Source organism: Argentina silus (assembly GCF_951799395.1).
Source record: "Argentina silus genome assembly, chromosome: 1".
In the NCBI taxonomy this organism is placed as follows: domain Eukaryota; kingdom Metazoa; phylum Chordata; class Actinopteri; order Argentiniformes; family Argentinidae; genus Argentina; species Argentina silus.
The window spans coordinates 14,715,388-14,780,387 of record NC_139655.1 but is presented as its reverse complement, the minus strand read 5'-3'; the positions used below and the strand labels follow the sequence as shown (position 1 = coordinate 14,780,387).

The window sequence follows — 65,000 nt, the reverse complement described above, 5'->3', positions numbered from 1 at the left end:
AGGCATTCACAATAACATCTAAATAGCAATAGATAGTTTTCTACTCAAGTGAAGGAAGTGCAATCAATTTCAATTCACTGAAACATAACTGAATTGAATAGAGCTTATTGCATGCTGATTTAAAAACAAGAACACTTGATTTAGCAAGCAAATGCAGTTAATCATCTCGTGTTGAACCATAAAAATAGCAAGATGAAAAAGCTTTTGTGTCACAAAACTAACAATGCCCAATAAGATCCATAACTTATTATCATATGACAAAATCCAAGCCAGAAACTTGCAAAACGGTTCTCAGTATTCACCTACAGTATGTATTGTTCAATAGCATCTTCAATAGTACCTTTGGAAGGTGCATGACACTTAAAATCAATCAATCAATCAATCAATCAATCAATCAATCAATCAATCAATTAAGCTCTGATCAACCCTCCACAAACTGCATTCAAGTGCCCCAGATGCTCATAAAACAAATATCCAATCGAACTTCCATTAAAGTTGAAATGGTCAAATATTTCAAACACCCTAGGGACCCTGTCATACATCGAAGCACAGTTCCCATTTTGTATTCAAATTCAACTCAACTCAAATGACCCTTGAAGATAAATAATATTTATCCAATTCAACTGAACAAAATCCATCCATCAATTAACCAATTTAAATGCAATTATACAATTAACCAAACCTTAACACTTGTGATGAAGACTGTGGATTCATATTAAAACATTTTAATATCTTTAATATCTAACTCACCTTTCTTCTGTTTGTCCCACTGTGCTGCAGCCACATATCCACAGTAGGATAAATATCAATCTGAACGCTTCCATAGCTAACGGTTCAGTTAGCAGGGAAGGAGGCAGAGGAGAGGCAGCAGGGGACTTATATACTGCACAGGTAGGATAGGTAGATCAGGGGCGTCAAACGGGGGAGTAGGATAAGGGTGAGCAAGGAAGGTGAGGGTGTATTGGACTTCTATATAACCTCAGCACCATGTATGATGCTGTATGACACATTGTAAAATACCAATGAATGAGTAACAGTGGGCGTGCTGGTTTGTTGTTTGTTTTCCCCCCAACGGAACCATATACACCCAGGTCGAGGGTGGGTGGGGAAGCTTCTACTTCACCTATGACTGTAAACTACCTGGCTGTATAAAAAGAGTATTGCACAAGAGATTGTGGCTCCACTGATCAGGACGACCACGCCTGAATAGGACACCCATTGATCCAAACACAAAACAATTAAATACACAGGGCTGAACTTCTCTGGCAGTCCTCATGGAACAACATTTGATGGATAAGATGTTCTTTTATTAATTTGCTTAGCTCTTTTAGAAATCACTAGGCAAGCAATGGATTTGAAATCAAACGGTGGGGTCAAAAGTAGACATTCTTAGTAACTTGAGTAATTTAAGATTCTTAATTCAATGGGTTTTTTTCAGATTGGATTCACCATTTAGAAAGTACAACATTTTTTAAACATACTCCCCCTATTTCAGGGCTCCAAAAGTATTGGAAAAAATCATATAATGTACAAGTAAAGTACTCATGTTTAGTATTTGGCTGAGAATCCTTTGCATGCAATAACTGCCTGAAGTCTGCGATCCTTTGACCCCACCAGATGCTGGGTATATTCTCTGGTGATGCTCTCTTAGGCCTGCAGTGCAGCCATCTTTAGTTGTTGTTTGTTTTGAGGTCTTTTTGCTGAAATCATTTATCATCAGGAAATTAAATGCATGTTCAATTGGATTTAAATCTGAAGATTGACTTGGCCAGTCAAGAACTTTCTGCTTTTCGGCCCTAAAAAACTCTATGTTTGGGGTTATTGGCTAATTGTATGATGAAGTGCCATCCAATTAATTTCCTTCATTAATCCTTGAGCAGACAAGATGTTTCTGTACACTTCAGAATACATTCTGCTGCTGCTGTTAGCAGTAACATCATAAATTAAGACAAATTAGCCAGTTCTTGTGGCAGCTATACATGCCCAAACAATAGCACCCCCTCCACCATGTTTCACAGATGAGGTGGTATGCTGTACATCTTGGGCAGATCCAAACTTTCCTCTTGCAATCACTCTGGTACATGATAATTTTTGTCCACAAGACCATTTTCCAGACTTCTGCAGGCTTTTTAGGTACTTTTTAGCAAACTGTAACCTGACCAGATAACTAGTGGTTTAGCCTTTGTAGTTCGGCAAGTGACATTTTGCAGATGGTAGTCTCTGAAACATTTACGCCTACCCCCTGGAGAGTGTTCCTGTTCTGTGGGACAGTTTTTATGGGTTTTCTCTTAATTATGGTAAGCATTCTTCGATCATCCACTATAGAAGTCTTCCTTGGCCTACCATCTGGTTTGCAATTGCTGAGCTTTAATGATGCAATAAACTGTTGGTTTTGGTAAGTCTAAGGTTTTGGCTAGGTTTCTGATTGTTATGACATGTCAGCCTCATAATGGCTTCCTTGACTGTCTATGCTGGTCCTCATATTGACAGACATCAATAGCAGACTCCAAAGAATTAATACTAGACATTGACAGCTCTCCACCTGACATATTTTCCAATACTTTTGGAAAGTAATATAGGGACTATGTATAAAAAGGGTTGTAATTTCTAATGGTGAAACCAATCTGGAAACATTGAATTAAAGCTGAGAATCTCTACTTTAATGTCATAGTAATTGTGGAACCAATGGAAATGGAGGGCACTGTATGTAAGACCCCGGCAGCTGTAGTCACATTTGACTGAACGGTTTGTATTCGTTAGGCCCACAGCATATTTACATAAACGCAATAAATCTTCTCCATCCAATGTTGTTGTGTGAGAACATCCAGAGGTTCAGCCCTGTTCCCTGTGGTGTTCCCGTTCTCAGGATAGCCTTGTCCCGTAGGGAATCTCTGCCCTGTCAATGCGGTCCCACCCTGGAGAGCAGATAAGGCTTTTATGAGGGCTCTGCTCTCAGTTTCCTCACACTCCACCTTTCCTATCTGACTGGGTGACCCTCTGTCAGCTTTCTCTGTGGTCTCTATGGCCTTTGTAGAGAGGGTGATTGGGGGCAGTGGGAGAAACAGGAATTAGCACACGTGAGACAGGGGGGGTAAGAGAGGTCCTCTCTTATTGATCCTAAGTCTAGACTGATGTTTGGTTTGACCTCTCTGTATTTAGTCTGGGGAGAAAGTTAGACATATGATGGAAAGGGGGAGTTTTAAACATATATTGTATATATCGTATACATGTTTATAAGAGAGGACGAGAGAGAGGGTGAGAAAGAGATATAAGCCATATCCAGAAGCAGCCCCTTTCTCCTACTTACTAGTCACATGTATAGATCTGAAAGGACTGGATAGGTGTAAGAAATATGGCAGTCAATCAATCAATCAATCAATCAAATGTATTTGTATCATGCTTTTTACATAGACACGTCTCAAAGTGATGTACAACAAGAACAATACTAAACAATATACACAATAAATACAATACAAACAATATTAACTAACACTGAACCATAGACCCCCCCAAAAGCAAGGCAAGCAGTCAGCTCCATTTTGACCTCTGATAGGCCAGCTGGAATGTTTGCCATCTTCCTTATACTGTATGTAGCATTTGTGAAATCAGTGATTCAGTGAAACATTCCCCCAGTCCATACTCTGAGTAGTACTTTATAACATAGCCAATAATGGGAACACTTTATTTTAATGAACACACATTAGGCACTAATTTGTAGCTTATAAGTGTTAGTTTTCTACCCAGAACCCCAAGACACACACACACCAACACCCACACAACAATGTTTTTGGGGGCAAAGTTGGCCTTGATTTAGGGAGGCTAGCAAGTAAGGTCCAGTGATTGGAGGGTTGCTGAAATCACATCTAACTGGCCAGCTACTACATGATTAATAACATGAGAATAAGAAAACACTGAATTAAAACCTAATAAATGGCTAGTAAAACACAAAAAAATACCTAAGTAGCAAGTTATTAAACACTCCCCCATACTAGAGTGTTACCCAAATAATATAACCTCTGCATTTTTACAGATTAACAGTCTTGCCAGGAGATTGCTACCTGTTTTAATGACTGCTGGGATGACTCAAATCACTACTGTTCACTCACTCGCCAGGAGATGGAGGGGGTCAAAGGTTACTTATAGGTTTCTATTTCAGTCACGCACTGCCTGAAGAAGACATTTGTTTGTTGAAGCTTGTTACACCTATATGGATTGTATGTGAGTCCTACAAACTGTCTATGCATGAGTCTACAACTTCAGTAAATATATTTGTATATGCAAGGATTCCCTCTTTTGTATTTTTGAGGTTTCTGTCACAAAAAGTTAGCGGCATATGGCGTGAATGGTGCATTCATATCAATGGGAAATCTGCATAATGATTTGACTTATGTGCACGGATCTCGAGTTATGATTCCACCCATATAGTACAATTCCTGAAGTAACACTGCCACTAGGAAGCTGATGTGAAAGTGGCTCAACGTCAACTCGCTGACCAAATATTAGGAGTGGAGAGAAGGAGAGAGAACACATATTCCCCAGTTATTGTTTTTGGGGACTTTAACAAGGGCAACTAAACTCACAAACTCCCTAAATATAAACAGCTAATCAAATGCCCGACCAAGGAGAAGATTTTGGATCCCCCAATTCCCTTGTCACGCGTGTAAAGACATGTGAAACGTCTGACTGAAATGAACCAATATTTATGACCACTTCAACAGAGATACTTGTGTGTTTATGTTACTGTAGTAATTTCCCCATGGGCTGGTACTGTTATGGTCTGTATCTAGCAGCAACACAGGAAAACAGTGTGAATATCGAAGGTCAACGCTGGAGCAGTAATGTGATCTTTGAACAGGGAGATAACAGGTTATTGGTATGAGAGAATGCTCCGTCCCAATTCTATATCCTTTTCTTATTCAACATTCAAGATTCTTTATCGCCAGGCAACCAGGGTTGATGGTATTTGTTTTTCATACACCATGGTTGCTCTGAAAGAAATTAACATATACACCCAGCCCCACAAACATACAACAAACATACAGTAACCTTAAGTGTGCACTTATTCACTCAAGCATGGACCCCACATGGGTTTAAAAGCATTTGATCGGTACATTGATGTGGGGGAGGGAAGAAGTGCACAGGAAGTAGGGTAGAGACTTGGGAGCCAACCTGGGTGTGGTTCAATGTGTAAGAAGACAAGTGGTGCCATCCAGTCTTTATTAACTTTATGTCATCCATAAAGTTAACTATTAGCTCATTATTGATTGCAGGAGGATGTTGGAAGGTTATGGAAACCTGAATGTCAGTGTGTGTAACAGTGACGTTTAAATGTCCTTTAAATGTTTTATAGCATCTAGCAAATTCTGTATTTCTTCAGTTTTTAAACTGTGAGCAAGCATGAATTTTAAATAAAGTAAAAGTGAAAGCCTTCGCCAGCTTGTCATTGTCATAATTCAGAAAAAGAAAATGACAAACCAGTTAGCTAAAGGGAAATCCTACAGTCTGTCTAGAGCCAGGGTTTTCTCCTGTCATGTCCAAAAAAAACAACAACAAAAATTCAAACTTTATTTATAAAGTCCTATTTTGGAATTGGAAAAGGCACATTTTACAGTTGAAATGGTGTTAATAACTTAAAAGGTGTAAGATCAGCAATGGTTAAAAAATTGCTTCTTTTGGTTTCCAAGGCCACCTAATAATAACAATAAATATGTCGAGGAACAATAGTTAGACTTGCTTAAGCAAGCCCACCTAATAATAAGAATGTCGAAGAGCAATAGTTGGACTTGCTTAAGCAAGCCCACCTAAGAACTAGAAGGGGTCGAAAGCAGAATTGAAGGATATGAGATATGACGTCATAGCAAAAAAGTGACGCTGCCAGAGATTTAAAAAAACGGAAATGCAACAGACTACAGAATAGTGTTGCCAACAGAGCGAAAAATCCAAAATTACTAATCCAAATCCAAACCAGACATTTCAGAGAAGTGAGGAGCAGATTACACTGTAGAGTTGAATGTGATTGGCGCATGCGCTCTGCCATCTTAGGTCGGAGGGCAGTGAAACGAGTGGAAGCTCTCGTTCGCTCTTGTTCACTACAATATCTTTGATGAAAGTGCCACTGTGTTCATGGGCGTGATGTCCCCCCAGAGTCTACCTTTTAACACTAGACACGCAGGTTGTTTCTTTCAGATTCAGCAGTGTGAGGCAGAGGCAACGCACACTCCCCAACAGGAAACTCGAGTAGGCATGGATAATATCATATCATACCCGAATAAATGATGAGCGTCACTTATTTAGGCAGTATTTATAACTATGCAATACATTTCTTATTCTGTTACACTACATGTACTCAACTTTTCGGTGGTTGAAATTGTAGCTGCGATGGCCGAGTGGTTAAGGCGTTGGACTTGAAATCCAATGGGATCTTCCCGCGCAGGTTCGAACCCTGCTCGCAGCGAGTGCCGGCACCTTTTTAGGTGAAACTCGGTCAAATGATGTAGTCCCTCTGTCACCGCGGCCGATGAAAAAACACAAGGAATGTGCAGAAAATAACATGCTTATCTCAGATATATAGATCTTCTACCTGGACAAGTTATTACGACTACAGATGCATCCCTGAAATCTTTTTTTAGGCAAAAAAGGAAGAAATTAGCTTGCCATAAATAAAGGGCAAGAGATCTGATTCGAAATGCTTTACTTTATATCGAGATATATTATTATATATATATGGAAGTTTATTTATAAAATTGCCTGGCTAGACCGGTTTTAGGGTCGTTCAATGCCAGGAAAGACTACAAGGTTACATCTCATTCTCAACTTCTCTCTCCTTCTTCCCTCTTTCATTCCATTTCTCCATCCATCTCTTATGTTCTTTCTCGCCTTCTGCCTTTCTCACTCTACCCTCTTTTCTCTGTCTCTGTCCTCCACAGTACTGCTACCCATGACCCATTTCTTTCCGCGTGTGAGGAGTGGTACAAAAATAAAAATAAAAAAGGATTGGATAGTGAATAGCGGGCTGGGGGACGGCCCATATAGAAGCCCCCCATCCAGGCACAAGACGCTGGGAGGAGGGGGTCGTCATGTTGGTAACTGCATGGTCATGAAGATATCCCTACTGTCATCCAGCCTTGAATACATTAAGCCAAGTCAAGTGTCGTTTATTTGTCATTACATTGAATACAAGTATACAATCAATGCAACGAAATGTAGCTGCTCTACAACATCAATCAACAATGGAATATAATACGGATAACAGATAAAACAAACAGTAACAATAATAAAACAGTAAAAATAATAAAATAAAATATACAGGATTATTATAGCAGCAGGTGAGGCAGTAGAGTGCAGAGTGCAAGGTCAATGGAGAGTGTCACTGAGTCGAAGGGGCGGGGTGTTATTAGATGTGAGCGATCATTTGTAAAAAGCATGAGGACATTTCTAATGAATTCATGACTGCTCCACGCCATTTCCTGACTCTGTTACTGTTTTAACAGTATTTTACGGAGCCCACCTGGGGTATCTGTACCCACGAATTACAAATCCATGCCTTCGGATTTATAAACTGTTGCGACGTTTGGGACTCCCTGTTTTCATCAAGGTTAGGGTGGGGCGGGAGGTCTCCAGAAAGGTTAATTTTAGGACCAACCCCCGGACAAAATAGCGTGAAAATAGGGAGTCCCAATGAGATTAGGCATTGCGCCATATGGCTGACATGAGAATACTACTACTTTGATAATTGAGTGAAGCCTTGGCTTTATTTTATTTTTTATTATTTATTAAACCTTTATTTAACCAGGTGAGTGCCATTAAGATTACAAGATCTCTTTTTCGAGGGAGCCCTTGCCAAGATAGCAGCAATACAGTGTTTCAAACAACATACAAGCAAACATTTAGCAACTCACAGAATCATGCCTAAAAAGACGGCCAGGAGGAAAAGGATCTAACTAAGGAAGCAATTACAAGTTCCAATTGAATTTAGTTTGTCAGTGCTTATGACATGACTGAGTTAGTTCACAGGGATAAGGAAGGAGAATAGGCAGGATGACTTGTTTTATGGAACTCAAACAAACTAAACGTTATGATTGGAACTCATAAGTGGGAGAGGTTCACCTTTTGGGGAAAGAAATTGCTCACTGAGGGCGTTGTTTGGGATACTTTGTCAGGCTTAGTAGTAACTTGGGGGTCAATGCCATGTTTTCTTTTGAGGTGACAGGAGGTTCGTTGTGTTGCCAGTATATTTGACTTCGAAACCAAGTGGGGTGTGATATCTTTGCTTTCCTCTCGTTCTTGTGACTACAGAGTAGTCATGCTACTATTCCCACGTGTTTGTTTACAGTGCAGAGTAGGGCTGCACAATTAATCGAAATTTCAATATGGACTAGTGCAATATCCAAATCGCAGAGGCTACAATTTTTGTTAAAGGTGAACATTTTCAATGAAAATTAGAATAATGTCGCAAAAATATAATTCCCTCTAATATCATGAATCATATCGCAATTGCAATATCAGCCAAAAATAATCGTCATTCGATTTTTTGCTCAAATCGTTCAGCCCTAGCACAGAGGGGGGCGGGCGGAAGAAGCAAGCAAGCGCGATTAGATGACGTTGTTTCGGAAGGGGATTAGACGTTATTTCTTCAAAAAAAAAAAATGTAAACAAGAACTGCCTTGTTTTGAGATATTAACGACCAGGATTGGCGTATGTGGTTTAAAACGATTGGGTCGGATCGTTCCCTTTAGAGTCGACCTATCGATCGAGATCAATGTATCGTTACACCCCTACTGTCTAGGAGTAGAAAGGAAGGAGATGTCAAGGTAGCATCATAAATGATGACTCATAATAGCAGATGCTTTAGAATGTAAACAAATTCAGGGAACTAGTGTGATCACCTGCATGGTTGCTATATTGGTTGGTATGACACTTCCTGAGAACACTATGAATAATCATAAACTACTGCCATTACTTGTTTGTAAGTCTACTAGCCAGCTGTAGATTCTATTTAGCAGAGAACGGCCTTTGCGCTTGTCATCTACAAAAACTATTCAATATTTAAACGGCACATTCATAGCTGTAGTTTATTTCATATTAAACCAGAAGGGTATGCCCATTTCTGGTTCATTGCAGCAGCAGATTTCTAACTCAAGTTGAAAAATGTTCACATTGCCTCTCAATGCACTGCCGAGAATAGCAACGCTTTTGAAGCAAGTGAGTGAACATGGCCTAAGGCACGTTCCAACCCTCGGCTTACTACTCTGGAAATTGTGATATGAGAATTTTTTTTTTCCTTATTCAAACTTATTTTAGACACCTTTATTATGGCACAATAGAGCGACTTTTCAGCAAAATAAATGCAACTCAGATGTTGGCATGGCATTATAGTAAAATATGGGCAAAAAATAACTACTAAATATTTCAGTAATTGTAAAAGATTATAACAAAAATTATTGGATTTTTATATCAAGGCAAGAATGACTTGGAGCCTACAAAATGACTTTTGGAGCTTGTCAAAAACACTGAAGTGTTGACAACCTCTGTATCTATTATAACATCTATATGGCAGAGCCTCACAATATACTGTAGATCAGGCCAGTTCACTCCCATTTTTATTTACTGCATTTTTGGTACATAGAAGTATGGAAGATCTCTCTAATGGAAATGTATTTTTATTTTCTCTCAGTCATTTTTGTCCAATGATCCCAAAATAATGGTCTAAGTCTATTAGGGCTGTCCTTGACTAAAGAAATTCATAGTCGACTATTAGTCATAGGACTTTGTCGACTAATCGATTAGTTGATTTTATCAACAAATCTATAAAGTCGTGTTTCCCAAATGCAATTATGCAGAAGGACCTCTTTAAATGTTGTGCTAACTAAAGATTGCTGATCATTGTTCAGGAAATAACTGAAGGAAATGATAATCATTAAGCATGGAAAAAAGCATAAAAATCGACTAACAAAGTCTTATTTGTCCAACCGATTAATCGACTAATCAACTAAGAGGGAGCTACATATTAAAGAGCTGTAATTCCTAAACCCTTCCTTCAATTTGTATGTGAATACCCTCAAATTAAAGCTGAGAGTCTGCATTTTAAGCTCATATTATATAACTGTAACTTGAATATGTTTTGGTAAACAGCTAAAATAACAAAAATTGTGTCAGAGTCAAAATATATATGGACCTAACTGTATGTCCCCAAAATTGGAGACCGGATAGCTTTTCGTCAGTACTGCAGAAAAGAAGTGGCTGCGTTGGAAGGAACCACTATGGCAAAAATAAAATAAACATGGGCCTCAAAGAGAAGTCATGGGGATGACCGTTGAGAAAAACTGTCTGGGAACTCAAATACTTAAAAAAAAAGAAAAGAAAGAAAGAGCGTACTTATCAAATGGGGTTTGAAGAAGTTGGGGGCTCTTTTATTCAAGTGAAAGAGAAAAGAGGAAGTGGGACCAGACACTTGAAGGCATCAAAGACTCCCACAATGGCACAGCTGTTGGAGATTGGCAAAGAACTCTGTTTTCAAATGGAAGAAGTAAGCTTGGCAACATTGATGAATTTGAATTCACCCTGCATGATACTACTGAAGATGAGCTGGATCCATTGACCACACTAGGTCAGAATTATGAGAAGCGAAAAGTTAAAATATTGACACTGTATCTATGCAAAAGTACTGACACTGATGCACACGAAACATTGAGTGTTGCTGGCTCAGACTGGATATGCTTTTCTAGAAGATGACAATGATGTTCTTGATGATACCCTTCCACTGGACATGGACCCGGTGCATGTGGAAAGTGTATGTACAGTCCAGGAACTTCAACCACCAAAGATCACCAGGCTAAGGCTTCGCAGGGGAAATGTTTTCCAAGAACGAAATGCTGCCTTTAAGGATAGTCCAACACAATGGTACCACATGGTACCATTGAGATGGTCCTACCCAATGGTACCAGAGAAAAAGGAGAAGACAATGGTGGAGTTTTGCGTGATGCAGTACTGGTACAGTACAGACCTTTGATATGAAATGCACTGCTGGAAACCTACTGCAAATACCTATGACGAGACATGACATGAAAGACGATTGGGAAAACGTAGCTAAAGTGATGGTCTGAGGCTACAACGTGGTGAAGTACTTTCCTATAGTCTTGGCTAAGCCCTTCCTCTCCTACTGTCTTGGACTTAAAATCATGGATGACGACCTGTTTTCGACATTCTTAGAAACAGTTCCCACTGAAGAAAAGGAAGTTGCAGAACAGGCGATGAAAGACTTCAAATCTATCTCTGGAAGAGAGGAATGGTTGGATTTCCTAGAGGTGACGTTAAACTTCTCTTCACCGAGCAGAATGTCAGAAAAACCTTACTTGAAGTGGCACATAAAGAAATAGTGCAGGATCCAGCATATATAGCAGAGCTTTGTAGCAGTGTGTTGAAAGGGCTGAAAATGCCCCCAGGGGGATCGGATGAAGTGATGGCCAGCCTCAGGAAGGTTGTAGCCATGCTACAACATGAAATCCTCAACAAAAGAGAAAATCAGATTCTTGATTTCCTCAAGAAGTTAATCAGGAGTTGTAGTGAAGATCGGCTGAGGAAATTTCTCTGATTTTGTACTGGTAATTATTTTAAGATAATATTAATTGCATACAGTTTGATAGTGTGTTTTGTGTAATGTTGTGTCTATGGAGGAATCTATTGTGGTTTACTTGATTCACAATATTTATTTTGTAAGACTTAAGGGTTAAACATTTTTAAATATATATATATATATATATTTTTTACTCTAATTCGAAGTCGATTTGTCTTATCTGCAATGCGAGCGTGGCCATACCGAAGAAGGGCAATTTGGAGCGGCATTTCAAAACGATGCACAACAGCTACGAGACGGATTTCCCTGCTAAAACTGCTCAACGCAACAGAAAAGTTCGGGAATTGAAGGGTCAGTTATCAGCACAGCAGCCAATTTTTACCAAATGTAACGTTATTCTCCCAAGTAATTGTAAGAAACCTCCAAAATGTCTTCCCTTGAACACAATTAAAGCACAGTCGAACATACATTTTAAGGCGATTGACAGGCTTGGCTAGCAAGCAAGCAGAGGGAGCTCACGTTAACTAGGTTAGCTGCTTCACCTCACCGCTCACCTCAAATGAAAAAGTTGCTTTTCGAGTGAAAAGCGCAATAAATGCAGTATTACACAATACACGTTGTGAAACGTCCAATGCACAACCATATAGCTTTAAATCTACCCTTAAATCAATATAAATTGAATTTATTGGGCGGATGCGGTCCTCATTGGCTTGCTCTCCATGCAGACACGAATGTTCCGTTGAATTTGTGGGGGAAAAGGGTTCCGAGGCCACGAATTGCAAATCTCAGCAACAACGTTTAGAAATCCGAGAGCATGGATTCGTATTTCGAAGGTACAGTTTACAAATCAGAGGGCATGGATTAGTAATTCGTGCGCACGGATTTCTAAACTGAGAGTACGGATTTTCTACCATGTGACCCCAGGGGGGCTCCGTAGTATCTTGCTCATCTATCTAGTAGAAACAGAATATGGTTTGTGACTCTGGGGATACAATGATGGAATTGCAAAAGGCCCCGCTGGGATTCGAACCCAGGATCTCCTGTTTACTAGACAGGCGCTTTAACCATCTAAGCCACGGCGCCTGTGCGTGTCGTCAAATGTTACGGGCATTTAGGTGTCTTAGTATTATCTTTGTAACTGGGGTAGGGTTGCCAGTTCTACCTCGAAATCATATATAATTCATATCATGATAAAGCGAAATCAGAGCTTTATCGAAATAATCTATAATCACATCTCATTCACTCTGCATCTAAACAGTTTTTTGTAACCGCTCTCGCGCCTTGCTAAATACTCTTTCATTAGGTAACTTGGTATAAGTAGGTGACTGTGCAACAGCTATGTTTATCAAATTGTGGATTACCGGCGAAAATATGTCAAATTGAAACCTGAAGTTTTTTCATATTGGATGCAGCAGACACAAGACAATAACGACTTTGTACCACTTGATGGCAGTATAGTCATATCTTCAATTGCGCGGGTAGCAGACTGCTGTCGTACAGCCTTTGCTTTCTTATGTGTCAGCATTAGCTGGCAAAGGCATAATAATGATATTGCGCACACACACACACACACACACGCACACACACACACGCACGCGCACACACACTTAAGTCATTTAGCAGACACTTTTATCCAAAGCGATAAGTACATTTGTCTCAGTAAGTGAATCAACTATACAACAACAGCCATTGTACAGTAAGTAAAACCTACGATAAGAACAAGTGCCTCTCTCTCTCTCTCTCTCTCTCTCTCTCTCTCTCTGTAGGAGACACAGGCTACACTTCCCTAAAATACTTCAAAACCACAAAGTGATGCTTTCTGAACATTTGACTCATTTCTCTAATTCCTTCCATGTAGCTCTCACTCTCCCAATGAGGTAATGTTCTACTAATCCACAGACCACCAGCAACCTCAACACTTTCGCAAGATGAGAGTCATCAGGAATGAATACTACTGTATGTTTATCTTAAGTGAAATTGTACAAAGTCACTAAGTAGAGAAAGAACAAAATACAGTTGAATTGAGATTGCACATTGGTTAGTGGTTCATAGTGGTTCACAGACCATCCAGTAGTTGGAATTAAATAATGTGGCATTTCCATTCTGTGTAGATATTATGAAAAGTCCAACTGATTGTTGAGAATAATTGACTCCTGCTGGGTATTAAGAAATACATTGCTGGGAAGAGTGGGGAAAGATTAGATTCCAGATGTGTGTTTGTGTGTGTATGCTTTTATGCTTTACTGCTTGTGCCAGAACATATGTCTCTAATCTGCCGGGTGCAAGATCTTCCTATTGCAAACCGGCCACGATGTCATTTCCTGTGGGTATTATTTTGGCCCAAAAGTGCAGATATCATGGTGACATACTAGTTGTACTATGCACACTGGGATACCCCAATGCTTTCTATAGTCCCCAATGACTCAGAGAATAGACTGATCTGTACCCCAATGACTCAGAGAATAGACTAATATGTACCCCAATGACTCAGAGAATAGACTAATCTGTACCCCAGAACCAACTATCAAAGACAATGTAGCCCTGAGGAAGACATTAATGGTAAAGCTGACTCATCTCTACCTGACTGACCTCTGACCCACAAATTCGCAAATTCTATTTTTCTCAATTTTTCTCATTCCACCTCTCTATGTGTGTCTTTCTCTTTGCCTCCTGCTTTCTCTCCCCCTCATATCTCTCTTTGACAAAAGACCATATTCACAAGGTTCAAAGCAATCCACAGAACTCCATGAATAATTGGACATTCTTATGAGTCATCCTTCTGAGAGGGTCCTGGGGATGACTTTCACATTCTCGATTACTTTCCTCCATCTGTTTAACATTGTGCGTGTGTGCGTGAGGACACTACAATGACTTCTGTAAGAGCTGTATGAGGGTATTGTTGACTTACTATCCAGTATGTTGACTTAAACCTGCTGTCTTACTGTTCTAACTACGCTGGCAATGTGTCTGAGTCTTGGGAAATTGTAACCCGTGGGGATCAAACCATGGTCGCTAAAGGTCTTGACCAAAAAAGTCCCTACCATTAGACTCATCACATGAGGGTGGTTCCAAACCAGGGCAGGCTGGTGGAGATAGAAATCAGAGGAGGGGCTCATTGTAATACATGGAATGTAATAAGGAATTGTATTGCACACTAAATATGTGTCTGATATCATTCCTCATTCCATTCCATGCATTACAATGAGCCCGTCCTCCGATTTCTACCTCCACCAGCCTTCACTGATGTGGATCCAATCAAAGCTAGAACAGCAGAGAAACACAGAGGAACCCAGGACAGAAAAAAACTGTGCCTATTTTCAGAGAGGAAATGGAAAAGAAATAAGTGAACTTTACCTCACAAAAGAACACTCATACAGCACAAACTCAAATTACACAGTTTAACAAAGAGGGGCACTGAGCTGCGATCAATTTTCAAGCTGTGACATAAAGAGAAAGAAAGAGAGAGAGAGAAGGAGGAAGAGAGACAAATTGAGAGACAAATTGGTAGGTAATTGCACCCGGTGAGTCATTGCAGGTGTTTTTTAAGAGCCTTCATTTAAATCTTGATGCCGTCGTTGTTGGTGATGAACGCAGCAATGCAACCGAGTCTCCATTCATAAAAAGCGGTCTCCTGTGGTAGTGTCACACATAGAGGCCAACACACACATGCATGCATGCACACACACACACACACACATTTTAATTGTGGTTTATCTTTTGGAAAGCAACAGCGTCTTTTGCCAGAGTGTTGTGTGTGTTGTTGTGGAAGGGCTACATTAGGGGTGTTTATGTTGTTTCTGGGGATGTGTGCACCACTTTATTTCTAAATGTAGTCAGTGCTTTTGCGCCTGTTTTTGGTCATATGATTGTTAAGACTATACAGTAACAGGATTCAGATAAGTCTAGGGAGGCTAGGGGATGGGGGCTGGATGGAGGATGGAGGCTGGATGGAGGATGGAAGCTGGGTGGACACTGTGTGCTCTGTGGTCAGAGTCAGGCTCCAGAGAGGCTGCTGTGGTCAGAGGTCCCTGATAGGCAACTCCTCACAATGCCCTGTTCTGACACACACCCAAACCACCACCATGGCTCTGAATCACACACACACACACACACACACACACACACACACACACACACACACACACACACACACACACACACACACACACACACACACAGGCTCCGGCTATGTCACCCCAGGTCCCAGGCCCAGGTCCAGGGAGCTCTTCAATGCTGAGGAGAGAGGGGAAAAACTGATGCAGCACTTAAGTAACACCCCCCACCCCAACCCCAACCCTAACCCTAACCCAACCTATCCTCAAACCAATAAACCACACTCTCTAGTACATATGTTTTTTCCATCATGACAAGTAGAGACCCAGCGGGACAAGCATGTTCAGTACAGTTACTGGGTGACTCAATATGCTAGAGTCACAGAACCATCCCTCACTCACAAAACGGAGAGATCGTAAAAGGGAGTAGTGTGGTGCTAATGGCAGAATCTGGGCCTTTTTTCCCCGAGTCAGTTTAATGTAATGTGCTTGTTTTTACTGTAAAAGAACCTGAGTAATTTGGGAGCTGAAGGGTGAGGGGAACATTCTAGAAGTCGTGATTTGCTTGTTTTGGACAGTTGACAGATTGGGATTGTTTGAATTAATCTACGGTATGACTGGGGGGAAATGTGTTGGAGCCACCGAGGGCTGCTGAGGGCTGCTGAGGTGGAAGGGCATGTTTTCACACAGAGGTGCAAGCAGTGACTCACTAGGATGTGTGAGGCTTTTTTTGGGAATGGGTTGCCCAGAGGGGTTGGCCGGTTGAAGACAGGTATTTGTTCCAGTTCCAACTCAACACCCTGCTGATCTTGGCTGGTTGCCATGGGCACCTATTCGGTCAAAGGGCAATGAAATACTGCGAGAAGTGGTTGAGTCGTTGGGTAGGGTCATGTTTTTTTGTTTTGTCTCCCTCTCAGACAGACTTTGTTTGCTTCCAGACGTCCAGACAGAGATTGGCAAACCCCTATCAGGACGATGAGAGATGGCCGTCTGCATGGACAAACATTCAGACATGCACACACACAGTGAGTCAGCAGTGCAATGTCAGAGGGACAATGAGTCACACAGACGACCAGAAAACACCCATGGGCCTAGTATTTCAAAACGTTTGATCTGGTTTTATCTAGATCTTTTTTGCTATCCATCAATGCAGTATGTCTTATGTGGTGGATGTCTAGGATTTACCACTCTGTACTTCAGCTCTTCAGAGGTAAGAGTCAAGAAATAAGTCCTGAGTAGCCACAATATCTGAGTCCGGTATTTATTGCTTGCAAACAAGAGACAGGAGCCTAACAGCAGCCCAGCGTAAATCCGGGGTTCTGTTTAGCGCAAGTCTGAAGAGGCAATTCTCAAGGTTGTCTTTATACAGATGAAACATAATGGTAGGCGCCATGACGTCTATCAGCTGATGGGCCTGTGCGTACGCAGGGAGGGGGCGAGAGAGCGAGAACAATGGGGAGACTTTCTCATTGATCAATCGGCGTTCAACATTTCACACCTATCGGCAAGATACGTCTGTCCCCCCATTACCGCTCTCCCTCACCACTCCCTCCGAAACCACCGCTGTTCATATGGTAAATCATACAGTGCTTCTCAGAACAATGGCTATATAAGGTATATATATATAGAGGTATGGCAAGAGAAAATGTAATCACAGTATTTACACAAGTTGTATCAGTCATATGAAAGTATATAACCGGAAAACAGTTCTATCAATGTATTTTCCATAACACTTATTATTCCAATAAAGCGTATTGAATTAAGAATGGAAGGTGGATTAGGACATGAGAGTTGGTTTGGAGGATATAGTTGAGACTGTAGAAATATTGGTTTTGCCTGGAATGGACAGTTACCCATACATTCCAAAGCCTTTCAACTACAGATCTATAGGCAGGCCATTGATATATATGGTAGAGTATATAGATCATTGGTGTATATGGTAGAGTATATATAGTAGCTCCTTGATATATATGGTAGAGTATATAGATTATTGATATACATGGTATATAGATAATTTATATATGTGGTACAGTATATAGATCAGTGATATAAATGGTATATAGATCATTGATATATATGGTATAGTATATAGATCATTGATATATATGTATATGGTATAAAGATCATTGATATATATGGTATATAGATCAATGGTTTATATGGTAGAGTATATATATCATTGATATATATGGTATATAGATAATTGATATATATGGTACAGTATATCAATCATTGATATATATGGTACAGTATATAGATCATTGATTTCAACTCATTTCCCTCACTTTCACATTCATTTCAAGAAAGATCTATGACCTGAAATTGATTCTTGTTCAATACAAGACTCCATCTGCAGTCCATCGGTTTGGTCTATAAACACAAACCAACATGAGAGTTTCCCTTTTCCTGTTGAGTTTCTAACTCTTCCTGTTGTGTCTAACATTTAGAAAGGTCCTGCTCTGGTGTTTACCGTAAGTGCCGGTAGCCTGTACCAGACTTCCAGTGTATCTTTTGATCTTCAGAATCACAGCAGGATAAGTCTCGGCTGGGTCTGGTCTAATCTGGTGGGTGCGTCATCACAGAGGTTCCAGACCAGGGTTCCTGTGCTCCTGCCCCCTGTCCTGCTCTGGCGAGGGCCACTGTTGTGCTCAGGTGTGTCATGCCACCGCCAAGGTGTGTGTCAGGTTTAGGCTTGAGCTAGCCAGGTTATGTAAGAGTCTGGGTGTGGTCCTTCTTGAGTGTGTGTGTGTGTTTATACAGTATGCATGTGTGTGTGTGTGTTAATACAGTATGTGTTTGTACGAGTTACCAGACCTCCATCTGTACATTCTGTGGTATAATAGTTCACCACAGCCTCTCCCATCCTCACCACAGCCACATGCAGGTTCATACAAGCCAGCCACCAAACAGCACATTTCATCTTTTTTCCTCATCTTCACCCTAATCATGTCCTGAGGTAGTGCCAGCTGTGGATTAAGCACTGAGATGTTCTTTCCACATACTCTCCAGGAGTCATACAGTCAATACAGAGGTATTATGTAAACTCTCATGGTGGTTTGTGTTTATAGACAAGGCAACATCTGGAATGCCAACCAGAGGCCAACAGTAAGTGTGTAGCCTATTTAGGGTTTCAAGTTTCAAAGTTGTATCATCATAGTAGGTACTGGGATACAGGGGAGTGTATGACAGTACAGTTCTTACTCTTACAATAGAACATAGTAGTAGCATAGTACCACAGTAGTAAGACTTCTTTTTGTGATTAAGAGTTGGGGCTCTGGTCTCACCTTCATCTCTGATGCTGTATCTACTGTCACTTCTATAGAAATGCCCCACTTTTACAATGAGATGGAGAGGAAGTGCATTTCCTTCAGATGGCTCACTAACGTGTAAGTGTATGTATGACGATGTATGACGACGTTATAAGGGATGGTTATCCTGTATGTAATTCGGCCATTGAAATCCTTTCTCAAGAGGCAGTGAGTGTGTCGTTCCGCCACATTCTTTATGTGTGAGACTATGCACTTATCGCTTTCAAAACAATTAGGCACTCTGTATCATTATTGATATATATAGATAGTATAAAATCTTCCACTACCCCCCCCCCCAATCTTTTTTCCTCATTATATCCACGTCATTGCTTGGAAATCTGGTCAGACAACGGTGTTGGACCTAAGACAGACCTTGACCACTCATCCCTGTTGTTGCCCTCCTCAGTTGATGTCCAGTCATCTGGTGCTATCTCTGACGTTGCACCAGTAAGGCCTCACCGTAGTCTTACCGTAGCTAGCCAATCACTGTCACTCCTCTGGGAATCAACTCAGGAAATGTTTTTTCCCCTATGACAATTTCATCTAGTTATTCACTTCCTGTTTTCAGATAGTGTTGAGCTACCGAGACGTGTCGAGGAACACCAACGCAGAAAGACAGAAGAAGTTGGGTTTTTTCATTTTCATTTTTCTGATATCTCCACTACATTTGACAGCAGTTTAGTAATATTCTATGGAAATATCATAATGGCTTTAAAGTGATAGTTCAGTTTTTTACACCTTATAGTGGGATGGCTCTTACCCTGAAAGTAGTCCATGGGCCAGGAGAAACTGTAATCCATGGTTTAGAGTTGTAAGGTGTAAAAAAGGGAAATATCCCTTTAACATCTACCATTAAATGATCTGTACTGTACAATAGCACTGTAGCTGACTTCTGGTCGTTCCATAGGGTCATTATTTTCCTCTATTAATCTGCAAGTGCATTGTCAGTCAACTAACAGTAACTGCCAGACATTACAATACAACTTTATTGTCCATTAATTGCTCAAAGAAATGATCTCTTTGCATACCACGAGATACACACACATAGTTTTTTTACATACATGTATACACACATAGAGAGAGTGTCAGAGCACACGGTCAGCCGCAATGCAGCACCGCTGGAGTATTAAAGGGGTTAAGTGCCTTGCTCAAGGGCACATTGGCAGTGGAAGGCCCTTGGATGTGATGCCAGAAACCCTCCAGTACTGAGGATCGAACCAGTGACCTTCCAGTTACTGGCCAGCCACTCTAACCATCCCTTCTCCCTCAAGTGTGCGCTTGTCCATTCCCCTACATGGGATTTAAAATGACAGGCCTGGGGTAACCGTGGTCTCTTACACCAATCCTATGCTTTGACCTTTATTAATTATTAATTGATTTAGCAGGGACCTAAATACTATCAAAACATAATTTTCAGAGCAGAAAACTGATTCTTGTTCAAGAAGCAGGACATTTCCATCTGCAGTCCATGGGTTTGGTAGTGGGCAAGTGTACACTTCCGAGAAAGGGGGAGATTGAGGACGCAGAGAATGAGAAGGAAACACAGAGGTCATCAGCAGAACTGCAGGGCTTGGGGGTCAGCTCTCAGAGAAGGAATCCCCTACCTCCCACACACACACCATGTCTCCTCGTCCCACTCTAACCATCCTTTCAGCTTTTCCCCTGGTTCAGTCATCCCTCCTTCCCCCACACCAACCATCCCTCGTTCCTCGTTCCCTTTCCCAGCCCATCTGTTGACCTCTCACCTAGACCTCCTCTGCTCTTTCCCCTTCCCTCGTTCATTTGTCACAACCACAACAACAACAGAACGGATCCTCTCTAGGTTACATCATTTTGAAACTGTTTATTTTCAATTGTTTATCTTCACAACTAAATAAGCACAAGCTTATAAGTCTATAATTAGATAAAGTGTTCTCTGGAGTCTTGAGTCATCGAGGTTCTCATTCTTTGGCCAATCAGGGATCATTTAGAAGAAATAGCATTTCCACTGTATTGGGTGGATAGTTGATCTGAATAAGTTGAGACAGCTGTTTAGAAATACTATGCTTTCTACACAGCTCTCCTGTGTCCACAGAGCAATTCCTAGTAACGGTCTATAAATTATAATGCACAGTAGGCACAAAAATGTTCTTGATAGCTGCAGTCGTTTTTAATCCTCAAATGCATTGCTAAAACTTCTCTTGTATGTGTTACGAATCAGAGCTAGTGAACCCAAATGCAGAACACAGAGTCTGGACACAGGTATAAAATAATAGAGTATTTAATGAAGGAATAGGGGGAAGGGGAAGGCAGGGTAGACTGGGCACGCAGGTAGGCAGGGCAGGCAGGTAATCAGACAGGCAGGGGTCGGGCAGGCAGACGGGTAGTCAGGCAGGGGTCGGGCAGGCAGACGGGTAGTCAGACAGGCAGGGGTCGATACACGGGTAGAAAGTTCTAGGGGAGGCAGATAATCCAACAGGGGTTAGGCAGAAGCACAGTCCAGAAAAACACTCGTAGATCCAAAACCAGGAATCAACACACTAGAAAGGTGCTATGACGAACTGGCAGGGAATGAATGAAGAACCAGAGTATAAACACAGAAGGGTGATGAGGAGACGAGCCGCAGGTGTGTAGATGGTGACGTCACTATTAGTAGCCACGCCCACACCAAACACCCAGGCTGGGAAGAGGGAGAGAGACTGACACTGACTAGGTGGAAGTGGAGGGCATGACAGTATGTGTATTTGTATCATTGTAAAAGTTGTTATTTTATGTACACACTGTTACTCCCTGCTTTGCATTCTTGCCAGGTGGCCCTCGTAAAAGAGGTTTCTAACCTCAATGGGTCTTATCTGAAAGTTGCTTCTGATGCTAACTGGATTACCAGCTAGCTGATTAAGGTGGCATATCAACCTACTTGTCATGTTTTCTAAGACAATGACAGACATTCCATAGAATCTAGAAATGTTTCCAATGTCCAACAGTCAGCCGGAGCTGTACCTGATGTAATATGGTACATTTCAGTGTGTGTTGAAATGCACAGAATTGAATTTGTGTGTGTGTGTGTGTGTGTGTGTGAGTGAGAGTGAGTGTGTGTGTGTGTGTGTCATTGATTATAGTGAGGTAAAATACTATGTATGACAGTTTTATGACTGGCTTAAAAGACATATTTTAGTCCCCTTTATAACTCACTTTTCGTCATTGTGGTATGCATAAGCTTTTCTTTCTTAAACAACTCCTTAGCGGTTTCCCTTCGCCATTGTAGTAGAAATGAAACAAATGTTGAATAATTTATGTCTGGGAAAGTGGTAAGGGGAAGTTCTAATGTTGCATAAAATCTGTTTGTCTTTCTTCCAAAATGTGTTTTTGGTTTAATGGCTTTTCCAGATGAGGGTACCTCTGGTCTGTTGCCCATAGTTACAGAGCAGTGACTACTCAGTGTTCCAAAATGAGTTCCCATACTCATCCCTCCTCAGAGGAAATGGAGTGGGTGTTCAGACCAAGTTTCCATTCACAACCTAATAAGGAATGTACCAAATGAAGAAGGTTAGAGGGGTGGGTGGAGGGTTATATGGTGACAGCATGTCTGTTGATATGTATGTTATTTTTAGCATCATTAAACTAACATGACAATGACATGACAGGAGTCAATTATTATGTATCTTCAGTACAAAAATAAGCAATGAGGTCATGACAATACATTTGTAAAGTATGAGCTGTCCCTGGCGTGTGTGTGTGTGTGTGTGTGTGAGAGAGAGAGAGAGTGTGTGTGTGTGTGTGTGTGTGTGTGTGTGTGTGTGTATGTGCGTGTCTTAAGTAATCACTTACAGAAGTACACAATTAGCTAATTTGATGGGAAAAGCAGAACGAGAGTTTAGAGGTAATGTGCTCTCCATATGATGTGAGTTGACTAGACATTGAAGTTTAGAACACTCACGAACATGCAGAAACAGGGACAATAACACTCTAGGTTACAGAGCGACAGTTAAAACTTAATGGCTCATGACATCATAGACTCAAAGGGACCCCAAGTTTACAACCATCTTTCCATGTGGCATCTGAAGGCTGCAGGGTGCCTCAAGCTTACCCTAACTTCACAGTTACCATGGGAACAGAGTTAGATGCGAAGCAGAGAGAAGCAGAGCATCCAGCATTCCAGAACAGGCTTGGCCGAACAAGTTTCTCTGTGTTATGGTTCTCCACAAGGCCAGGGCGCTTGCTGCAGGTCATGTTAATTATTTCACACTTCTTGAGCACATTCCTTTTGAGATTGTATCAAGGCTACACAGCCTCTTCAACATGTCAAAGCTTCATAGTACCTCTCCCCCCACACACACACACACACATGCATACACACACACACACACACACACACACACACACACACACACACACACACACATGCATACACACACACACACACACACACACACACACACACTTCTCCCTCCTCTCTTTCCTCAGTCCTGGGAGGTCGTTTGTTTATGTCTTGGCTCACCAACATCTAACTATGAGTAAAAGTTACTAATGCTTTAAGTGACAATAGCTTGACTGGTTTCATACCAGGGATATTTGGAAAGTTTGATTCCCCTGAGTTTCCTGTTCTGTTCTGTTCTGTCTCCTAGGACAGGCAGACACTTTGTGAGTACTGGGCCATGGAATGCTGCAGCTTCAGAACCAAATTAGGAATTCTGATGTGTCACCCCTGACCAACAGAGAGAGAGAGATGGGGTGAGGCATGAGTGGGGACAGGTTAGTAGAGAGAGAGAGAGAAGGGGTGAGTAGGACTGGTGAACAAAAAGAGGTAGAGAGAGAGAGGGGTGAGGGGTGAATGTGGATGGTGAGTAGAGAGAGGGAGGGAAGGGGTGAGGGAGGAGAGATAGAGTAGGGGTGAATGGAGACAGGTGAGTAAAGAGAGAAAGGGAAGGTGTGATTGTGGACAGGTGAGTAGGGAGAGGGAGGGCATGGGTGAGAGAGGAGAGAGAGGGAGGGCAGGGGTGAGGGAGGAAAGAGAGAGCAAGGATGAGTAGGGACGGGTGAGTAAGAACAGTAATAACAGTTGGGTAGAATGGAACCATCTGAGCAGAACATTTTAATGAGCCTCTCTGTCTTCACAACATGTCACTTTCCTCTCAGTTCCTCTCTCCATTCATAAAATCACTATTTTCTGGAATTTGTTTTACTTTCATAAGCAGAAATTAAACTAAATGTAGTAGAAGTATTTGCAAAGATGACAGTGATTTGTTTAAGTTGTACTCTCTTAGTTTCTCTTCCCAAATCTTAGAATCACTTTTACATTCTCTAAAACAGAAATTAAATGTGACTATTTGGAAACTGATGACACTGATTTAGTAAGCGTGTACTGTCATAATAACTGGACACTGGCCAATGTGTGAGCTGGGATTTCTCTCTGTCAGTGCAGGCTGACAGACAGTGGGAGGAGAGGGGGGCGAACGGGATCCCTAGTCAACAGCATGACTGGACCTTCAGAGGACCAAAAGAAACAAAGCCAAAAATATGTGTGTGTGTGTGTGTGTGTGTGTGTGTGTGTGCGCGCATGAGTGCGTGGGTGCGTATGTACGTGGGTGTGTACGTGCGTGCGTGCGTGCATGTGTGAGTGTGTGTGTGTGTGTGTGAAAGAGAGAGAGAGAGAGAGCAAGAGAAAATGCATGGCTGTGTTCTGAAGGAGAGAGAGAAGGAGAGAGTGACAGAGAAGGAAATGGAGAGAGTAACTGTCTGTGTTTGAGAGTGAAGGAGAGAGAAAGCGGGGAGGGGGAGAAAGAGAAGCGTGTCCAGACAGTGTGTGATGACGTCATTGTCAGTAATAGCTTCCGCTGGTGTGTGTGTGTGTGTGTGTGTGAGTGTGTGAGTGTGTGAGTGTCTGGGGTGGGAGGGGCCTAGGGGTAGGCATGTCTCTAGCTATATATAAGGTAGACTAACTCATTCAAACACTCACTCAACCGGTGCTTGTCTTACACCCAAGAGAAAGACTGAACTTCTATCACAGCAACTCTCTATCTCTCACAAATACCTTCAAGCTCATCTTCAACACTTCAACTTCAAGGTAAGACTGGATTTGGATCATATAATTTAGAGCAAATTCTGAATTATGCTTCTACTGTCAAACTTTTCTCACTTTCCACTTGTTATCAGTTTGTTTGTTATTGTGTTTGGAACATTGAATCGATACAATACTGTACTGCACTCAGAAGTGAAAATAATAATAATAATAATAATAATTTATATAGCACTTTTCTAAGCATTTCAACCTGAAAGAGCACACCATACAGTATAGTAATGGGACAACATACAGTATAGTAATGGGACAAAGTGACAGAGGAGAGTCAGTAGATTTGAGCAGGGATGGATTAAGGGGAGTGTTGTGCACATCTACAACAATATCAAAGCTCTGCCTCAGGATATCATTATTAGCACCTCCATCTGTGTTACTGTTAGTTAACTCTGGTTAGGCCTGCTACCTTTGGAGCTCAATATGACAACATCAAGATATAAACAATATATGTCAATATACATATGTATATGTATACTATATAATATAGCACAGCATTCGTAGAATATGTTCCACAGAATTAGAATACGAGTATTGATTCTACCGGCTGTTTTCCAGTGAGTGGGTTAGTCAGAACACAGTGAAAGGGCTGTTGAAGGCAGGAGGTGAGGTGATTCAAGGTGGACAAATAGGGCTTGCAGGCCACTATGTTTGAACAGTGGGAGTACACAACCCTAATGTAGTGACATAGTATGTCACACAGATGGAAAGTAACACACGATATATGGTCTCAATACATTCACTGTATTGGTTTACCACTGTCTGGTTTACTGGTTTCCCCTGTCTCTCTGTCTGTCCGTCCGCAGACTGTCCACACACACACACACACACACACACACACACACACACACACACACACACACACACACACACACACACACACACACACACACACACACACACAGCTGCATATCCAAGGCTGGCACCTGGCTGGCACCTGGCTATGTCTTCTCCATGTGTGCACCAGAAGCCATGGGGACTGTGCCAAGGCCTTTTCCCCTAACTATCTCTGACTTATCTCTCCCCGAGGAGTTGCCAAATAACTCCAGCTTTACTGTTCCCTACAAGAAATGGAAACCACTGAAGGTTGCTAAAATAAGAAACAGACTTTTCCATAAACAACTGTGGAATGTGCTTATTAAAGGGTATCTAACAACAAGTGAGCACAAAATGTGCAAACTACTGCATGCTGAGTCAGCACTTGGACATCACAATTTAACAACTTAACATAAAAAAAAAACACCTTGGATGGAACAACCTTGTGCACAATTTCCATCTCAACAGCAATACAGCGAAACATCTGACAGATCTCTAGATCTTTGATCTACATGTCTTTGATCTGATGTAATGAGTGGAGCGGAGCTATGTAGCTGGTACAAGAGCAATGACCCCACAGTCAGTCCTTCTCTCTATCAGTTCACTAACCTGCCGTCTCTCTCATCCTCCGCCTCTTCCTCTCCCTCTCCCAGGATGCTTTGCGTGTACGTGTGGTTGTTCCTGGGCCTGAGTGGAGCTGGTCTCTGCTCCATGAAGGAGAGAGACCTCCAGGACAGACAGACAGACTTCGGCCTGCGTGTGTTCTCAGAGGCGGCCCAGGCCTCCTCAGACAGGAACCTGGCTTTCTCTCCCTACGGGGTTTCCGCTGTACTTGGTATGGCTCAGCTGGGAGCTGCAGGAAACACACTGAAGACCCTCACAGCCAAGATGGGCTTCTCCCTGCAAGGTAACCACCTGTTGTATTTATTGTGGCAGATGTATGTTTGCTTTAGTGTATGAGTTAGTTAGGCCTTGACATAACTCCAGCCTAAAACACAGATAGTCATAACAAAAACACATCCTGTCCAACAGCAAAATACCATGATAAGTTTCTTTGGGTGTTGAGGAGAGAGATAACCTTGTATGTGAGTGTCAGACTTAGGACTAGAACATACCAGGACTGCCTTCTTGGTCAGGTCTCCTTGTAAAAGAAACATTTTTCAACGCTTCCTAGTTCACTGAGGGGATTAAAATATATAATTTACTACTCTCACGCATCCTCTCACTCTCTCCGTTCCTCTCCTCCTCTCCCCCCTGTAGAGCGGGGGATGTCCAGGCTGCAGCGGCTGTTCCAGAGAAGCGTGGCCAGTGAGGAGGGAGTGGAGATCGCCAACGGCGTGATGGTGGAGAGGAAGATGAGCCTGGAGAAAGGCTACCGTAGGAGCATGATGAAGGCCTTCCAGAGCTCCCCTAACCAGCTGGACTTCACCAGGCCAGACCAGGCTCTGGACATCATCAACGCCTGGGTCTCAGACCACACCGCAGGTGAGACACACAACATGCAGGATGGAGTGCCGTGATTTAGGATTGCATGTGTCCAATCAGTGAGAACAGTAGACATATATACAGAACAGTGTACATGCAAGTACATATAACAGCACTGTGTCATTATGTATTGGAGGTACATCATCACCAATGGACACTAATCCACTATTGATGGATACAGTAAATACAGCTCCCTAACTCCTCCATCTCATCTCCTCTCTCTGTCTCTCATCTTCAGGTGCCATCCCTCACTTCCTTTCCTCTGGTTCTCTGGCGGAGGAGACTCGTCTGGTTCTGCTGAACGCGCTCCACTTCCAGGGCCTGTGGAAGGTGCCCTTTGACCCCAAGCTGACCGAGGAGAGGATGTTCCAATGTGCTAATGGCAGCTTTGTGCCTGTGCCCATGATGAGGCTCACCAACCGCTTCAACTACGGTGGGTACACATCACCATTAAAACTCTGAAGAGGGGTAGAACTGTAGACTCCAGGAATCTAGATTTAGAATTGTAGAAGAGTAGACATTTAGAATTGTTTTGATAGTCAGAATTCATTCAACCCAGGAATACCCCACAGGAATGGCCAGGAAAGCATATTCTATTCTATTCTATTTTATACGGCACTTTAGAAAGAAAGACACAGTGAAATGATACACATTGGTGGCAAGTTAGCATTTACTACAACAACCTATTGTGACTATAAAATTGATCAAACTGAGACTAATCAATCCTCTCCACCACACAGGTGAGTTTGTGACCGCCGACGGTGTGGATTATGACGTCATTGAGGTTCCATATGAGGGAGACTCACTGAGCATGCTCCTGCTGTCTCCCTTCGAGCCTGAGGTGCCAGTGAGCGTGCTCACTAAGGAGCTGAGCAGTCAGCGCATGCAGCAGTGGAAACTACGGAGTGTCAAACGCCAGCTGGCCCTGCCTAGGTGAGAGAGAGTTTTGTTATGGTCTACTATTGCAAATCTACTGTACATATGGGTCTTGTAAGAGGTTCTGGATGAGTCATCTAACATGACATCTATCCTGTTTCCAGGTTCACCCTTGACAGCGAGCTGGACCTGAAGTCAACTCTGTCCAGGATGGGTCTAGGAGACCTGTTCAACCTGGCCAAGGCAGACTTCACACGCATCACCAGTAAGTAACAGACAGTATGACTGGCCCTTGACTGGGACTTTGCACAGATGAATTGAGTTAGTATTATTATAAGATGTTTTGGACTGGATGCTTTAGCCAAAGAATCTAATCTATGCTTCCCCTTCCTTCTCTTCCAGCGGAGGAAAGGCTATGTGTGTCCAAGGTTCTGCAGAGAGTCAAGGTTGAGGTGAACGAGGAGGGAACCACGGGCTCAGCTGCCACAGGTATGAACAATGCGCGCACACACACACACACACACACACACACACACACACACACACACACACACACACACACTCACTCACTCACACACACACACACACACACACACACACACACACACACACACACACACACACACACACACACACACACACACACACACACACACAAACAAACACATGCATACGCAAATGATGTACTGTATTGATATTGACTGTATTGTCTTTTCTCCTCCTGTAGCTGCTATCATGTTCTCCCGCATGGCTGTAGAGGAGATCACCTTGGACAGGCCCTTCCTCTTCCTCATTAAACACAAGTCCACAAGTGAGTGCCCCCCACAAACATGCTATTAAGTTAGACTTCCTAGTGCTATAATCTTGCGAACCAGCCACCCCTACAATAACCTGGGAGACAAGATTAGCCTTGCTAATGATTTCAGCTGTCCTCTGTCCCTTTTCTGTTCACACTTTAATCTCAGAAGCTAGTGTTGCACTGTGCACAATAGGCCCCCATCTAATGTTAAATGACTACACATGCATACAGTACTTCAGCCTATGCTTTCATGTCATTGACACATGTATGACTAACTAATAATTCAAGTGTTAGGCCACTAACCCAGCATATGATTCCATTATGGAATATATGATTCCCTATGGAACATGCAGTTTCCGCATGGATTTTTCCTAGTCTCTCTGTTCCTCTTCCCTTGCGCTGCCTCTCTCTAATGTGAATGTCTATGACTCCTCTCTCCTATAGATACAGTGCTGTTCTCTGGCCAAGTCAACGAGCCTTAGGAACACTAGTGACCAGTGGCAATACAGACTGAAGCACAATGACCATGGACACTTTAATCATTCCATTGGCAGGCACTCCTGTCAATCAACTTGCTACTGAGACCGACCATGAACAGTCAGACATATGACGAAGACATAAAGGACTATATATAGAATAACTACATGATATGAATCTTTCCTGAAGAGCCAAAAGCATTTATTTTGATGAGATGAGAGAGTTTATTTGAGCAGTTATTTGCTAATGGGATATGTTTTTGTTGTTGTTTTTTTCTTGAATTTGACGGGTATGTTTGAGATGACTGAAATAGATATGAAGAGAAAAGAGAATGTAATTATGCAGCTAGAACAGCTGTCCCAGGCTGCGCTAGACACAGATGGATTTAGAATAATAATTTCAATGTGGCACCTGAACAAAACAAAGCACTCTAGAGACATCATTTGCATTTTAAACATCCTATCATCGAAATGTTTTAGCAACTACAGGACTACTTGGCAGATTTGACTATAATGATGTTTTGAAAAAAAACATTTTTTTTATTTTGCTGATATGACTGTGATGTGTATTTTTCAGTAACTGCTCTCTTGTTGAAAACAAGTTGTATTTTTACAGTATTTATATATTTATTAAAATGATGAATTTTTAAAAACCTGAGTTTCAAATGATTACAACAATATGTATATTAGATACACAGTATGCAGTATATTGCACATTGACCTATCAAATGAACAGTTGTGAAATACAACATGTCAACAAAGTTAAACAGAAGTCCATGAGCAATATACAAAGTTGTGGTGAAATGATAAAACAGTGAAACAGTGACTCTTCTTCATGTGTTGCTGGGTTAAAGTGGGATAATCAAGTATCTTTGCCTTCGAGGGTAGAGCACTATTGATTGCTACCATGGCAGGCCAAATGTGTTCATAATGTAAAAATCCCTTTAAAAAAAACAAGCTTACTGTACTACACGAGCACATTCTTTGTCCATCACTTCATTGCTCCGTTTCCATGGTAACCACATCACCGGCGAATTTGTCATGGCAACAACATCCGCACATACAGTAGGCTACAGCTACACATACAGCCGAGCTGACCAACCATATGCCCCAATGAATTGTATTAATCCCGGGATCATATTTTATCCAAGAGTGCGAAATAAACAAACAATAACGTATTTGATTTGACAAATTCAAATTTGACGTAAATTCACATTTATTAGATCCAGTTGTAACTGATGTCACTACTGCCTCAAAATGCGCAATGCGCATGTTCGCTGAGGAGGGAACAGCTGACGCTGACGCTGACGCTGACGCTGTCACTGACGCTGTCACTGTCACTGGATTCCTTCCTAGTAGTTGAATGGGTCTGTCGCTCGTGCCCCACCGAGCCGTACCTCCTCGGCAGACAGACATGGAATGTTAGCGTTTGCTGCGTTTTAAACCAAAGGGAAAACCAAACTATTTATCTACAAGGACCTGCGTTAATTTTTGCGTTAGTATTTATACGAAAGGTGTATGGTTTCAGGAAGCAGAAGAAGGCTGAAGCTGGTCACCTGTGGTACTAGCTAGGAAGGTAAAGTGGTTAGCCTGTTAGCTAGCTAAATGACACAGGCCGCAGGAGGTTTTCACCTCGAATTATATCAGGTAGACTTGGCAGATAGTCATAACTTCTAAATTTGAGCTTGCATGATGTGAATCGTTGTGCTCTAGTTTCAACAATACCTGAAGACCCAACAACGTTCATTCGCTACTCGGTGTGCTAGCTATCCAAAAGCTGTAGGTTGTAGGGTGTGCAATGAGCCGTCCCTGGAGGCTGTGGCAGTGTCAACAACAGGGGCTTGTAACGTGACCTGACAGCTGTTCTTAGCTACTGGTTGTGCAAAGTCTGACATTATTCTTGACCCTGCACTTTACAGTACTAACTTGAGATCTGCATTGATATACATGGTCAATGTATATAGTATACATATATATTCTCTTCTGCATTGCAATTGAAGCCCTTTAGCAACAGATTATAGTGTGTGTGTTGCACTAAGGAGCGCTATAAGAGATCTTTTCTGCCTGCTGCAATAAGACTGTACAACTGGCTCCATCAGTCAGGCTGCGGGATGTTAAATCATACTGGACTGTTCTTACTGTATACAATGTTTCAGATGTCTATTTTATTCTATTATTCCATTGTCACTTTATTTTGTTGTTGTTTGTGATGTGAGCTGCTGTAACGTCTTAATTTCCCCTCAGGGATCAATAAAATATCTATCTATCTATCTATCTATCTATCAGTGCCATACTGTATCCTGCAACAGAATGGCAAATTGTTAACCTTTCTATTTCACCTTTTCTCAAACTTCTGTATCAAAAAAGTGCATAAAAAAACTATTTATATCTCTTCCTCTCTCTGTCAGATTAGAGAGAAAGCAGAAAGCGGTTACGGCTGTAAGTAAAGTGAAATAGTATAGCAGTAGCTTGTGTATTGATTGTGTGGGTAGAGTTTGTACAGTTCGTCAACTGTCTGTATTTAACCCCAAGGTCCCTAAAACTGCATTGATTATTCGCCAATGTCTAGCTTTCGCTTGTGTCATGGTAACAAACTAACTATTGATGTCTCGTCTCAGCTTAGTCTAATTTTGTGTGTTAGTGTGTGTGTTAGCCCCAGTCTAACTTCTTTATACAAATATCTACTTGCTAACATTAACAATTTAATTGCACTACAAATATTTATGTTACACACACACACACACACACACACACAATGAGAGAAACAGAAGAGTCACATGCATTGGGTTAAGTTAAATACTGAATACTGTGGGTCCTTTGAGTGCTTTAAAATGAAGTAGGGCAGCCAGCATCACATTGTTGTATCTGACACAGATGAGATTAAAAATGTTCTTTTCTCTCCCCAAAGGAGGCTATAATTATACACATGGCCTCCTTTACACTCTTCATCACATGCCTCTGTGTCTGACAACATCCCCCCCCCCTCGCAACTTCCTTCCCGTCCTTTCAGTGTTCTCTCTCATCTCACTCTCTCGCTCTCTATTTTTTTCTCTCATCTCTCACAATATTTCTCTCTCTCATCTCTCACTTTCTCGCTCTCTCTTTCTCTCTCTGTCACACTGTACTGTACACCACCCCCCCCCCCCCCAAACACACACACACACACACACACACACACACACACACACACAGACAGAAGGTGACTATACTATCACACTCACAGACGATGTCACTTGAAGAAAGTTGAGATCAGCCAAGGTTAATAGAACCCCGCCACAGTACTATTGAAGAGAGCAACAGGGCCATATGGTCCAGGGGGCTGATGTTAATAGCCTTGTCTTAATGTACACTACATTAGTGGTCACAGTCCCTAGTAGGAGATTGACCCCATGTGCCAGTTAAAAGCAGGGATGATTGGATCTCAGAGGGAGTTTTAATGTAGCGTGGTCTCTAAGTAGGGCAGGACCATTGGGAGGCTGTGTGCAGTAGTAATACTGTACAACAGTATGAAGAATATATATATTTTTTTATCCTCTTCAATATTAACAAGGTTGAAATTGAATGTGCCAGTTGTCTTTTGTGCTAATTTGGGTGGGATGCATTTGTGACATTTGTGACCAATAATGGTGCACTAAGCCATGAGGTAAGGGCTCTCTCTGTCTATTCATCTCTCTCTTTCTTTTCTCAATCTCTTTCCCTCTCTCTCTCTCCTCTGTAGGCCTAAATATCTATGACCTCTCCTTCCTTTAGTCAGTTTGTTTACATAGCATCTGCTCCATCTGCATTCCAATCAACTGTCTGTACTTATAATCCCCCCTGATCTGAGCCTGATCCCAGGCAATGCCATTAGTGGGTGGGTGTGTGAGACAAGAGTTGAATATGCAGATCCTGACCGTTTTTTTGTGTGTTAGTCTCTGGTTGTGTTTGTGTAGTATATGTGTCTGTCTCTCTGTCTGGTGTTGAATCTCACTACCTGTCCTCCCTCTCTGTGTCGCCCCCCCCCCCCCCCCCCCCCTCACTTTCTCCTGCTCTATCTCTCCCCGTCCCCCCCTCCCTTCCTGTAGATGCGTTTCATGCTGCTATTCAGCCGGCAGGGGAAGCTTCGACTCCAAAAGTGGTACACAGCCACGGCAGAGAGGGACAAGAAGAAGATGGTGAGGGAGCTCATGCAGGTGGTCCTGGCACGCAAGCCCAAAATGTGCAGCTTCCTGGAGTGGAGGGACCTCAAGATCGTCTACAAGAGGTTAGCTAGTGGGTCCTTACAACGTATAGCGCACACACGCACACACACAGTCATATATACAGCAGGAATAGGCAACTTCAGGCCTTGGGGGGGAAACAGTCTTTCCTTTCCAATCAGTGACTCATTTAGACCTGAGAAAGTGTGTGTGTGTGTGTGTGTGTGTGTGTGTGTGTGTGTGTGTGTGTGTGTGTGTGTGTGTGTGTGTGTGTGTGTGTGTGTGTGTGTGTGTGTGTGTGTGTGTGTGTGTGTGTGTGTGTGTGTGTTCTAGCACCAGTTAACTACGAGGGACAGTCTCCCTTGAGGACTGGAGTTGCCTGCTCCTCGTACATGTGCACACATACATCATACTGTATACATACACACTATTGGGTGGGCTACATGCTGTTCACATAAACATGGTCATGGTCAACATGTGAACACAAGTGTTGAAAATACTAGAAAGTGAATCCTATGGTCAGGGGCTCTGTGCACCGAGGCTGCAGGCAGTGTCCAAAATATTCTCTCTCTCTCTCTCTCTCTCACTCACTCACTCACTCTCTCACTCACACCCACAGCCAGGGCCAGGACCCTGTGAGTGTTAAGTGTGAAATGAGCAGTTACGGTGCTAAAACTGTCACTTCTCTGAGCTGAGCAGTCATGGTTGTTGTTGTAATGATGAGTCGCAGGATGACTTGGTGTGGGTGGGACAGTCTAATCATTCCCCCGCGGTGCAACAGTCTAATCATTCCCCCAATCAAAACATGTGATGTCACCCCACATGCTGGTACAGTAATTACTCCTCTGATGGTTCCAGGGGGGATCCATTAACATTAAGAGATGTCTCTCTGTGATATTAGTGTGACTCGCCCTGTGTGTGTGTGTGTGTGTGTGTGTGTGTGTGTGTGTGTGTGTGTACCGTAGTGTTTCACTCCCATAGCACTGATGTGTCACCCTGTTTTGGGTAAGTCATGATGTGAGAGACTGACTCCTCCCCCCACCTCTAATCCAGTAGTAGGCTTCTGCTCTGGGTGGAATTGGAGGCTGGTGGAGGTAGACATCGGAGGACGGCCTCATTGTATGGAATCAGGAATGGTATCAAATACTATACCTTATTCCTTGATCCATGCATTACAATGAGCCAGTCCTCTGATTTCTGTCTCCACCAGCCTCCACTGCAACACATACAAACATTGCAGATCCAGTACACAGTTATGAACAAGGGAGGGCAGCAAAGAGCTGCTTGGCTTCCTTCTTCCTCTGCCTCTCTCTCTCTCTCTCCCTCCCCTTCCCTCCCTCCCTCTCTACCTTGTGCACCCACACTGACGGAGTTGTGTTTGTGAAAGGGAGGGGTTGTTTGGTAAGGGATTTTACATGGGGGTTGCTGCTTCTTCCCTCCCTCCCTCCCTCCCTCCCTCCCTCTCTCTCGCCCCCACACTGGCAAAGCTTGTGTGTGTGTGTGTGTGTGTGAGAGAGTAAGAGTGCTGTGTTTGCAGGGAGGCAGGGACACAGAAGGTGAGTGGACAGGCCAGGGTGAGGGCTGCTATGACTCGTCCAGCCTCTCCTATTAATCTGGACTGGTTTCTGGGATGAGAAAATAGCTTTACAGCTTTAACACACACACACACACACACACACACACACAGGAACCCCACAACTCCCCGCCCACGACTGCCTGTATGAGTGAAGTTCAGTAGAGATCCCATCCTCAGAGGGAATCCCTGAATGTTGATAGGAGAACTGAGAGGGAGTGGGAGAGAAGAAGAAACGCTCTTGCTGCTAACAATGCTGGGGTGTTATGTAATGTATATGACTCATCTGTCTATGCAGTGTTACTGTAGTACTGTTGTTGGGAAACTCAAGGGGTGTGTGAGACATTCAAGATACAGCCTGTTTCTATCACACAGTATATATGAAGAGAGAGTGTGAGTGTGTGTGTGTGTGTGTGTGTGTAAACATGTAGATGGGACTGTGAGTGGGTATTTGCTTTATTAACTATCTCTCTCACTGTGTGTGTGTGTGTGTGTGTGTGTACACTGTAGGTATGCCAGCCTGTATTTCTGCTGTGCGGTGGAGGAGCAGGACAACGAGCTTATTACCCTGGAGGTCATCCATCGCTTTGTGGAGCTGCTGGATAAGTACTTCGGCAGTGTGAGTCACCCTCTCCCTTTTTTCCTCATCCCTCAGTACTTTAGCAAACTCTCTATTATTGTCTCTCTCATCCTTCACTCCATTAGCCAGCTCTATCATTCTCTGTTCTTTACCCAACTCCATAATTCTTACACTTTTTTTTCCTCTTTATTTCTCACTCCATCTCCTTTGGCCAACTCTCCGTCTGTATCTCTCTCATCCTTCACCTCTTCAGCCTCATTCTGAAGCTCCCTCTATTGGTTCTCTTCCTCACCTCTATGATTTCTCTCTCCTGATATCTGGTCCATTTCATCCACCTCTTCTTCTCTGCCCTCCAAGGTGGAGGACTGACAGAGCTCTCTCTCCCCCTTTCTCTCTCCTTCATCCTTCTCTCCACCCTCTATCTCTCTCATCCTCCTCTCCACCCTCCTCTTCTCTCCAACTTATACAACGTGTCACAACCCTCAAACTGTGAGGTATGATTTCAGAGGATGTGTATGCATGTTGATGTCTGCATTTTCAGTGAATGATACTTAGTTTTACAGAGCGCGGTTGTATCACAAAGTGGAGCTTGAATTGTATCAAATGGGCAAATGGGTGTATCGTTTTACAGCAAACATTGACATAAGCTTATATGAAGGTATAGATCCTCCCAGTGCTGGCCTACATAAGATCACCCCCCATCCCCCCTCCCTCTCCTGTTCCCAGGTGTGTGAGCTGGACATCATTTTTAATTTTGAGAAGGCCTACTTCATCCTGGATGAGTTCCTCATGGGGGGAGAGATCCAGGACACGTCCAAGAAGAGCGTCCTCAAGGCCATTGAACAGGCAGACCTACTACAGGAGGTACACACATGTATACACACACACACACACACTCCGTCTCTATCTCTTCTGCTTTCTCACTCCTCTTGCTTTCTTCTCTCTCTCTCTCTCTCTCTCTCTCTCTCTCTCTCTCTCTCTCTCTCTCTCTCTCTCTCTCTCTGACACACACAAGCATGCCCTCATATCCCATTTCCGCATTCCATATGAAGTGCATTGAATTCTATCTCCATTTGTTTTCTTTTGCTGAGCATCTCTCTCTCTCTCCCTCTCCCTCTCTCCATCTCTCTCTGTCTCCCCCTGCAGGAGGATGAGTCTCCGCGGAGTGTGCTGGAGGAGATGGGGCTGGCATAGTGCCGACGGGGACACGGCGGCACTTTTTATCAGTCAACAAAAATAGACATGGGAGGAGGACTATCTCCAAGTCCCACTTGGACCCCTACCCCCCTACGCACTATGCACTTGTAGAGATCTGAGTGGACTGGATAGGTGTAAGCAATGTGGTGTCCTCATCTTCACCCTGCCCTCTGATGGGCCAGGTGGAAGTTTCACCACGTTCCTTACAGCTATCCAAAGACGTACATGGGGGTAGGGGTCAGGGGAGGCTGGTGGAGGCAGAAATCAGAGGACGGGTTCATTGTAATGCAAGGAATGTTATCAAACGTGTGTTTGATACCATTCCTCATTCCTGTTAAATGCATTACAATGAGCCCGTTCCTGATTTCTACCTCCACCAGCCTCCCCTGGTAGGGGTTAGGGGTTGATCTGGGACAGGGACTGAGGGTACAGGGGCACAGGGTTTGAGTAAGGGGGTTGTGTGTGTGATTGGGGGAGTGAAGCGGGTGGGAAGGAGGGAAGGAAGGAGGTACGGGGTACAAGTTTTGGGGTTTAAAAGAACATGGGTCAGATTTAAGAAATTGTGTCTTAATCTGCGTCTCAAATGCCCAGAGCCCTTATGCACTGTATGTAGAATAGGGTGTGATTTGAGATTGCTCTGCCCCCACCCTGGTACTACTGGTACTACTGAATACAAGATGTGACATTACTGTACAGTACCACCGTCCACCCCTTGTGTATATTTGCTCTGCTGCGATATGCCGCTTTTTGGCTGGATGGGTTTAGCTACTCTATGATCTACGACATTTCAACTACTACGTATATATGACCTATGACCTTTCACTCAGAGATGCTCGGTCAGGATGCGTCTCAAGCCTTTGCTGGGATCAAAACATGCAACATTCATTCACATCAGAATTAGATTAAGGTTAGATTTGTTTGAGCATCGCTTTGTTTCCTAATCCCATGTGTTTGTGGGTTAATCAAATCAGCAGGAGGGTGAAGTCACCCCTAGATGCTAACCCAGGGTCTGTTATGCCTTTCCCTGTTCTAATATTTGGGTTGAGTCTAACTGATCCTAGATCTGTACCTAAGGGCAACTTCAACCTGGAGCTGGTCTTCCATTCTGACATTCCGGAATGTGGAGGTCCTTAGAACACAGTCCACCATGGATTAAAGGCGTGAGTGATTGGCTCAGGAAATGAGTTGGCCTGTCATGATGTCACAGTCTGATATCTCCTGCAAAAAAAATGCTTTGTACATGGACCATAGTAATGAGATTAATATGTTTGCTGTTTTTAGGTTTTAAGGGACCACATTGTTTGTCTGCATTGGTTGGGTTCTATTACCCTTAGAACCTTTAATAAGGGTGCATTGAACATGTCTCTGGGTTTCTGTTGTAGATAGCAGCAGACCTGGGGCAAATACAGACATCAGACTCATTGTTAACTTGGGCTGCGCTTGATGAAGTATGTCCGGTATAACGGAACCAATGGAATAGTCCCACAAATGCAGACTCGAAGTTAAACCAAGCGCACCTCAAGTACTTTTAAGCATTTAACAGATGTATTTGATTTTGGTTCTCTGTTATAGATAGCTGTGTGTGTGTATATCTAAAGAATGATTCTCCCAAAATGAATTTCAGACTGTTACTGTCTCTCTCTCTCTCTCTCTCTCTCTCTCTCTCTCTCATGTACTTGCATGTACTGATGCAAGTCTACTTCCTGAACAAGTAGTGTGGCATAGTTTAGAGACTGTTCATACAAGGACAGTATGTCTGAGGAGAAAGGGCTCTCTGGTGCTTGTCATGTGATTACTGTACTGTATGAAGTGTGATCATTCAGCTAAGGTAAAGAGGGAGGCAGAGAGAGAGGTGGAGGAGAAGAAGAAGAGAATGCGAAGCAATGTTAGAACATGTAATGCAAAGGACTTAAACAGGAGGAGAACCAAACAAGAATGTGGACCAACCTTTACCAACACATGCATAGGGCCGGTCTCTCGGACACAGATTCATCTTATTTCTGTCTACACAAAGGGTTGGTGTCCCAGATAGAGATTAAACCTAATCCTAGTCTAAAATGCATCATCAATGGACATTTTCTACTGAAAATTGCTTAATCTGTGAGAGGTTAACCAGCACTATAAAGCATATTTAAAGGAATCTCCATTGAAAGTGTGCCTTCGGTCCAGGATATGTCTTAATCTGTGCCTTGGAAACCACCTTGTTATCAACTGCTGAAAACTGAGGCAATCCATTCTCCCCCATTCCTCTTGTTATCTACCACCTATTTCCAAAGAGATATATTTGGCTGGAACACAAAGAGAAGAAATCAATAAGAATAATAATTGCAACAAGAGGAAGCCTTAACGGCTTTGTAGAAGTGTGTGTTCTTGCCTGAATTGAGCTTTTTATTAAGAACAATACCCCGAAATCCGATGATATTTTGGATAGTGTTGCAATTTTTTCAGGGACTCGTGTTTGGGGGGGGGGGGGGTTTATCATTAGGGTTCCAGCATGAGGGAGGGAGCATGTGACACTACTGTACCTACGGTTACCATGTGGAAGGGAAAGTCATGTGTGAATGTAATTTTATAATGAAATAAAATACCATTTTAAAGTAATGTGCCATTCTTGTATGTTTGTGTGTTGTTTCTCTTCTGTTTATATTTGTTGAGGTGATTATGAAAAACAGTCGTAATTGTAATGAATGTGTTATACTATATGCAGCTCTGGTGGAATCTATAGACTCATTCCTGTTGTAGATTGGAATATAGATGAATATGCGGTGTACCTGTTGATGTGCTGTTTGAATCCAGAAGCATAACCAGACTCTGGGAAGCTGTTTGTGTGTGAGTGAAACAGTGAGATGGGAGGGAGTGAGGGAAAGAAAAAAAAAAGAAAAAGATGGAGCATGTAAGTGGATGAGTCACCATGCCTTTGTGACAGTGGTGCAGTGAAGCCTGGTCTTGCCATATAGCAAAGAGATGGAGAGAAACGAGGGAGGGAGGGAGAGATGGATGAGATAAGGAGGAGGAGGACAGGGGCAGTCTGTTAGTTAATAAGGGCACTGGTGGTGGAGTAGGTGAGGGGCAGTCGAAAAGAGAAAATGGGGAGAGGTAAGACAAAGAAGTGATACATTCTGATACATTCACACATACAACATAACCCAGTACAACTGTTCAAGATCTGCTAGAAGGGCTTGGAGGTAGTGGAAAGGGGTTGATTTGGGATTAGGCATAAAACATACAGTCGAAAGATACAAATGGATATACTGTAGGTTAATTATCAAAATGGCAAAATAGGATACACTATAGCAAATATACAGTTAAACACTAGACATGTGGTCAAACCCACATTCCTTTGGGTAGGTGCTGGGCCAATAGTAACACAGGAAAAATAAGAAAAAGAAAGCCTGCACATTGATGCTTCATTTACCACCTTTGCTTGTGACAATGTTTCAAACCAAGGTGGAGCTTGTTCAGGTCAAATCCTGGTCCCATTCCCCATTAGAATACAGCAGCGCCCTCGGTCAAGCTTGCCAGGTTCAACTCTTTCATACTCTACATGGGAGGTGGATTTGAATGACAGGACGCCATGTTGGCACAGAGCTGACCTGTCCAGAGCCCCCACAAGGACACAGCAGCCTCCCTGTCCTGGCTGAACAGGCTCTGTGCCAGGCTGCTGCTGTGTCCTGGGTACCCTGGCTGGCTGTCTGGATGCTACTCCCTCCTCCTCCTCCTCCTCCACTCCCCTCACATGGCTCTGCCGGCTCACACACACACACACGCGTGCACAGACACACACACACTCACGTGCACACACACACACACATTCACACTCACCCACCCACCCACCCACACACACACACACTCACACACACACACACACACACACACACACACACACACACACACACACACACACACACACACACACACACAGCCACCGACCGTGCTCTCACCCTCTGCATCATGCATTTTTAATGCTATGTTGTTTCAGCCAGCTCATGTTATGCTAACCGACAAGGGCGTGGAGAGAGTGGAGAGACCGCTCCAAACGCGTGGGTGGATACGAGGGTGGAGGGAGGGAGAGGGAGAGGGAGGGAGAGGGAGGAGGTGAGGGTAGAGGGAGGGAGAGGGAGGGAGAGGAGAGGGAAGGCAGAGGAGGGGCGGGGGGAGGTGAGGGTGGAGGGAGGGAGAGGGAGGGAGAGGAGGGGTGGGGGGAGGTGAGGGTGGAGGGAGGGAGAGGGAGGGAGAGGAGGGGTGGGGGGAGGTGAGGGTAGAGGGAGGGAGAGGGAGGGAGAGGAGGGGTGGGGGGAGGTGAGGGTAGAGGGAGGGAGAGGGAGGGAGAGGAGGGGGTGGGGGGAGGTGAGGGTAGAGGGAGGGAGAGGGAAGGCAGAGGAGGGGTGGGGGGAGGTGAAGTGAGGGGAGGGGAGAGGAGGGGTGAGGGTGGGGGACTTTCAGATTTGCAATGGAAAAGCAGTGTGATGATGACTTGATTAACTGAATAGGAACTAGAAGAAGTCATATTCGTCCCTGGTCAGAGACGGCTGCTCTTGATGACGTTGAAATAAGTCATATACGATAAGAATACTTTATTATCCATTACATTGAAATAAAATGGAAATGTGTCATTGGCATGACAATGTAGCCTACTCTCCTGGTACAATATACCAGTTGGAGTTGAGGCTGTTGAATGTGTGTGTGTGTGTGTGGTGTGTGTGTGTGTGTGTGTGTGTGTGTGTGTGTGTGTGTGTGTGTGTGTGTGTGTGTGTGTGTGTGTGTGTGTGTGTGTGTGTGTGTGTGTGTGTCGTTGTGTGTGTGTGTGCCATGTTTAGTTTCTCCTTTTCTGCTGTATTGTTTTGGAGTCATGCACCAGACAGGATCGATAATGGTTGATACTGCCAAACAAAGTGCACTTTAGATTGGACTCGATTCTATTTTCCATTAATACTATACTGAGATGGAAACTTTGTGTGTGTGTGTGTGTGTGTGTGTGTGTGTGTGTGTGTGTGTGTGTGTGTGTGTGTGTGTGTGTGTGTGCATTTCAGAGAGGATGTTGCATACTGTGGGTGCATGAGTATATTTGAGGGAGGGAGGGATGGAGAGAGAGAGAGAGAGAGAGAGAGAGAGAGAGAGAGAGAGAGAGAGAGTTTTTGATTGTGCAAGCATGTATCTCCTGTGTAATTATGCTTCCTGAAATGACCTGCCTGGTGCCTGGACGTCCTATCCGTGCACGCGGTATACATGAGCATCAGAGCATAATGCTTAGTATGAGGTTGTCTTGGTATGTTTGTGTGTGCGTGCGTGTGTGTGTGTGTGTGTGTGTGTGTGTGTGTGTGTGTGTGTGTGTGGGTGGGTGGCTGGGGGTTCTGCAGTAGCTGCCTGGTGATGGGGATGACTCACCCAGCAACCATGTGACTCGTGAATCACTGCACCTCCGCTCTGCACTCATCAACCTCTCCTCTCTCCTCTCTCCTTATCTCATCCCTCTCTCCTTCCATCCGCTCTTCTCTCTCATTCATTCTCTCATTTATTTTTAATCTCTGTCTTTATTTAAACTCTATTTTTACCCAGTCCCTTTGTTCATGTTTCTTATACAATAGTGCTTAATTATTTATTAATTTTGTCTCTTTCTTTAATTCTTTCTTTCTTTTTTCTTTCTCTCTCTCTCTCTCTCTCTCTCTCTCTCTCTCTCTCTTCTCTCTCTCTCTCTCTCTCTCTCTCTTTCTCACACACACACACACCCGCACACACTTCTCCCATCCATTTAGCCTGTGTTTCCTGGGGTAAGTGATTGAATAACCTTCGACCGCATGAAGTCCTTGTGGAGAGATAGATCTCTTTCATCTCTTGGGTGGGGGCTGGGGGGGGGGGGTGTTGGGACAGCTCACCTGTTTGACAGGGGGAGACAGGCACTTGTTATTGGGATCAAAGAGCCCAGACAGCCCCCTGTGTCCTGGTTCTCAGGTGGCAGGGCAGTACATGTTAGATTCTCCCCAGTAACAGTGTTGGGTCCTGACACCACCGCACCACAGGGTTCTGTGAACACTGTGAGAACCCCTCCCTCCCATCCTTCCCTCCTCCCTCCTCCCTCCTTCCTCTTCTCTCCCCCTTCCTAGATACATGGGGCACATGGATGGGCAAGGTGTGTGTGTGTGTGTGTGTGTGTGTGTGTGTGTGTGTGTGGTGTGTGTGTGTGTGTGTGCGTGCGTGGTGCGTGAGCGCCGGTGAGCTGTGATCATCCTTTCCTCTGATCACCACTTTAACCTCTATCATCTCAGGCAACAACCCTTCCTCCCCCCCTCCTCCCCTCCCCTGCCACCCCCCCCCCCCCCCCCCCCCCCCCCCCACCCTTCTCCCTGAGGTGCGTGTCTTATCAAAGTAACACATCCCCATCCTCCCCCCCCCCACAACCCCTCACTGTCTTCCCTCTCTCCACCCCCCCCCCCCCCCCTCCACTGCCCCCCCCCCCCCCTTTCGTCGCCCCCCCTCCCACCAGCAACAGAATTAATGAGTATGTTTTGGTGCCATTGATTGGCTGTAGGCCTATGTCTCAGACAGGCTGTTTGGCTAATTGCTTTATTCTGAGAGAATGGCGGCAGCAGCAAGCATCAGAGGAGGCAGGATCATGAGAGCCCTAGGAATCCCTCAGGGATATTCTCCTTAAGACTTACACAGACAGGCAGCCGAGGGGATCTGGGAGAGGAGCTCAACACACTGAAACCTTCAGATAAAATAGAGTAACAACTGAAGTGTCGGGGGGTAGACTGCTGTAGGTGGTTTAACATAGAAATAGATGGTCTGAAGGTGTGCGTGTGTGCGTGCGTGCGTGCGTGCCTGTGTGTATGTATGTGTGAGAATGGTAATTTGGCTGGTACAGTAAACTCATTTGTATTTATTGATTTGAGTGCCTGTTCTATTAATTATATTTCTATTTTCTTTGCAATGTTTTTGTCTCATTGGGGCAGTTGGTGTAAGTGGTGTAAAAAATGAGTCAGAAATACATTCACCTACAGTGGGACTATGACTGGTGGTTTCATTTGTTTACAATATGATGATGCAAGTATAGAACCAACAAACACTTGCTATATAATATCCAAAAAGGAATTAAAAAAACGTACGTTCTTAATAAAAAATAGTTGATTTTATTTGTTTCTCTCTGTGTAGCAAAACTAGCCATCAACATGCGCATATTTACATCCAGCAAACGCATGTTTATTACGATAGGTACAAGGTACATCTAGAAACACCATCAACATCAAGAGTTGTCCTCGTACAAGGACTAAACAAGGTTACTCTAGGACTCTAGGACTCTAATGTTGTTATCCTTTTACATTTTTTTATACTTTTTTTTAAATGCTCGTTAAGTCTTCAAAGAAGCAACACATTTTTTTAGATGCAAGTACACATAAACGTGCAGACACTGTCCTCTCTCCTCTCTTTTGTCTCATCCCTTTCTCTTTCCCTCCATCATCTTCAACCTTTCTTTCTCTGTTCTTTGATAATAGAAACAAATCTGTTTTGAAAACAAAAACATTAATGTTTACTTCTTCCCCTCTCTCTCTCTCTCTCTCTCTCTCTCTCTCTCTCTCTCTCTCTCTCTCTCCACCACATATCACACTTTGGGCACTTCAGTATTGAGTTTGAGGTTGAAGGAACGACTCCGTCCCTTCCGATCAGTGTTTCTAGTGTCTACTGGACCTGCTCAAATGTCAAATGACAAATGCAATGAGTTCAGTGAACCACGCAGTAACAGCCTACGTCCCAATCCTGCAGAGTACACAGATATATCCTTCCATGTAGTCAGTGTTCACGTATTCATGAATTCTTCCCTTGTCCATTCTACAAATCATGTTTTTGTTTTCACTAATGTGGCTTCACATTGGAATCCTTTTCACTTAGAGATTGTCAATGCCGTGTTTCTATTCAGCTTTGGCGTTGTTGTTGTTGTTGTTGTTGTTGTTGTTGTCCAGCAATGCCTCAGCCACAGATAGCGAGAAAGTAGACGTCATAAGGGGCAAATGTGATATACAGTTATAAGGGATCGTTTCCGTAGAAACGTTGAACCAAAAACAAGGATTTGTAGGGGATTGATCTCCGCAAACACAAATTTAAAAAATGAAAATCTTCTCAACAGTTTCTAAAGGTCAGCCAAAGGTCAACTCATTACACCATAGTAGCCTGAATATTTCAGTTTCAGTTTTTCACTCCTCATGTTCACAAACATGTTTTTCACGTGTGGGGGGCAGTTCCACTCCAACTCAAGTCAGTTCATTGAAAAATCCCCATAGAAACATTTTTCAATGTGAATATTATATATACACATATACCAATTTCTGCCTCCACCAGCCTCCCCTATCCTGGACTGACTTTCAACCTAAACTATTGAAGATGCTTTTTAGTCTAGAAAGTTCTGGGAAACAGGATCTTAATCTCTGAAATACTGAGTCAAAAATCTAACGAGGATCTCCAGGATTTCGACTGGTGTTCGTTGGGCATGTCTTTGTAGATAACCTGGTTCTAGGAGTACATAGAAACAGACTTCCAGCCTCCCCAGGGAAGAAACATCCTCAGTACAATGAGGAGTTTGTCATCATAAGGCAATCAGCACTGCATTTTAAACAGCTTCTTAAAAATCACTCTTACAAATCTCTTACAAATATCTGGAATGTATGAACGTGTTCACTTTTGTTTTATAGAAAAAAATGACATTACAAACACATTGAATGTAATACATGGTGAACAGATGCGCAGACATTTGAAATAAAAATCTATGTTATTATGTAAACGAATACTCAATAGGAAAATGCCCTTATAAGGGAAATACATTTAGTAAATATTGACTGTCCAGGACTGCGTTTACACACAGTATGACACCACAGTGACAATGGTATTCAATGGAATAATGACGTTTTCTTCCTTAGAGAACGGTACTCTCTGTATCTGTGAATGTTTTGAAAAAGGTGCGATTCAAATGTTTTTGCTAATTTCATTTTCTACAAACAACAACGTATAACTGAAAAGAAAACAACAAAGCAAAAAAACATAAAGACATGTAAAAACAACAGATACACATTGGTAAGGCTCCATTTTGGCTCAAACTCTTTTGACAACTGTGTGTCTGTGTACAATATGAATATTATAAGATGTTGGGTATATGACTTTGTGTGTCCTCTGAAGAACAACGCTCCCTCATATTTTTATAGTATGGCAAAAAGAGAGTTTTACATACAGAGTTCCATGAAAATGTCTTTTTTCCATATGAATGATGTTGTGCCCCTCTCAGTTCATCATAACAACGGCCCTTTGTTTCTTTTGTCATCACTGCGGGGGGAGGACTCTGTGTTACTCCCTCTCCTCTCTCACTGCGGGGGGAGGACTCTGTGTTACTCCCTCTCCTCTCTCACTGCGGGGGGAGGACTCTGTGTTACTCCCTCTCCTCTCTCACTGCGGGGGGAGGACTCTGTGTTACTCCCTCTCCTCTCTCACTGCGGGGGGAGGACTCTGTGTTACTCCCTCTCCTCTCTCCTCTATCTGCAAGGTCCCATTTACTCACACAGCAACGAAAGAAAGCAAAGTGTTGCCTAGTGTTTCTCTAACCAAATTAAACTGTAGACTATAAGGGGACCAAGACACACACACACACGCAACACACACACACACACACACACACACACACACACACACACACACACACACACACACACACACAAAATCAAATAAAACAAGGCGGTAAAAAAAATATAAATTCTTTCCAGTGTTCTCCTTTTTCCCTCTCGTCCCTCCCTCTTCTCCTCCCTCCCTCTCCTCACTGGTACATGCGAGGGTGTTTCATGAAGACCTGTTGGATGTACTTCTCCAGGTCTTCCTTGCTGTCTTGCTGCGGCCCCACGGGACCCCTGGGATAATAATCTTCCTCCCTGGTGACTAGAGGCGCTGGGGGAGGGTAATAGAATGCTGGCCGACGACGAGGCTGAACCCTGGGGGGCGACGACCACGGCTTAGGCATGGGGACGGGGCTGAATGTCCGGGGGTGCTGGGGAAGGAGGTAGCTGGAGAAATAGAGGTTGTTGCGTCGGAGTGCGGGAGGCTGCCTGGGCCGGGGCTGGACCCAGGGGCGAAACCTCCTCTTGGGGGGGTATTCAAAGTCATAGTCCATTGAGTTTCCCAGCAGGTCGTTGAGTGAGAGTGTGGGCTTGGCGTAGTAACGAGGTTTGGGTTTGGGAGGGGGAAAGTAGACGGGGTAGTAGCCTCGGTATGGCTTCTGGTAGAAGGGAAAGGAGGGGTAGGCACCCACAGAGGTCCGAAAGGGCTTCTGGGGTTTGATCCAGATGTCCTGCTTGCTGGGCTTGACTGCCAGAGCACTGTTGTCTTTGAACCAGGCTTTGAGGGGATTGATAGCCGCAGGAGGCTGCTTGGGCGTGGGGTTGCGGGGGTCCAGGGCCTGGGCTGGGGCGGAGGGGGGCAGCAGGGGTCTCTGCCAGGGGAGGGTTTCCGGCACGTCTTTTTTCTTCTTCTTCTCCACATCGCTGATGATGTCCACCACGTCGTCGGCGGGGAGATGGAGCTTGCTGGAGATCTCAATGAGCTTGTCGATGGTCTGGGGGTCGATGTCGTCGTCCTCACCCTCCTCCTCCTCGTCCGAGCGTTTGTCCTCCGCCGCATTGTTGCTGAGGGAGGACTTCCTGTTCTGGCCCTGGTACTTCCTGCCATCCTGTTTGACCATGTACTGCAGGAGCATGTCAGAGGCGATGTCAGCCAGCTTCTCCTCCTCCACCTTGGCCCTCTGTGCCTCCGCAGCCTGCCTCCTCACCTCCTCCTGCTCCTCTTTGGCCTGGGCCTCCTCCTCCTCCGGGCTCAGAACCTCCTCCTCCCCCTCGTCCTCCTCCTCTCCCTCATTCTCCACCTCCTCCTCGTCCTCCGCCGGGCGGGCCAGGTTGTCGTTGAAGTCGTCCATGAAGTTTCCTCCTCTATAGATGGGCCTATTGATAGCTTTCTGGGTCTCCTCCTGCCACTTGAGCTTCTTCTTCGACATGGCCAGTGGGTAGCCCTTATTTTTGAGCTTGATCTCATTGTCTATGAGCCTTTGGTCCATGTCTTTGCTGTAGCCCCTGCTCTCTCTCTGCCCCTGGGCCTCTCTCTCTCTCTGTCCCTGGGCCTCCCTCTCTCTCTGCCCCTGGGCCTCTCTCTCTCTCTGTCCCTGGGCCTCCCTCTCTCTCTGCCCCTGGGCCTCCCTCTCTCTCTTGTTGGCTGTGTTGTAGCTCTGGAGCTCCTCCAGCATGGCCTGGAGGTTCTTCACCTCCTCTGGGCTCAGCTGCTCCTCCTCCTCCTCTTGTTGCTGCACCTCCTCCTGGGTGGCGGGTCCCTGCTGTGCCTCCTCCCTGGCCGCCACCTCCTTCTCCAGCACCTCCCCTTGTGTCCCCCCCGCTCCCGGCTCCTTCACCGGCACCATTTGGCTGGTGGTGCGGCTTGTCGTCTTCTCTGTCAGCCTTTCCTCCTCCTCCTGGGCTTTCTTCCTCTCCTCCTCCTCCTCCCTCTCTTGCTCCTCCCTCCCTTGCACAGCTGCGGCAGCCATCATCAGCTCCAGCTCCTCACGCCCATCCCTGTCCCTGTCTCTGTCAGCTCCCTCCGCCGCTCTCACCTCCTCCCCCTTCTCCTCCTCCTCCTCCCCCCTCGTTCCATCCCCCTCACCTGCCCTTCTCGCCCCCTGCGGCTTATTCATGGCCTCCAGGAGAACAGCCGCTAATGTTTTGGGGTCCACGTCTTTAAACAGCTCATCCTCCTCCTCCTCTTCCTCTTCCTCCCCCTCCACTAGGGGCTGTGTCCGTTGGTAGGCCACCTCCCTCTGTCCCCTCAGCCCAGGAGGGGGTGGTGCATGGCTGTCACTGAGGCCCCCCCTCTGCCCAGTTATGGGGCTGGAGGCTGCAAGCTGGAGCTGGAGCTGGAGCGAGACCCCTAGCAGGACCACCAGCAGGATAAGGGCACTTGAGGCGTCGCGGAACAGGCACATGACCACAGTCTGGACACGGAGGTGTGAGCGAAGGTGACACGTCTGGAGGGAGGGAAGGAGAGAAGACACATCAGATGGATGCATTAACACATCATATTGCTACAGTATACATTGTTGACAGGAGCCTAAGAAGTGAAGCAGATTGAAACTAAGTGTAAAGCACAACTGAGTAACACTTAACATTAAGTAGTAGCCCCTTTATCTATGTAATAACATTGTAATTGTTGTTGTTACAGAATCCCAGGTAATTGTGTGGTATGAAATTCTCCTTATTCATTGTGCGTAAGCTAATAACACATCTATTTGGGTTGACTCGCGAGCTAAGATACCTTCTGAATGTTCTCATCTCAGCTGAGCTGCTTTCACAAGAGGTTAATTGGCTGAAAGGCTGGAGCTGGTGCTGCGGGTGTTAATGCGCCCTTTGCATGAGAGCGCGCAGGCATGCAACAACAGTGCAGGTGGGAGGATGCGCCTCAGGGCACATGTGATGTGCTTTACAGATTGACCAGTCCTTATCTATTGTGTTATAACACAAAACAATCATCTACATACAAAGTAATCACAAATGCACATTGCAGGGGAGGCTGGTGGAGGCAGAAATCAGAGGACGGGCTCATTGTAATGCATGGGATGGAACAAGGAATGATATCAAACACACGTGTGATAATACCATTCCTCATTCCATTCCATGTATTACAATAAGTCTGTCCTCCGATTTCTACCTCCACCAGCCTTCTCTGGTACAAAATGCTAATCGTGTTGGTTGGATAATTAGAGAGTCATAGGGGCAATGTATATGTACCTTGTGACCTGCTGCTGCTGCTGGGTTATGTGGGGGTTGTTATTCATCAAGTATATTTATTAGGTTCAGTTAAGGTTTTTCTCCCCGTTTTTTAAGTGTGTGGCTTCGCTGCCAAGAACACCATTAGCGCTCATTGAAGTTGAATTCATGAATGCTGATGTGATCTTAGCGAAAGAATGAGACATTAGCATAGAAGACCATACAAACTGGAGTAGTTTAGTTGTCATAGTTTCTAATATAAGAATATTACCTAAGGCCTATTCTTTACAACAACTCTTTCAAGAGATGAAGAGATACACACATCTTGACTTGGCTTTGTCATGAATTGCTTTTTGATCATTTTATTTTTTTATATGGGTATTTGTATATGATTCTATACTGTTTTGTCCAGTGATTTATGAGTAGAATGTCCCTGTCTTGTCTATGCTACGCACAGAGAAGACAGATCTCATGTTTTCGACATGAATATTGAATAATATGAATATGAATGTAAAGACAATCACCCACACATAACCATGGAGTGCAGGGTGGTTATAGAAATAGGTTCCCTTAACAAGAAAGGTTATCATAATCATACAGTGGGCTATAAACCTGCATGTTATAAGTCTACAATATAGCATACAATGAACACACAACATATTTCAACATAGGACCGTTATAGATTTGAGCACTTCTGCTCAGGTTATGAAAAAACATCAGTTGAGCATAAAGGGAAGCACACAAGATGGCTGACCAGTAAGAAATGCTTTCTCAACGTCATTTCACTGCCAACACTCAGCACCAAAAAAACAACTGCATTGGGGAGGAAAAAAGGTAAAATGCCCCCAGCTCATTATTTTTAGACAGGACAGTTATGTTTGCTATTCACTCTTAAGCATGAATTCCCATGGCTCAAATAACTTGTCTACACAATTACACATCATTGTGTCCTCATTGTATTTTGTGACAAAAAAATAAATAATTGTCAATATTGGGTTAACAAGTTTGTTTCCCTGTGGTCTAGGATACATGGTATTCACAGGGCCTAATAGGTGATAGGTAATAACACATCTATTTGGGGTGACTCGTAATGCTTCGGCATCTTTTGAATGTTCTCATCTCAGCTGAGCTGCTTTCACAGGAGGTTAATTGGCTGAAAGGCTGGAGCTGGTGCTGCGGGTGTTAATGCGCCCTTTGCATGAGAGCGCGCAGGCATGCAGCAACAGTGCAGGTGGGAGGATGCGCCTCAGGGCACATGTGATGTGCTTTACAGAGCACTGTCAGAAGAAAGTGTCCACAGGTCATATATCTGTGGCCATGGTAACAACGGATACTTTCCATAGGCTACACAGCACTTGCCTGCGTAATTGCAGAACTGCAATTAATTCCGATTTCTTCTTTCTCTGAGCTTTGCCACAACAAGTGTCATAAATATAATGATCTCACGAACAAGAAACCCAGCGTACATTTAATGATGGTCATTAGCCTACAATCATAATTGCCTACGACCAAACATATCCAACATGTGACCACTGTGCATTCAACAAGCACAAGCATATCTGTTGTTGCTTTAGATGAGATTGGATATAAGATGGAAAATGGATATAAGAGCTTAACAGATCATGCAGCATCGCGGTTTGACCTCTCAGCCATCATAACACACAGATGGATGTGTGTAATCCGAGTGCAATCTCTCTCTCTCTCCCTCCCTCTCTCTCTCTCTCATTCTCTCTCTCTCTCCCTCCCTCCCTCTCTCTCTCTCTCTCATTCTCTCTCTCTCTCCCTCCCTCCCTCTCTCTCTCTCTCTCTCTCTCATTCTCTCTCTCTCTCCCTCTCTCTCTCTCTCTCTCCTCTCTCTCTCTCTCTCTCTCTCTCTCTCTCTCTCTCTCATTCTCTCTCTCTCTCTCTCTCTCTCTCTCTCTCTCTCTCTCTCTCTCTCTCTCTCTCTCTCTCTCTCTCTGCTAATGCCAAGGCAATATACTCTGGGTGTAGTCTCACCACCAAAGCACATTAGTAATCTGCTTCTAAGAAGACATATCTCTCTATAATCTTCTCTACAGGGACTGCATGAGGGCTCTATTGGAGATCTGATGGAAATCTCTGATACCTTCAGATTAAAAGTGTGAGAACCACTGCAACCACCACGATCTCCAAAATGCATGAAACTTTAGGAATAAAGCCTATTATGCATCAAGTCCAAAGCATAAAACCCATATTTTACGCATGCTGAAATTGTACAGTTGCTTGGTGCCATAGGTGTACTTTTGGATTTACTTGGACTCCCTGGGGTTATTTTTGGCAGTATGCCTTGGTGATGATAGCAAAGATAATGAATGTCCGGGAGGAGGCGTGGTCATGATGATGGGAATGGTGATTATGATGGGAAGACAATGACCATGATGATCTCCGGTAATCATCGTCAACATTATTATGACCTCAGTCATTAGACAGCCATGGCAAAGTATTTCTGTCCTTTCCTGTAGTTAACACCCACACCCTTCCCCTTTAGCACTTTGTATCCTTTGTTTCAAATATAGGCTAGAGTTTGATTATAAAACTCAAAAAGATTATTTAAAGAAACTCCCGAAGAAACCACTTCATAATACATTAATATATCCTATCCCAGTCGATGATTACTAGCCTATCTCTAAAGCCACAATCCATCTCAATCTTTTTACTTTTAAGAAAAGTGATGGCGCCAGTAAATAGCCATTAAGACTTGCTAAGACATTGCTTTAGACTCAAACTCATTTGATCCATGATGAGAACTTCGGACTTACCTGGAGTCGTGATGAGACCAGCTTGATGTTTATGTAGTTTTGTCTCCTTCTCACTCCGCAAAGCTTACTCTAAACTCAGCGGAATAGTTTGCAACTCAATATGTCCTCTTATCACAGGTAAAACTACGTTGTTTTTTTAAATATGAGGTGGCTGTTGTTTTTGTTGTTTTAAGTTTCTCGCTTGTTTTCCCACACGTTGCCTCATTCGCTTGGTGTTCTCAGGGTATCTTCAGCACCGCGGACAACGCCACGTCTTTATACGTCCGCCCTCCCTCCTCACGTATCCTGACGTCAGTGTTGCCCATTGACGTAAGCAAGCTCCATTGATAAGATTTTTCGCTTCGATCGCCACGCTGCAGTGCACCTGTGTTCTCTGAGCTGCAATAAGCTCCATCTAGCTCCATTAACACTTCCGCTTTCGCTTTTCGCCGTTTTTGCAGCTTCAAAATAAAAGCGCGAGTTAAAACATGAATGGAAAGTGATGGGATCACAATATTTTCTCTTATTTTTGCTGGAATAAGGAAAAATTACCCAACAGAAAGTATATAGAATTTTTATATATTTTTACCATATTGGTGCAATTACATGTCATTTTACACATGCCTATTATATTTGTATAAACTGGACTGTACAGAACTATTTTTCAAAGATTTCAATTCATCTCTGGTACCACTCTACTCGGCAACACTTGGATCAAATGTCATAGCAAATGTTGATGGCTATTTACTGGCGCCATACAGCTCAAAGTGCCCTATGTATGGCCGGAGTAAAGAGCCATCAACATTTGCTAAGACATCACTTTAGACTCAAACTCACCTGATATGCATTCTAGAAGTGTTGCAGAGTAGAGTGGTACCAGAGATTAATTGAAATCATAGTTTTGTACAGTCCATTATTGTGGGGCAATACTAATTCATCAAGGTAATTAGAATATAAGAACAATTACAAACCCTTCTGGGGCAATACTATACCAAATATTATATGATGATGATTGCCATATATTTGTTAAGATAATTAGCATATTGTTTGTGGTTCCTTGATCCCTATTTACCATGTTTAAATGCTAAATAAATAAACTTGGGTTTTCTTATTTTGAAGAAATCCTCATTTACATATATTTACATTGACCGGAAGTAGGTGGGCGGAGTTCCACTATTGGAGCTCAGAGAACACAGATCTGCAGTGCTCTGATGAATGAACGGAAGCTGGGTGAATGAAATAGTATTTTTTCGGGGCTGGTGGGGGGTGGGGGGGGGGGGGGGCGCAGGAGCAGCGACAAGCACATCACAGACAGAGAAAACGAGAGAGAGAGAGAGGAGGTTTCTCCCAGATGCGACTGTGTGTGAACTGCATCCTGACATAGCGCATCATAACAGGGGCTATCACTGTGGCAGAATCGTAGTGTCTATAGGTTAATAATATTCCATGACATGTTGATGGATGAAAGTAATAATGCTAAAAATGATTGGTGGATTAAGTATACGAATTTCATCTCAGGACGATAAGAAAACATAACAGAACCTATTGCATTCTTCTTTTGTCCAGATATATACCTTACTGTTTTGATGTGTTGGGCATTTTGCCAGACTAGTGCAGGACAGAGGAATGCGGTCCTCAGCCTTCTGGACCTTGCATCACTCCCCGTCACCCCCCTACTCTTCTGCCAACCCCCAGCTGTTGCATGCGGCGTTTTCGGTCTGCTTTGAATGGCATATCGACTTATAGCCTACATCGAACGAGACGCATTAGGCCTATAGAGTATCTGATACTGCACACTGTAATTTGTTATTACAATGCAGGCTACTATATACTATTAGTAAAGGCTAATGGATTAACTGCAAGAGAAATTGAAATCTTTCTTATTATTTGTCCAATTTGAACGGCAGTTTGAAAGGCAATTTGAACACCAGTCATATGGTTCTCTAAACAACAACAAGACATAGAGATATTCATCTTCCCCACTAATGAACTGTTGGAGTCACCAGATTAAGCCACAAATCCAGTCAGAAGAGGCCTACATACCCTGGGGCCTGTGAATGTCAAGACGTTGCACTACATGTTCTCTGCTTTGCCAGGTCTATCAGGAAATTAATGGTTATTATAGGGAAAAGGTATACAGTGTGTGTGTGTGTGTGTGTGTGTGTGTGTGTGCGCGCGCGCGTGTTTGAGAGAGAATGTTATTCTGAATCTAAGTAGCCAATTATGTCAGTTAGGCCTGCATCCTTTGTCCCCGAGATTATCGATAGCGTGCTCATTTGCGATATGCGAGCTCCCAGGCAGTTTCTACATTTAAAAAACATAAAAAACAAACGCATTTCCTCAACAAATGTCAAGGCGTAATTGTGTATACGAAGTAGAATCAAATCTAATTAACTGATAATTGAATTTCATTGTGGCCTGCAATGAAGGGCGCCGTCTTACTCCTTCTTAATTGGACACGGAAGCGTTTGTGCAACCAAGAAAATGCGTGTCTCTCTCTGTATGTGTGTGTGTATCTTAAGGAGAGATAAATGAGGGTTGTAACAGGGTGCCAAGGGGGCAGATTCTCTTATAACCGTTCAGCATTATAGACATGCCACTTAACATTATTGTTTTAGGTGTTTTTGCAGCATCCTCTCCCCGCAGAGTGACTCACCTTCTCGAATGCTGCCCGTATACTGAACTTTCTGATTATGGGTTTGAAAGTAGGTATTTGAAAGTATTTTGTATTAACACTAACATATAGGCACAAAAGTACAGTATGCAAGTTAACTGTAGGCCTATTGAACTTTAACACTCAGAGAGATCATGTCTGTGCTAATTCAGTGTCCGAAGTTGGTACGTTAACTGAGCAATAACTAAAGTAAAGAGATAAAAGATAAATATGATGATGAAGATGATGATGATGATGATGATGATGATTAGTAGTAGTAGTAGTAGAAGTATTGTTATATTATTGTTATAATTATAATTATTGTTGTTGTTGTTGTTGTTGTTGTTGCTGCTGTTGTTATCATTATCACCCCAGCTTATAGCTGTACGGGCACTGCCATAACTTGCACCCACGGATTCTCTCACCGCATCCGGCTGGTGTGAGAGTCTCTACTGCCCACACACACCAGGACGGCTCTCCTCTCCGCATTGATTAGCTGTTCTGGCCGGAGGGAGCGAACCCTGGGGAGGCGGGGAAACATGCGCTCCGCTCGGCTGCGGATATGTGGGAGCAAAAGAGTCTGTTGGCCACAGGCGACAAAACACAACCCAATGCTTCGTCACACCAGCAGGGAGATCTGTGGCATTTCGCATGCGATCAGTTACCCACAGCTCAAAGCACTGAATGCAAAATACTGTATATGATCTTGGTAACAAATCATAACATATGCCAAGTCAGAGCCTCTACAATTATATTTCAGTATATTCTATGGTGAATAGAAGGCTCTAGATGAGCTTGCATGACTCATATTTAGAAGCTTCAAAAAGAAAAAAATGGTATCGATAGTTGCCTGTCAAGTTGTTTTAACTAAAGGTAGGGTAGGCCTATGTGTGACATTTTTTGTATTTGTCTGAATTGTTTTCATTCACAGCGTCTTGCAGTCAGCGTTCTGGCAGCAGACAGCTCGTTCCGTCGTTTTGTATTCAGACGGGGAATTCCTTTATAGTTGCTGCATGCCCTGGCGCATCCCATTCACAAAAAGCACTGCAGGCTGGCGTGGCTGTCTGGACAAGCTTAAAGCTATACATACCTATTTTTCACTTTCGCTTATCTTCTCTTGCTTTTTATCGCTCCTTTTGTGCACAGTCTGCTGTACTGGTATTTTCCCTTTTTTCATTCATACTTTGAGGCTATGACGTTTTAGCTATTCAGCAGCAGGCAGCACTTTTGTGTTTTTCTTTCTGTCAAATTACATTGCACTTAGAGCCTAATCATAGCTAGCTTTGTTTGACTGTGTTAATAATATTAACGCTGTTGCACTGTGAGCCCAAAAACTAGCAGCCACCGCAAGTTGTTTTTGCTGCCTATTCGCTGTCCGCGGTGCTGAAAGTTTGAGCGCTGCGCATGCTGAAGGACCAGAATTTGGTTGTCTGAGTAACATAATTTCAAATATACACTCACCGGCCACTTTATTAGGTACACCTGTTCAATTCAAATATCTAATCAGCCAATCACATGGCAGCAACTGAATGTATTTAAGCATGTAGACATGGTCAAGACAACCTGCTGAAGTTCAAACCGAGCATCAGAATGGGGAAGAAAGGTAATTTGAGTGACTTTGAACGTGGTATGGTTGTTGGTGCCAGAAGGGCTGGTCTGAGTATTTCAGAAACTGCTGATCTACTGGAATTTTCACGCACAACCATCTCTAAGGTTTACAGAGAAAATATCCAGTGAGCGGCAGTTCTCTGGGTGAAAATGCCTTGTTGATGCCAGAGGTCAGAGGAGAATGGCCAGACTGGTTTCGAGATGATAGAAAGGTAACTCAAATAACCACTCGTTACAACCAAGGTATGCAGAAGACCATCTCTGAATGCACAACACGTCAAACCTTGAAGCAGATGGGCTACAGCAGCAAAAGACCACACCGGGTGCTACTCCTGTCAGCTAAGAACAGGAAACTGAGGCTACAATTCGCATGGGCTCACCAAAATTGGACAATAGAATTGGAAAAACGTTGCCTTGTCTGATGAGATTTCTGCTGCGACATTCAGATGGTAGGGTCAGAATTTGGCGTAAACAACATGAAAGCATGGATCCATCCTGCCTTGTATCAACGGTTCAGGCTGGTGGTGGTGATGTAATGGTGTGGGGGATATTTTCTTGGCACACTTTGGGCCCCTTAGTACCAATTGAGCATCGTTTAAAAGCCACAACCTACCTGAGTATTGTTGCTGACCATCCCTTTATGACCACAGTGTACCCATCTTCTGATGGCTACTTCCAGCAGGATAACGCTCCATGTCACAAAGCTCAAATCATCTCAAACTGGTTTCTTGAACATGACAATGAGTTCACTGTACTCCAATGGCCTCCACAGTCACCAGATCTCAATCCAATAGAGCACCTTTGGGATGTGGTGGAACAGGAGATTCGCATCATGGATGTGCAATCGACAGATCTGCAGCAACTGTGTGATGCTATCATGTCAATATGGATCAAAATCTCTGAGGAATGTTTCCAGCACCTTGTTGAATCTATGCCACAAAGAATTAAGGCAGTTCTGAAGGCAAAAGGGGGTCCAACCCAGTACTAGCAAGGTGTACCTAATAAAGTGTGTATGCTATATAGCCTAGCCCAGATGGTAAACAGATTGTGGTAGCCAGAGCCAGCAGCCCATGGGCAGTAAATATTGTCGGTGTTCAGCACTTTAGTTCACAAGGCCATCATTGATCATCCTGCAGTCAGAGAATAGGCCTACGAGTGCACTGCGTTGGTTTGATTTGCTGGCACTCCAAACGGCTCTTATAATATCAGGGGTCGTTAATTATATGTTTGTTCCATATAAAAACCCACCTATAATGACGCGTGGGCTGTGAAAATAACCCCACCTCTCTCGTTCATCACTTCCGCTCGTTGCAGCAGAGGTGCCATGGCAGGTAAAGAGCGCGCTACCATCCGTCGCACTGGGGCGAAGGTGGAGACGGATCATCTCCGTGTGAGGCTTTGACTCGGAGTTAATGAGGCAGGATTTGCCCGGAGGTGGGATCCGCGCGGATGCCGTTATATACCGAGGTTCTACCGTTTTAATTGAATCCAATCATAATCGAGACAGACAACAACCCGTGGGAGGGATGCCCTCAGAGTTTCGTAACATTTCATAAGTGTTTGGAGTGAAAACAACATGTTACAAACAAAAAATATGTAAAAACATATTTGTATTTATTATTTATTTTATGTGCACTGTAGTGGACATTAGGACTTGGTTGATAGTAAATATGCTACATTTAACAATTGTGCTGCAAGAGCCTATAATCGCCCTGAGCCACACACACGAGGACGAGGGGAACCCCACGGCCAATGACAGAAGCAGGAGCCCATGACTGTCCTGGGCTAGCACCACCACCACCACAACCCAGGTCCAGCATCACCACCACCACAACCCAGGTCCAGCATCACCACCACCACAACCCAGGTCCAGCATCACCACCACCACAACCCAGGTCCAGCACCACCACCACCACAACCCAGGTCCAGCATCACCACCACCACAACCCAGGTCCAGCACCACCACCACCACAACCCAGGTCCAGCACCACCACCACCACAACCCAGGTCCAGCATCACCACCACCCAAACCCAGGGCCAGCATCACCTGCCTGCTCTGACAACTCAACAAACTATTCCTGAGATACACTATTTACTTACCAGAAACAATCTGAATATCAAAGTCACACAAATTATAATTTGCAAGGTCACATCCCCACAAATGTGACATCATTGAAAAGTCCTGAATGTCCTCTCAAAGGTACAACAGAACTTTACACAGTGGCATGTATGGCCTCAGAGATACAGATCAAAAACTAATGTTCATTAGAGTGGAGACAAATGAATTGCTCGGTCTCAGGAGGTTTTAATTCCCCCCTCAACCATGTCAATGGGCCTTACGTAGGGCCTAGGCTACATAATACCTTATAACTCAACCTTCTACAAACGAAAAGCCCAGCAGAGCAGTAACGTCCTCATCGTTCAAATCAACCCAATCACTAACTAGACGAGGCTTTGACTGATTGTGATGCTAATGAAACAGCTACTGGTGATCAGGCCTACATTAACAGCAGTAATAGGCCCTCCCTCAAAAATGTTCCAAATAGCACCTCTTTAATGAAATGGTTCTATAAATGACTGTTGCACTCAATGGTGCCATAAAGAACCCATAAGAACCTTGGGAACAGTAAGAACAGTGTACAGTCTGTGAATCAAACAAAACTCAAACTTTACTTTAAGGTCTACTTTAAAGATCTGATAGACAAAGGAATAGCTGGTCTGCTCTGCACGGTGCCTCAAGGGAACAAAGTCATTTGGAAGCCACTCAAAGTGGTTAATTTACCAGCGTGAGTCATTCTTATCACCCGCAGCGCCAAACCAGTGATCCACAACAAGGTTAGAAAAAGGAAGTGTGTGTGTGTGTGTGTGTGTGTGGGGAAGGGGGGACGATGACTAATTGACTGATTATGACTATGCTGTTTTTGCACTCAGCGTTGTGATTACGGTATCTTGACCGCATATGAAATCTAATGCTAATACCATAAAATCATTAGTGTGCTTTGAAGGAGACTAAAACCCTGTCCACCTTCTCTAATCGGAGGCGTACTGTGGTACATTTAGTGGTTTAGTTGAAATGTACAGAGTCTCTTTAAAGGACAATTTGTTCGGAGCTCAGAGGTGTTGCTGGGAGCTCCTTTAGACTAAAAAGCCACTTAGGAGAAACCCAGGAGCAACGAGGAGGATCATCATTTACTTTTCGATTACAGAGATGGACCAGTGGTTCAGTCAGCTGCAGCTGGTTCACACAGGAGACCACACGACTAACGGTGACAGGAAAGGCTGTGTGTGTGTGTGTGTGTGTGTGTGTATGTGTGCGTGTGTGTGTGTGTGTGTGTGTGTGTGTGTGTGTGTGTATGTGTGTGTGTGTGTGTGTGTGTGTTTGCTTGTTTGTGTGTGTGTATGTGTGTGTGTGTGTGTGTGTGTGTGTGTGTGTGTGTGTGTGTGTGTGCCTCTGCATGTGCGTGTGCGTGTGCGTATGTATGTGCATATATGTCTCTCTACCTCCCTCTCTCTACCTCCCTCTCTGTACCTCCCTCTCTCTACCTCCCTCTCTGTACCTTCCTCTCTCTACCTCCCTCTCTCTACCTCCCTCTCTCTACCTCCCTCTCTCTACCTCCCTCTCTGTACCTTCCTCTCTCTACCTCCCTCTCTGTACCTTCCTCTCTCTACCTCCCTCTCTCTTCCTCCCTCTCTCTACCTCCCTCTCTGTACCTCCCTCTCTCTACCTCCCTCTTTCTCTCTCTTACTCTCTTTTCCAGCCTCTCTCTCCCTTCCTCTCTCTTCCACCCTCTCTCTACCTCCCTCTCTGTACCTCCCTCTCTCTACCTCCCTCTCTCTCTCCCTCTCTCTTCCACCCTCTCTCTACCGCCTCTCTCTACCTCCCTCTACCTTCCTCTCTCTTCCTCCCTTTCTCTACCTCCCTCTTTCTACTCCCCTTCTCTTCATTCCTCTACCTCCCTCACTCTTCCCCCCTCTTCCTCATACACGTGTTCACTACATCTTCACACACTAGTACAGTGTGTCTCCTCTCCGTGTCCTAGAGATATTTCCAGCTTGATTGACAGCTGTTGCCATGCCGCCAGGAGCATTTAGCATATTGAAACAATGCCCTGGCGTTGCCATGTCCCCATCCACCTCTCTCTGTTCTCTGTCTCTATCTCTTTCTCTTTCTCTTTCTCTTTCTCTTTTTCTTTCTCTATCTCCACCTCTCCTGCCTCATGTAATGACATCGTCACCAGGGTACAGAGATGATGGAGGGATGGAGGGATGGAGGGATGGAGGAAAAGAGGGACAGGCGGACCACCTCCAAGAGGAAATTGTTCTTAATTGATGTGTGTTGTTTTGTGGTGCATCATGTCCTGCCTCTTGAACTGTACTGAGAGAGGGAGGAGAGAGAGGTAGACTGAAGGACCTAGGGAGAGGAGAGAGACGAGGGAGAGATGAAGGGAGAGGTGGAGAGAGGTAGACTGAGGGAGGGAGGAAGAAGAGGGAGAGATGAAGGGAGAGGTGGAGAGAGGTAGACTGAGGGAGGGGGGGAGGGAGAGGAGAGAGTGATGAAGGGAGAGGTGGAGAGAGGTAGACTGAGGGAGGGAGGAAGAAGAGGGAGAGATGAAGGGAGAGGTGGAGAGAGGTAGACTGAGGGAGGGGGGGAGGGAGAGGAGAGAGTGATGAAGGGAGAGGTGGAGAGAGGTAGACTGAGGGAGGGAGGAAGAAGAGGGAGAGATGAAGGGAGAGGTGGAGAGAGGTAGACTGAGGGAGGGGGGGAGGGAGAGGAGAGAGTGATGAAGGGAGAGGTGGAGAGAGGTAGACTGAGGGAGGGGGGGAGGGAGAGGAGAGAGTGATGAAGGGAGAGGTGGAGAGAGGTAGACTGAGGGAGGGAGGAAGAAGAGGGAGAGATGAAGGGAGAGGTGGAGAGAGGTAGACTGAGGGGTGAAGGGAGAAAAGTGAGAGATGAAGGGAGATGAGGAGAGAGACGCAGAGGAGAGGAGAGAGATGAAGGGAGAGGAGAGAGAGGTAGACTGAGGGGTGGAGGGAGGAGAGGGAGAGATGAAGGGAGAGGTGGAGAGAGAAACAGAGGAAGGGGTAGAGAGAGGAGGAGAGGGAGAGGAGGAAGAGATGAAGGAAGAGGAGGAGAGTGAGTTAGACTGAGGTGTAGGTTGAAACAGAGGGAGGGGTAGAGAGAGTGGTGGGGGGAGAGGAGGATGAAGAGGTGAGGGAGAGATGAAGGAAAGTTAGGTGGAGAGAAAGGGGTGAGCAGGGTATAAAGGGTTGATTGAGCTCTGTGTGTGTACAGCAATGTCTTAATAATGTGGACAGCTGACTGATGAAGAGTAACCATGGGGACGACAGGTGTGGGTCATTGGTAGCGATGGCGGTATGACCTTATTAGATCAGTTTCCTGTTTCCTGTGGTTACAGGAGAAATGGAGGAGTTTATGCTGAGGGCCTTACAGATGAAGTTACAGATAACTCTACTGTACTTCTCTCCCTCTCTCTCTCTCCCTCTCTCTCTATCCCTCTCTCTCTCTCTATCCCTCTCTCTCTCTCTATCCCTCTCTCTCTCTATCCCTCTCTCTCTCTATCCCTCTCTCTCTGTGTGTCCCTCTCTCTCTGCCTCTTATTCTGTCTGTCTGTCTGTCTGTCTGTCTGTCTGTCTGTCTGTTTGTCTGTCTGTTTCCCCTCCCTCCTCTCTCTCTCTCTCTCTCTCTCTCTCTCTCTCTGTTTCTACCCCATTTTCACTTGTATCTCCCCCTCTCCTTCCACTCGCTTCTATTCCCCCATCCTCCGTTCTCTCCATCCATTTAATGAACAATAATGAAATAAAATGTGTTTTTGTCATATAACGGGGAACAGGAGATGTTGTAGTTTCACAGAGAAAAACCTTCCTTGACATGTATCAGGATTTACAGCACTGACTTCCTCTGGAGCCCAAGTGCATTTCCCAGCTGATCGCTACTCTGATGTATTGTGAATGTAAATGTATGAGAAACGGAGGGGTGGAAATTGAAAGTTGACTCAGTAGATGTGTAGGAGAGGAAGAGAAGAAGGATGAGATGAGAAAGGAGCTCTGTGGAGTGTGACGGAGAGAGAGAGGAGGGGGGGTGATAGGGAAAGCCAGTGTAGTGGAAGTGATGAATGAAAAGTGAAGTGTAATTCAGCAAAGATATAAATGTAGTCTGTGTGAGAGCAGGCCTACACACACGGCATGCACATGCCTACACACACACACACACGCACACACGCACACACACACACACACGCACACACACACACACACACACACACACACACACACACACACACACACACACACACACACACAGAGAGCACATTATTGACTTCCCAAACATGCATGCATTAATGTAAGAAAAAATATAAATGCTTTAAGTGTATTCTCTCTCTCTCTCTCTCTCTCTCTCTCTCTCTCTCTCTCTCTCTCTCAATCTTCAATCTCTCATCCCTCTCAGTGGATGTACATTTGCATAAACTCTCTCTAGCTCTCTCTCTCTCCCTGTGCGTGTGTCTGTGTGTGTCTCTGTGTGTGTGTGTGTGTGTGTGTGTGTGTGTGTGTGTGTGTGTGTGTGTGTCTCTGTATGTGTGTGTGTGTGTGTGTGTGTGTGTGTGTGTGTGTGTGTGTGTGTGTGTGTGTGTCACTTTATGAAATGATTCAAGTTAGTGTAATACATATTTCATCACATTTCAGGTGCAGGCTTTAGAATATAATGTGTACAATAAATGAAGTAGAGGAAAATAAAGTGTATGAGACAACTTTCACCCTGGACCTTTTCTGGTCACTTATAGGAAGTACATATAAGAAGATTTCACGCTCGAGTAATGTGAAGATGCTCGGTAAAAACTATTGTTTTCTGATCCATGTTTCGCTAGACTTTTGCCTAGTTTGCTATAACATAACAGCCTTATTCCATATTAAAGGCCATGCCAGCCAGTTTTGCTTCCTGGCTTTTCTTCCAAAAAAATAGTCAATGCATGGAAACACAGAGTGGTGTCGTCATTCATTCACAGAGCAATTTGGGAAAGTAACGCCAGATATAGATAGGACCAATTCTCAATAAAATGTGTTGCAAAAAAGCCGGTGAAGGGGGTTCGGAGGGTTATATATTTAACTCTGGGCACTAACTTTTCAAACAGGCTAGCCATGCTACCCTACGGAGCTCTGAGCTGTAAGGAATGGCATACATCACGGCATGTGGTAAATAGTTTTAGGAGGAGCTAAGAAAATAGAGTGTATCGCCCAAAAAATGTCTGACCTGGAATCATTGTGCAATAACATTGTGCAGCACCAGGATATCATCTATCTGGTAAAACAGGGTAAACATTACTAATGTGGGCCTTAAAGCCTCTCCATAGTGAGGAAGTGATTCCCAGCCTGTTATAAGCCCTAGTGTTAGTCATAGTGATCTCCACTAGCAGGCGAGGAGTATGGGGGACCCCCCTCCCTGTACCAGAGGAGTCATCTATCCAGCTTATAGCTGCTTATTCATTCTGAGAAGGATGGAGGGAGGGAGGGAGGGAGGGAGGGAGGGAGGAAGAGAGGGGGGGGAGAGGGAGGGAGGGAGAACAAGATGGATAGAGAACAAAGGAAAGAGGGATGGAGAGAAAGTAAAGGAGCTGATCGAAAGAGGGCTAAAAGGAGAGGAGGTGAAGAAGAAGGTGATTGAGGGAGAGAGAGCAGGATGGAAGGAGAGAGTGAAGGATGAGGGATGGAGAGAGAGGGAGTGAAGCAGGAGTGAAAGTGAAGGAAGGAGGTAGAGAGAGAGAGTGAAGGAGGGAGGTAGAGAGAGAAATGGAGGAATGGAGGTAGAGAGAAAGTTAAGAATGGAGGTAGAGAGAAAAATGGAGGGATGGAGGGGAAGAGAGAGCGTTAAGGAGGGAGGGAGGGAGAGAGAGAGAATGAAGGTAGGGAGAGAGAGAGAGAATGAAGGAAGGAGGGAGGGAGGGGTGCTGATTCCCGGGGACAGTATGACTCACTGCTGCAGCCGGCTTGTGCGTCACTGGCGCTGGGCTGGAGGAGGAGATAGTGGAGAGGTCTACGCATTTAATTACCATCTGCCAATTTATACTCACTGTGGTGATCTACACACACACACTCACACACACACACACACACACACACACACACACACACACACACACACACACACACACACACACACACACACACACACACACATAAATGTACAGACACACACACACACACACACACACACACACACACACACACACACA

At 44.1% G+C, this 65,000-nt stretch overlaps 3 protein-coding genes across 3 annotated transcripts; 2 read left to right on the top strand and 1 right to left on the bottom strand.

Moving 5' to 3' along the window:
• The first annotated feature begins 24,886 nt into the window (after positions 1-24,886).
• Positions 24,887-30,078, top strand: serpine1 (serpin peptidase inhibitor, clade E (nexin, plasminogen activator inhibitor type 1), member 1). Its single transcript, XM_083665617.1, has 9 exons — positions 24,887-24,975; positions 26,451-26,704; positions 27,058-27,282; positions 27,521-27,715; positions 28,023-28,215; positions 28,323-28,423; positions 28,561-28,647; positions 28,886-28,969; positions 29,402-30,078. Exons 2-9 carry the CDS (start codon positions 26,452-26,454, stop codon positions 29,437-29,439), a joined length of 1,176 nt encoding a protein of 391 aa, XP_083521743.1. The 5' UTR covers positions 24,887-24,975; position 26,451; the 3' UTR covers positions 29,440-30,078.
• Positions 30,079-31,846: 1,768 nt separating this feature from the next.
• Positions 31,847-39,449, top strand: ap1s1 (adaptor related protein complex 1 subunit sigma 1). Its single transcript, XM_083676127.1, has 5 exons — positions 31,847-31,872; positions 33,498-33,676; positions 35,695-35,803; positions 36,491-36,628; positions 36,911-39,449. Exons 2-5 carry the CDS (start codon positions 33,498-33,500, stop codon positions 36,956-36,958), a joined length of 474 nt encoding a protein of 157 aa, XP_083532253.1. The 5' UTR covers positions 31,847-31,872; the 3' UTR covers positions 36,959-39,449.
• Positions 39,450-46,751: 7,302 nt separating this feature from the next.
• vgf (VGF nerve growth factor inducible) lies at positions 46,752-49,062 on the bottom strand (the record flags this gene model as incomplete). The annotated part of the gene is made up of 2 exons (XM_083671531.1): positions 48,138-49,062; positions 46,752-48,098 (listed from the first exon to the last, which is right to left on the bottom strand). The coding sequence occupies exons 1-2, from the start codon at positions 49,035-49,037 to the stop codon at positions 46,752-46,754; spliced, it is 2,247 nt and encodes a 748-aa protein (XP_083527657.1). The 5' UTR covers positions 49,038-49,062.
• Positions 49,063-65,000: the final 15,938 nt, after the last annotated feature.

Excerpts from the sequence above, each read along its gene's own strand:
- serpine1 (XM_083665617.1), top strand. The coding sequence starts at position 26,452 with ATGCTTTGCGTGTACGTGTGGTTGTTCCTGGGCCTGAGTGGAGCTGGT. Across the intron at positions 27,716-28,022 it reads CACCAACCGCTTCAACTACG|GTGAGTTTGTGACCGCCGAC; the intron begins GTGGGTACACAT and ends TCCACCACACAG. Across the intron at positions 28,970-29,401 it reads CATTAAACACAAGTCCACAA|ATACAGTGCTGTTCTCTGGC; the intron begins GTGAGTGCCCCC and ends TCTCTCCTATAG.
- ap1s1 (XM_083676127.1), top strand. The coding sequence starts at position 33,498 with ATGCGTTTCATGCTGCTATTCAGCCGGCAGGGGAAGCTTCGACTCCAA. Across the intron at positions 33,677-35,694 it reads CTCAAGATCGTCTACAAGAG|GTATGCCAGCCTGTATTTCT; the intron begins GTTAGCTAGTGG and ends TGTACACTGTAG. Across the intron at positions 36,629-36,910 it reads AGGCAGACCTACTACAGGAG|GAGGATGAGTCTCCGCGGAG; the intron begins GTACACACATGT and ends CTCCCCCTGCAG.